This window comes from Chroicocephalus ridibundus, chromosome 7, assembly GCF_963924245.1.
Source record: "Chroicocephalus ridibundus chromosome 7, bChrRid1.1, whole genome shotgun sequence".
NCBI lineage: Eukaryota > Metazoa > Chordata > Aves > Charadriiformes > Laridae > Chroicocephalus > Chroicocephalus ridibundus.
The window spans coordinates 10,197,959-10,270,047 of record NC_086290.1 but is presented as its reverse complement, the minus strand read 5'-3'; the positions used below and the strand labels follow the sequence as shown (position 1 = coordinate 10,270,047).

At 43.9% G+C, this 72,089-nt stretch overlaps 1 protein-coding gene across 5 annotated transcripts; it reads right to left on the bottom strand.

Annotated features, from left to right (window-relative positions):
• Positions 1 to 35,551: 35,551 nt before the first annotated feature.
• On the bottom strand, positions 35,552 to 49,711 carry INSIG2 (insulin induced gene 2). Of its 5 annotated transcripts, XM_063340544.1 has the most exons (7): positions 49,600 to 49,688; positions 46,278 to 46,421; positions 44,974 to 45,314; positions 41,498 to 41,622; positions 39,068 to 39,234; positions 38,573 to 38,672; positions 35,552 to 38,106 (listed from the first exon to the last, which is right to left on the bottom strand). In XM_063340544.1, exons 3-7 carry the CDS (start codon positions 45,215 to 45,217, stop codon positions 38,065 to 38,067), a joined length of 678 nt encoding a protein of 225 aa, XP_063196614.1. In that variant the 5' UTR covers positions 45,218 to 45,314; positions 46,278 to 46,421; positions 49,600 to 49,688; the 3' UTR covers positions 35,552 to 38,064. The 5 variants fall into 5 exon arrangements, with proteins under 5 accessions (XP_063196614.1, XP_063196612.1, XP_063196615.1 ...); XM_063340542.1 differs by lacking the exon at positions 46,278 to 46,421 and having other exon boundaries at positions 49,600 to 49,692; XM_063340545.1 differs by lacking the exons at positions 46,278 to 46,421; positions 49,600 to 49,688 and adding an exon at positions 48,838 to 48,950.
• Positions 49,712 to 72,089: the final 22,378 nt, after the last annotated feature.

Below are 72,089 nucleotides of genomic sequence, written 5' to 3'. Positions count from 1 at the left end.
AAAGCAAAATGGAGGGGCTGGCCAGTACAGGTTCTGTTTATATGCTGAATTTATATTCCTGCAATGCTGAATTTTGAGCCACAGCTTCATCCCCACCTCACCACAATCCTGCAGCTGTGCAGACATACATGCTGTACTGCACGGGCAAGGAAGAGACACATTTTTAATAAGTTGTTCTGACATTTCTACACTATGGCATTTGTATTTATTACAGCAGACCATCACAGTGCACATTGCAAATCAATAAAGTGAATGTGAAGCCGTTCGTAGCACTCAAAGCCTTGTCCATTACTGTAATATCCAGTTGTTTACAGTGCAGTAATGAGGCACTTGTAGGCCTCACTCAAATATGGCTTTCATTCTCCAGCACGATCAAATGCCAACATGCTGTACAATGGTTCCTTTGTGGATCAGGGATATCCTGATTTAGTCTTGGATAACACTACAGAAGTCAACAGGGTTGTAGTTCAGTCACATCATCAGGTAAAGATAAATTAAGTCAAAACCTCAGACCCAAGCAGTTTCCAGAATTAGGGAACTTTTGGCTCCGATCCCTTTCTATCAAGAAGAAGAATTTAAAGAGGAGAAAGGGAACACAAGGAGAAAGGGGGTGGGGAGACAGGAAAAATATGCCATCTCAGCCGTGCATTGGCAGCTTCCATAAGAGAGGTCTTGGGCACAGCTCAAAAACCTATTTCACAGCTTCTTTGGATGAAACAAAGCCTGACCATATGTCCGTATTTCATTTCCTAACATTTCAGACTGATTCTGTGAAGGACAGACTGCAGGGACACTTGCTGATTCTCTTTGCCATGTCCCTTGTCCCTTCACACATCCTGGGTGTGGTCATTTAGCAAATATTCTGGAGAGCTGCACTCCATCTCTATGGAAACAGGTAAACATTCAATTGAGAAGGTTTTGAAATTAGTATTATTCCTTGTTTTCGTGTCTGAAACATTAACGCTTGTGGGGAAGGGCTTGCTGACTGCAAGCGGACCAGTTCCATGCCAGGTTTCCAGGAAGGAGGCAATACATTCTGAATATGTCTTTTTGTTCTTATCCCACCAGCAAGGCAAAGGGTCTGTAACAGGTATGAAGTTTGAACAGCTACAGTTCTGGGGACAATCTGGTGTTGCACTGGGAAACTCAAACCCCAAAGAACTGGTTTGCTTGCAGACCAGAGGGATTTCAATGAGATGCTATGAGCAGCACAGGCTAACTTCAGTTAAGGCTTTGTCCTTCTCTCAAGCATCTTCAGTGATCACAGTGAAGGTAAAAACTGAAACTTGTAGTGGGGAAAGGGAATAGATGGAAGATAGGTGTTCCAAATTCTCTCAGTTTGTCCCCAAATGTTCATTTCCTTCTGTCAGTTACTAATTTCTTCAAGATTTTCCGCCTATACTTTCTCTCTTTAAATTTCACTTGTTCCTCTTTCTTTCAGCCTTTTTTCTCTCTTTTCAGTCTCTCTTTTCCTGCCAAGGATTTCCCTATCCGCAGCTCCCTTAGCTCATTTCTCTCACACCCAGCTCCTCCAGTGGCCATTCCCTAATGGACCTCACTCTACTCCCAACCCTTCGTTATCTCCCTGCAGCAGCAGGCTTGATTATACTACTGTTCCTAACCCCAACCCAAACTACCTGTTTTGCAGCTTCCCAGCTCTGTTGCAGGGCCAATTCAGAATAACCAGCCCAAGCAGGCTACACCAGTAGCTGCTCACAGATGTGGCCAAAGCAGCCAGATGGATCTACCCAAGTGCAGAATGGGAATGGCTCCGCCTGGATCAGGGCTACAAGAAGTTTCCTGGGATGTCTGAGAAGGGGCAGTAACAGGGTAGGAGGGCAGATCTGTAAACCATTACAAGTGCCTCTGTAGGAAAAGCTAGAAGTTTAAGGAAACTAGACAAAGAAGCACTTTTGCTGGGATGGTCGTGGTTTTAATTTCATCATTTTGTTGTGATACAGCAGTCAGTTTTTCATCAGGTTATGGCTGTCCCATGTGCAGTGGGTATACTTCCATAACAGTGTGTGATTTGACCTTTTAACTATGCAGACTGATTTTGTGAATCCAACCTAAACCATCAAAAATATCCAAATAATTTTCTTTAGATTTTCTTTTGGATCCAAAAAAGTCTATATTTGCTGATTTGTGCATGCTCATATTTAATGCGCTCCTGCAGAGCATCTGCTTAGCATCCAAGCAGCAGGGCTGGTATATCCCATATGCATCCGAGTAGCTGGGCATGTGTTGTCCGTCTGTCCAAGAATTCCAGCAGCCTCGTCAGAAGACCAGCAAGGGCCCCAAGCCCTGCTCAAGCTAAAACACTGGGCAGAAAGAGGACGTGGCCTGGCAGGTAGCCTTGAGTTGCTGAGCTTCATTCAGCTTCACAGAGCCACTATGAAGCAAGTAGACAGTGATGGCCTTCATTCCCAGCTCCTCCAGATGGTCTATGACAATTGAAGCTATGACTGGCACAAAACTTGTTCAAGAACATGCAAAACCAGCTCTGGAGTAGAAAGGTTGACTGACACGTTTAGTGAGCAGCACTTATACAATATTAAACACAGCAAGCTGTGCAGCAGCTTGAGGCGTAGAGTATTGTAAACATTGCTATCATGCGGAGTAGAGAGGGTGAAGACAAGACTCGTCTAACCACCAATATACTAACAGGTCGCTGCAGCAGAAAGACTAGAGCTTCAGTGACAGCTTCAACTAATGAATGACATGACCGTCCCCATGTCAGCTCCTTGGCCGAAACCAAAGTATTTCTCAGAAGTCAATAGCTAGGCAGGATTGTTTTTCCAAATTGTTACAGGATACTTACAAGGAATTGCTGCTTTATCTGAAATTACTCTGTTTGCTTGCTTTAACTCCCTTTCGGCTTTATTTGCTAATCTTAATGTTATAGTAAACCATTTATATTAGCCAATTTAAAAAGATGTGGGCTTGGAATCCCCTACATTTTTTTAGATGCACGCCATCTATAAAATTTACGTTTTATTCAGCAGCTCCTAACGAGCTGCTTGTAATTGGTGTCTGAAGTGAAACATTCCAGCCACTGCAAAAGCTGGGTTCTGAACGTGAGGACTTGGTGCATCAGACGGGAAGCAGCAAATCCTCCAGCTAATGGGTTCCCCGTCTTACATCTACCCTGACTTAGTATGGTGATGTCGGAAGGAGCGTTACTGCCTTAGAGCCGTGCTATTCCATTTCAAAATCCACACTTCTCTAGTGTGTACAAATAACAAACTCCCTCGCTACTGCTCCAAAAATATTTAACAGCAGCGGCTCCAGGGATCATTCATGTTACTGAAATGTAATTAGTCCTACAAGAAGTGTAGGAACATTTACTAGTCTATTATATTAGCATAAAGAATAATTACACTGCATGGATTGTTTTTAACGCAGCTGTAGAAGTACATATTTTGCACTGTCAGCACACGGAAAAGCAGAGAGATTTGGTAAGCCTGCAGACAAGTGTTTATTTTACTCATGGGAAGACGAAAATATCCAAGGTTTATAAGTATCCTGGAAAAGGGACAAATGTGCTGCAGCAATTTAACAAAGTGCTTATTCTAATCCTTATAAATATGCACCACATGTACCTTTTATAACTGTTACGTTTTGCAGTATTTAGGCAATAGTGAGTATTGAAGGCTTTGTCAGCTATGCTTCAATGGGTTCATAAAAGCACCTTCCGTTTAAAGAAAGAGGATTTCATAGTAATGGGCAAAATTGTAAATGCTGTCAATGGCTACATTTCATCTCATTGATTTACACCGTGTAGGATGATTGCCTGATCTGAATCACATATGCCGGAGACATGCCGCATTCAGTGCAAAACAACTGGATTTCACAAAAGAAACGAACTAGCAAAATCCGCTAATTCTCAGAGCGGCGACTCTGTCCATGGAAAGCTCCCAGGGTTACACTGAGATGCTCTCAACAGTGTAACGGTGAGTGGAAAACTAACAAACTACGAGTCTTCAAACGATGTCTTAAAGCTGTCTGGGGCCAAAATACACCTACTTAATTAGCAGTTGTTCGGTTTTAGTGCAGAACACTGTTGAAAAGAGGCCTTGGGCTGGCAGAACTTCTAACTACGGCTAAGCAGAGGGGATTTCAAGACAAAACTTGCAGATAGGGGTGGTTGGCACTATTAGCAAAACACTATCAAAACCTAACCATTTATGTTTGCTGGGGCTTGTTCTTGCCCTGGTTGAATTGTTTGTAAGAGGGGAGGAAGCACTGAATCGGTTATAACCCGGACTACGCAAGTGAAGTGGTTCGCGCAGCAAGGTGGAGTGCTGGTTTGCACCCAATGCCTGTGTGATTACCAACAGCCTGTATCTGGCACCATAGGACTGGTGGGAGCCTAGCGTCTTGGCAAACAACTTCCCTTTTTCCTCCTCTCTGGAATCTCTCTGTGCAATATGTGTTAAAAAGGTCACCACCTTTTGAGGATTTCACAGTTTAGGGTTGAACTGTGCATGCGATAAGTTATGCGTGTCACACATCTTACTTGGGCTTTGTTATGGTCTTCACAATCAAGGATAAGAGGTAACACCCTGGCAAACACTCCACCTAAACTGTGCTAGCAACAGTAGCTCAGAAAGTAGAGATTTGGTTTGCCTTGCAATTCACAGCAGAGATCAGATGCAGAGACCACATTTTGTCTCCTGACCTGTTTCATATCAGTCTCCAAAAGTTACACTTCTATTCCTCTATATTAATAGATGAAATAAGGGCATAGTCTGGATACTCCAAGCAAGATTTAGTTTTTATTTTCTCTCTCTCAAACAGGCATTCAGTCTGTGAACTCATGTGGAGTAAACACACACCTCTCCCCCAAGCACAGCATTAGGGCAAGCACAGACCGTGGTTTTTCGATCACTTGTAATAGCTTAAAATTTCAGCTTAGAGATGGGCTGATTATTTGAAGTGTGCACTGCACCACAATCTTACCACAAGCCTAAAGCACAATAACTATGGAAAACAAAATACTTCTAGTGCAACTGGAATCTTTAGCATGCGAGAAACTGGAAACAGTTGGTCTGGATTTAAAATGTAGGATATAAGCCTAAGCAGACAATAGGTTAACTCAGAGCACAGAAGAACAGGACAAAGGAGCCTGAGCAAGGTCAGAGGAAGGTAAAACCTCAATGCAGTGTGGCAGAGAACCATGCTGAGTTTGAGTCCCAGAGGCAATACAGATGCACCAGTGCACATGCTAATAAGCTTCATCTCAGTAAAAACTATTAGCATGGGCACAGCCTCCTGCTACACCAATTATTCTGCTTTGAGCGCTAGTTTAGCTTCTTCAAGGTGCTCCATTGCAATCAACGACCATGCCCTCTGCTCCCGTTCCCTGCACATCTACTTTGCTAAAAAATAAATCTGTGGTATGCAAAAGAATGGACATGGCTTAGTTGTGGCTCGGCCTTGCTTTCTGTGCTTGCTTTGAGGATCCCAGAGCTATAACAGCTTGGACTATGTCTGAGGAGATCCTCGGGGCATTTCTGCCTTGACATGTTGAGGGTGACGGAGGGTCTGGATTGGGAATGCTAGCAGGGGCCCTTGAAAAACCACAGAGCCGAGGCTGGCCAGAGCAGGGGGCTGGCAGCCAGCTGTTTGCAAGCACCTTTACCCTCACCCTGCATGTACGTGGTCAGCCCTGGTCGACATTGGGTTTCCTCTGTATCCTGCAAAGCGAGGACAGTGTTGATGTACCTGGTAGCTGTGCTGTGGCTGTAACCCATCTTTGCCACAGGAATGAATCCGCCCGCAGGCTGAGGCAGCTGCTGCCTACCCTCAAACACAACAGGACTCATTTTGCCCCAAAATCTGCCCCAAAAATTTTTCGGTTGAACCAGCTGTTTCAATGCACCTCCCATGTTTCTGCCCTCTCCCTCATGTCTTTGATGGTGCCAGCCCAGGGGTTCGTTGTAGGATTGTGGAAGTCCGCAGAAAAAGGGGTGAATTCAAACAGGGTGCACCATGGTCAAGCACATTGGAAAGGGCTCACCCTCTCCAAAGCCAGGCATCAGTGACGGCTCCACTGCACCGGGGAGGTTGCCTGGGGAGGTAAGCGATGCAGCTAGGGAAGAACATAAGTTCTGAAGCCAAAGAAAATAAAGCTTTAATCCTAATTATAAGGTTATTGCATGACATCGCAAGAGATCATCAGGAACTTTCCAGTGTCTTTCTCTTAAGAGCTATTTTAACTGAACTAACTTCAGCTGAGTTTTCTGTGAGTTATAAGGCTTGCTTGGGGGACAGTTACATCCTTTTGATGTGTTTTATGCTGGCGTGATTGATATATATACCAGCCTTCTTAACTTCTTAATGCAGGGGTTTTGGCACAGTTCAGGAACCAATTCTCCTGGTCCCACTCAATTTACATTTAAATTTAATAGCCAGTACTAAGGGGTTTTTTTCTTGCACAAAGGGCCAGATGCAGAAGCAGGTCTCAGATGTCTGAAATTAGATTTTGGCACTGAAACTTAGATCCTCTTGATCATTTTGCAAAGCCTCCGAGTTTCACAGGATGAGAGATGGGGGAGCAGAAGGAGCAGCAAATGGCTCCTGCGTCAGACAGACTGCGGGGCTCAGGTAGGTCCGGTGGCGGCACTTCGTCCAAATGATGCTGTGAATTCATCCCATCTCTGCTGCCGTCCTTTTCATCCTGCCATATCCACAGAATGCTTTTTGTCTCTCAGAAAGGAACACAAGCCTTTTACTCCAGCCAGCCCTGGGAGGGCGCACTGTGGTATTAGGATCAGGGTATAGACTGAACCATAAACAAATACGCGCAACTATCCATATCCTGAGATATTGCTGAAGCGTAAGAAGCTTTCTAATGGATGTAGGTTCAGTTGAGGCACAGTATTGACACTAGTGACAATAATGGGCTCAGTGTGTGCAAAATTCAGTGAGAGAAATTGCTAAATATAGGGCATGGAGGGACACATGTTGCACTTTTCCTGGAAAGGACATTTCTGGCACCCTTTTATGCAGCTCTTTTCCTAGAAGTTAGTGCCTAGACATCACAGCTGTAAGCCAAGACCCCACTGTGCTGAGCACAAAACTCCGCCCCTTGCCTGACCAGAGGTACAAATGCACAAGTATTCACAAACCAGGCACGCTCTGCATGCGCTTGGGCCAGCCGGCAGTGGGAGCATCATACCCATCAGCACTAAGCAGCACAGCGTTATCTTGTGCTATGAATTGCTCTCCCTGCTGATCTGTGACTTCTTCAGTTGGTGATCCCTTCCCAGATGAAGTATTCTGCCTGTTGAGTTTTAGCTCTGTTGAGCGTTTTGACTTTGGCCATCCTTGAAAGGAAAGCTAGGTTAGCTTTCTGCTTTTAATTTATCATCCTGTTAACTGTCCAGGACCCTGTGGATTACAGCGCTACAGGTTTTCTTTTTCCTCAGCCCCTAGATTGATAAGGAAAGTGTAGTTTACGTAATCTGCTCTGCTTGGGATATGTATGGTCTTAAGTCCCTCTCAGCAGAAGTGCTGATACGTCCAAATTCAGGAGAACAAGCCCCCATGGAGTGAGTCAATGACAAGACCTCCTTGAGGATGTGTTGAGGAGTCAAGGAAATTGATTCAGACTTCCAAAACATTTCCAAAGAATGGCAAACAGCAAGGTGTCTTGGCAAAGGCACACGTCAGTGGTTGGCTTCCCAGCTCCTTCTGTGCTGCCCCAGACTTCAACACCTTCCTGTGCTTTGCCTTAATCCATGCTGGTTCCTTTTTCAGAAAGTCATCTGGTTGCCTGTGCACAGAAGAATGCAGTGAAAAATTTTTTGCTTTTTTTCTCCCAAACCACTACAGGACTGTTCCCAACCTTCAGAGTCAGTAGAAGGATTGCCATTGACTGACTTCAACCTTGAACCCATGCCCAGAATAGGTATGGGAAATTATGTCAGCCTGCTTGACATCATTTGCTTGCTTTGGCCTTGAAGGTGGTAGTTTCGTTGCCCATCCGATCTGGTGATTCACTACAACCAGAAGCAGAGGCAGGCTGAAGGCCCGTGTGGTGCCATGAGTGGGTCCCACACCTGGGCCATGATGAAGGTCACTCTGAGATTGTAAGTGAGTGGAGGAGCCTCACGTCTTCCTGGGCTGGGCTGGATGTCTGGTTCCTAGCCGTCGGTGCTGGAGCCAAACGCAACCGCTTGAGGAAGCTATGGTTCACAAGAAAAATATGGAAACTGCTAGATATTGAGAGGAGAAGTGAGGAGATGAGAAAAAATGTTAATAGAAGACATGAAAGCTTGTCTAATATCTACAGTATTAATAACCAGAATACAGCGTTCAGGGACTGGGTGCCAGTTCCTACTATCTGCCACCCACTTTCTTATGTCCTAGGGCAAGTCACTTTGGATCACACCATCTGAAGTATTTAGACATTTCATGAGCTTTCTCACCTCAGTTTCCCTCCTGTAACAAGGAATAATACCACTTTCTTACCTCTCAAGCAACTTGCAAGAGTAAATGTATCAAGGAGTATCAGGAGCATGGGTATGGGATGATGCAAATTAGCACATACATCTGGGCTTTTCTTGATGAAGAAGCATGTGTGCCAGAAGTGCACATGGGCACTGGGTGTGAGGTGCCCAGCTGGGCCCGGGGGAGCCACGCAGACCCTGTGGGCACTGGCAACGTTTCGGGGGGAGCTTGTGCCACAATGCGGGAGATGATTTACACCTTGGCTGGCTCCACAGTAACGTCCTTGTGCACACAAGTCCTCACTGTACCTGCAGTGTTCCCTGCAGGGATGTGCTATTAATTCACATCCCAGCCCCGTGTGCAATAATTTTTCCATGGAGACAAGCCCCAAGACAGATGTGAGAGTGGAAATGCGAGGCAGAGTAAAAATTAAGCCCAGCTGGAGCAACAACATGGGGGGAAAGGAGGGTTGTGTACCCTTTCTCCACTGCCATGTGCAGGACTAGCAAGGACTCCTGCAGTCCCTTTGGCGCTTTCTCCTCCCCATGCATGAATATGTCAGAGAATCAAATATTGTGAGAGAAACTTTCATGAATCGGTGTAGACAATGTGGGAAAAGATGGAAGGATTTGTTTTCTCCCGGCTTCTTAGTGCAGACGGAGCTGAAGATTGCCACGGAGTTGAGGGGTTGGCTGCGCGTTGTGCCCATGGACCCGCACAGCAGCACAAGGTCGGAGGGAGAGACAGAGAAGGCATGTGAGGAGGAGAGGCAGAGTAAAAGCACGCTGAAAGAAATGCATATTAGGCAAAAAGAGAAAGTGGGCATGCCTGTTGTGAGCGAGCGTGCGGCGTGTGCGAGACAGAGAGAGAAAGTAGATGAGGGACCTGCCAGCAGCAAGTGTGAAGATGAACACCCAGTAGTGACAATGATGTTCTGGCCAATCAATGATGCTTGATGCATGGGGGACAGGATAGATGTCATTATTCTACAAAACCGTGTACAAGCAAAAAACAAAGCCATCTTTTTTAAATGGAAATGAAAGAGAAATGACAGGGGGAAAGCAAAATATTTGTGAAATGATTTAAACAAAGAGAAGTAAATCCAAAGAATATATTTTTTCCCAACCAATATGATGTACTGTATAGTTTACGAGAGAAGAAAGAAAAAAATCAATCGTGGCAATATCTGATGTGCCTCTGTGTAATAAACTGCTCTGCAATTATATGAACAAGGCGGTGGTGGTGACGAGAGGTAGGGGATTTTTGTGTCTCCAAATGTGCTGGGTTTGTATCATCCTGTCACCAGTTGTTCAATATTGTGATACCGGACAATCTCCAGTGTTTTTCCCAGTAGGTCAGTGAACTTATTTTCTTATCAAGCCTTAAGGCAGGTGCAGACATGAGGAAGGCATTTGCCTTTGTTTTTCTCCTTCAGCCCAGCCCAGCAGCTCCTTAGTATGCGGGGCCAGTGATTCCGCCACACAAGTTTCCTCCTCCCAGTATTTTCTTTACAAGGCTTGCCGTGAAAAGCACAACGGGGAGAAGTTTCATCTCCCCTTGTAAATGCGAATGAGAGAAATGTCTAATACCTGTTATAAAAGATGGCATTTTAATTACCGCACCGCACTACGGCAGGCACGCGCTCACGTCTGCGTGCACGCACACACAGTCACACAAGCACGCGCGCACACACACACACACATGCACACACACACACACCCCATTGCTACTCTCCCCCCTCCCCGGTGTGAAGAAGGTCTTCTTCCTCCTCCAATCCCTTCTTCGCCTTGATGCAACCCGGGGAACACGGGTTGATTGGAAAGGTCTCTTTCCTTGATAACAACAATTCAATGCGCCTTGACATTTTAATAGCCTGCCGTCCTAGTGAACACAATCGAGCTGAGCAGTGGAGCAAAAATCATTAGGTAAGCAAGATAATCTAAACGAAAAATCAGCCTCAACTGGCTTCCCACATCTGGGGCACATCTGGGCAGAGGCTACCCTTTCCCGTCCGCTTCCAAACAGGAATCCTCTCCTGGGAAGGATGTCAGAGGAAAGAGGGGCGTCCGCGGATTTATTGCCGGGGGAAATCCACCCCCCTCCTGCCCCCCCACCCCTCCCACCTGCAAACCCCATCCCTCCGCTCCCCCTTCTCTTCCACCAGAGTGAGATGCTGACTTTGCAAGCCATTCGCTTTATGAATATGACCCTCAAAGGGAAGAAACCCTCTCACAAGCCCAGAACTATGTTATCATCGTTATTAAGGAGCTTAAAAAGGAGCTGGGAAGAGGAGACACCGGTGGAATTGCAGCCTGATTGTGATTGATGTGTTCCTATTAGCTCCTCACTGTTATCTCTCTGGATGGCAAGAACAGCCAGTGGCTTGTAACACAACAGATTACCTGAGTTTTCAGCCCTAGACGGATGTTTAAATAAAATATAGTCCCTTTTAGCGAGAAGCTCATTTTCTCTCCGAGGCTCCCAGACTATTTCATGTCAGCTGTGATTCGCTGTGACTCTCCTCAGTAAACATGTCTTATCATTAATAATTCTTTACAAGCACAATTTCATGGAGTCTTTTTGTATGCGTGCATGGGGGGAGGAGGGGGCGTGCATGCGCAAATGTTGGTCTCAGCCTCATCTCGATACAGTTTGGGAACCCAAGGTGCTTCTCTTCAGAATTTCACCTGCCTTGCCAAAAATGATTGATTACCCCTAGCAGACTGGGTGTCCAGCTATACCCAACAAATGACTTTGGCCCCTAACAACAGGCCTTGGCCAGATAGAAATCAATATTTCACCATTAAAATCTATCAAAGAAGAGTTAAGGCACCATCTGTCCCTGCCGCCTTTCCATGGTGTGTGAACATTAAATCCGACACTTGTAGTACATGAGTAATCAATATATAGTAGTTCACAGATCATTTGTGGTCCCCTTTTAGCAGTGATGGATGCTTGGAATAGTTGTGATTCATTTTGTCACACCATTAAACAAGATTCTGTCCAGTTCCTTCCTGATTTCATTTAGAGGATCATTCTTCACAGTTCATAAGAGAGAAACGGTTTTACCAATCTGCTTCTATTTCAATAAGTCACTTTATAGAGATTTTGTGTCCTGCAGACTGTAAAAATTCTGGAGAGATAGTACAAACATACCTCTAAAACTATTCACTGCATGACATATGCATAAAGTGTGAAAAACTGAATGTAAATATGTTTACCTCTTTATCTACAAATATTGGTGTTAACCCTCCCCTTGCTAGAGGGGTCTTTAGGCAGAAGAACATGTAAATACAGCCTTGCCTAGGGCAGATATAGTCAAGTTTGGCAATGGGCTGTGATCAAAAACATGAATAAAACAACCGCAAACTCAGCGATAGAGCTTTACTTCTGAAATTAAAATGGGAGAGGCCTCAGTAAAACAAACACCTTTCTTAATTGCTTCTGCTGATAGTCACCCAGCTTTTTCTGAATTGTTTGTTTTACACTGACAACAAGCGTATAATTGCTAAGCACGGTTAAAAAGAAAGGGCCTTCTTTTTTTTAACTTTTCTTATAATTGCGATTATTATGCAGACTTCTTCCTTTTTGGAAGAGGGGGGAGAATCACATATTAATGTTCCGTAGATTATTAATCTCGTAAAAGACTTGTTCTTTCAGTCCCCGAATCATTCAGTCAGATCCTCAGACAAAGGTCTAACTGGGCATCGTGATGGGGCTTCTCAGGTTGAAACACTTCAGGAGTTGGCCCTGTCTGGGATTCCCCCGGCTGCAGTAAGAGATCCGAACAATATAAGCATCAGACTTGGACGCAGAGATAAAGTCAGAGGGAGCACCGAAGACCTGTCAGAAGACATTTTCTAAAACCCGCATTGTACAGCAATTTTCCTAATTAAGGGACATAAACAGCAACGATTCATGCAACTAGCAGTGCTCGCCTGTCCTCTGTGCAGCGCTTTATGCAGCAATTTTTAATCAGGTTGATCATTTATAACCCATTCATTTTTAAGGATCCTGTGTGGCTGCTGGAGCGCGCTGACTCACTAAACACAGCGGTGGAGGAGAAGGAAGGCAGAAGCCCATCCTCAGCCGGACGAGGTCCCACCGAAGCCTTCCTGGCAGTAGACCAGACTCCGCAGGCATTCACTTCAAGTATCCCTTGAGAGAGAACCTATTTGCTAGAGTGCAAACCACCTCAAACTGGGGTTCTCCCTCCTGTATGTGGCTGTGTCCCAGCAGCGTCCAGTGGCTCAAGGCACGTGGGAAGAGGCAGGAGGAGAAGGGAAGAGCCCTGTCCTCATCATCGGGCTCCATGGAGATCACCAGCAGCAGGAAACACAGTAAGCTGACGAGTTCGTACTCATACAAGAAAAGGCACGGGGCCAGTATATTAACGATAAAATGGTACAAATGATTTGTGTTAGTAAGGTCGAATCGCTGGAGCAGAAATCCATAGTGAAGAATCCCTGGGGTCAGGCCTGGTTTTGTCGCAGCTCCTGTGTGGCGGGGCTCAGGTACTTAAAACTGCTGCCGAGCAGGAAAAAAAGCCCCAGCTCCATGTGCAGCTGGGCTGACGTCCCAGGAAAACTGCCTGCGGTTCCACACGGCGGGATGCATGGGCAAGAGCAGGGGAGCCGTGTCTTAGAGTTGTACCTTTAATTTCTTCCTTTATATATCCATCATTCATTAATTCCATAAAAAGAGCTGTGCTCCTGGGAGGTAACAAATGTAAAGTATTATTGCTAAAAACGAGCTACTTAAAAAAATAGGGCCAGAAGTTCAGCACAAATCAAATATCCACCTAGATTTTGGTGAAGACGTGCTGATTTGCTCACATGGAAGTCCCTGTCCCTTACGTTCAGGCTTACTGTATTTCAGAAAACAGAGATGGCAAAATAATTACTGACTGCTTTCCAGAAAAAACACATGGAATCACCGTATGAAAGCAGTTCCTAACTTCAGCCGTACGCCTGACATCCTGGTGCTGGAGCTTACTGGAGGTACCGTGGTTCTCCTGCTACCACTGAGCAACTCTGCAGGTTCAATGCAGAAGCCAAAGAAAGAAAACAGATTAAAAAAATGAAGCCCAGCAGGAAATCTGAGTTATTACCTGTAGAAACATTGCGTGGGGAAAGGAAGAAAAAATGAAGACATGCCTCATCTCTACTTTTCAAATATTATGCAGAGCACCCCCTGTTTAGTTGAACCTCTAAAACATGTAAGCAGATACATTTATTGATTTTTTTTTGCTAATAAACTGCATAACTGTGATTCCCTTATTATAAATCTTTTCCTAAGCACAAAAGTGAGCAAAGGGAGGGGGAAGGGGTTGTAGGGTAACAAGACTAATCAGGACTTCACCATCAAAGCAAATACATCCAATTAACAGCTATTAAAGAAGAATTTTATGGCACCATGCACAGTGAAGGCCATTATATCCAGTGGAATTAATCTTAATTATTTGTACCTGTGCACATACATGCAAAGGAAAGCAACTCGCATTAATCTACATTAAACTTAATACACAGTTGGTGTATTATCTTCTGAGTCAAAATTGACTGCTGGTTTCTGCATATGTATCTGTGGTGCTATCTTCAGTAATTACAGTACAGTATGTCTAAAGACACAATTCGCTCCATACAGAGCAACGCAGCAGTTAAAACCTTTGCCGTGATTTTTAAAAAGCTAAAAAATAGAACAGTATAGGCAGATATTATCTTCTCAGAAGTCTTTCTTAAAAAAAAAAGAAAAAAAAAGACCCAAAAAAAAGCCCAGAAGAAGCTGTACAGATTTATTATCCAGCTTAAAGGGAAACCGAACAAATATAAATCTGCGGCTTTCTGAGGTTTAAATAACGGCAATTACTACCCCCAAAATATTGCATTTCATGCACTGTGGACAACGTTGTTAAAACCACCCGCAATATTTTGGACTGTGAGGATTTTTTTCCAGTTTTTTACAGAAGTTGACAGTAAATTATGTTGGTTGTTTGTTCACTTGGTTTGCATTATTTGATAGGGCTAGCTGTAGAGCTCTGTGCTGCGGTAACAATAATGGATGGTGTACTTTTTACTTTAAATCCCTGCCTAATGGATATAGACATAGGCAAACAGCTACTTAGGATTCCAAAATATAACTAACCACAAAGCAGAGCTCCAGCTGGTCTTCCCTCCCAGCGCATTGTTCAAGGGCATTTTCCTAATCAAGATCTAGCTTCCGAGTCCTGAGAAGCAAAAAAAGAAATTGATGTCCATCGTGCCCAGCAAAAACACTGCTGATGCGGTGGTGTCCAAGTACCCGACTGCTTAATAGTCTTATAAATGTTTCCACCTAACAGTGGGTTTTATTCGGGTCATTATATGCAAAATCCTGACTATGCAAAAACCAGTAGGTCCCAGTTGCATGCCGTGTCTTCGACCAGGAACCTCAGAGCAGATTTTACCTACTTTAGTAAACACAGGTCTGCGCCTCATCCTGTGCAAAAGCGTAAGCACTAGATTTCAGCTATTTTTAAATATATTTTAATTAACCTTCACAAGCTATCAAGATTTTAAAATCCCGTGGAGAGACTATACAAAATATTTCTCTCAGGGCTAATCATAGCGAGCAGCAAGTTAAAGCCCTTTCCATACAGCATTTGCAGATGTGTCAAAATGTGCATCAAAGTACCACTGTGCACTTCGGTTGTTATTAATGAGAATTTTGAGTTAACATTTGTAATTATGAATCTCGCGTAGTAAAAACTGTTAGATTCATGAAGATTTAAAGAAAAAGGCTTGAACATGTTTGATGCAGTTAGGCTATTTTCACTCCTTCAGCAATGTTTAGTCTGGTCTTGAATTTTTTAGGAGAAGTTATATTTCCCTCGATGCTTCTTAAATATTGACTCATGTTTATCAGCTATTAAACCATTACGGCTGAAGTGATTTCTCCTGCCCAGGCCACCCCTGGGGCTCGCTGCAAGTAGACCTGCACAGGATACGCAGCGCTCCTGAGCTGCTGGGCAGTCTGGAATTTTAGCATGAAATCAAATTCCGACGTGAACCGTAGGTTTTGCACTGTCAGGGAATATCAAGAGGGGCGATGTCACTGCATTCGCTTTAATTCAGATGCTTACCAAGATCTGAAGTGACTATCCTTTAATTCTGCTTGTATAATAAACCTTAGGCTTTTCCCCCAAGCCCACACCACTTTCCTGTCTTTGCACATTAACTGTAAAACCAGAGAGTGTGTTGCCTTTGGGTTTCTCCATCAGGAAAGGGTGACAATATAAGAACAACAAACTAGAAAGTTTCCCGGCCCAGGGGCATCCAAGCAGCAAGAAAGCTAAGTGGAGAAGTTCCTGCGAAGGTGGGAAGTACAAAAGATAAATGGTGATGAAAGGAGACAAACTTACAAGAAAAAATGTGAGAGTCACCTGCAAAAGACCAACGTGCTCAGAATGACCTCAGTGACTCCTCTTGAGAGGATATTAGAAAATACACCATCCACCACTGTAAAACAGAAAGATCAGAGCTCTGACGCTCTTCAGAGCAATCCTGCGCTGGGATAAGTTTGTAGGTTAAGATAAATGCAGGTAGTGGTGAACCTTTGAGAAAGCCAATGGGGCTCCGTGAAGGAATGAAGGCTGGAGGCAGATGAAGTATGCGCCAGTACAAATACCCTCATTAGCTACATTTTTGAGGTTGGCAAAGTACAACAGAGATGTCTGCTCATGCAAAAAGTTGTTAGCAAGCTCAAACCGACAAATAAGTGGGTGGGGATGGAGAAAAGATTTGTATACAAAGCTGTGTCTTTGTGAGCAAAGAAAAAAAATAAACCACAAATGGATGTTTCTCAAAATATCTCAATCCTGAAAGATTAGGCTCACCAGAAGTGTCACTGCAGAAACCATCCGCATGTTGAAGAGGTTGCCTAGCAAGGGGTTCTTTCCTCATTATTATTTTCTACTTAGATTGCTAAGAAAAGATCTCTCAGGAGAAATAACAGTGGGACCATAAAAATAGTTCCAAATCTGCCATTAAAAATCCAACACAGATCTTGTCTGAGCCATCTGTACTCATGTCGTTTTGATGCCATCACTTTAAACGTGCTGAGGTTCTCTGCTGGGCTTGTTTTTAATTCCAAGCACCCACTTGAGTATTTCACTGAATGAGATGGCCAAAGAGCAGCACGGTGCTCGGGGAGCAGCTGCAGGGCTTGGGAGGTGCTGAGACATCAGGGTGCAGCCAACAGGCTGTGTCCTCCTCATGAAATAAAACAGGACAAGGACTGGCACTGAAGCTGGAAGGGGTGACCCGTAGAAGTTACCGCAGGGACGAGGAATTGCCCTGAAACTAGAAGAAGCGACCTGGAGGGGTTACCATGAGAAACCCCAGCAATAAACATGAAAACCTTACATTTTCTCCTCTATGCTACGATATGTTTGTTGTTATACCATGGCCATCACTGTTGCATTTTGCCCTTTTCTGAAATCAAACTAATAATTTCTGCCATGTACCATTTTTCCTTTCATCTTTTCCCCCTTGGAAACTGGGTGTTGCCTGTCCAGATTTGTTCTCTCCCCACCTGATTGCCCTCTCCTTGCTGTTTTCCTTTTTCCCTGCCAGTCCCATCAAAGGCCTCTACTGCTCCCTTCCCCTCCCCGGGACCCGCTGCTGCTCACCTCGCAGGACCTGAAGACCCCAAAGAGCTCAATAAAGAGCACCTTCCTCTTGAAAACAGGAATGGCAACGTTTTGTAGGCTATTGTTGTATTACATAGTCTGCATGTTAGGCATTTTTCTATTGTAATTTGTGTGCCTGGACGATGGCGGGAGGTAGGAGCCCTGATGGCAGAAACACCCTCTTAATCTGTTCCTGCAGTGCCGTGTCCAACTGGAGCGGACACTTGGTTGATCCCCAGTCATCACACTCACACTCTTCTGTGATGCAGGTGTTTATTTATATTAATATTATTTACTGAAGCAAATGTTCTTCGGATACATTTAGTGAGGATGAAGGAAGCAGGCAGAAACCTGTGTTAAATTATGGCAGTCTACGTTAGGAGGAAAGTGAGTAAAATGCTGACACTGGTTAAGAATTTTCATAATTCATCTTATTGTGTAGAATATAAATGGAAGCGGGTAAAACCTCAGCCCCAGTGAAGCCAGTGCAAAACTACTACTGACTCCTTAAGATACTCAGCAGAAGTCATAATTTTAGGTGGATAGGAAACACTGAGAAGATTTATTATATCCTAAATTCTCCATCACATAGCCTCTAAGCACTTCTCAAATAATGTGACTCATTGTTTCTCCCGGCCTTCCCCCGGGGAGAGCAGAGAATGCACCATGAAATGGTTTCTTTTGCAAACCAGCTGCATTTCGGGGTGGAGTTGATGCACATCCTATTTGTTTCTGCGAGAGAGAGAAGGCAAGTCGAAGACGGCTGTGCCTCCTCGTACCTGGAAGGGCAGGTAATTGCACCTTTGACGACCCTCCATCCCCAGAGGAGTTCTCTTCCCAGGCTCAGGCCAGCCCCGTCCCTGCAAAGAGAGAGCCAGGAGGCTGCCTGGAAATTAATTCCAGCGTGTCCAAGGCGTGCGGTGGGCAGGCACGGCCTCCGTCTCGAGCCTTGAGCCAGTCTGTCGCACGCCCTGGTCACAAGCCACCGAGCGCTTTCGAGTCTCGGACCTGTTTAATAACGTCAGTGAGGGCGCAAAATCTTTTTGTGGTCCCGCAGAATAATTAAACTTCCATCAGTGCTGCTCATCTTGCCAATATAACAATACCAGCTACTGCATGCCAAAACAATAAAATAGCTGTTTCCATGAGCAGCCAAATGTAATTTGAACTCTTCAGTTCTTTCCAGTTATTTACAAGTATTGTATTTCACAAACAGGCCACCTCTTTTGTAACGTTCTTTAGGAAAGCTGTGTATTATATTGGCATAATAGTCTTCTTCGGGGAGAGCATTTTGTTTTAATAAAACGTGTGCCACCATATTTAATCAATCAGATTGATTGACACCAGCACTAGCTGCGTCTCCCAGCAGATGCTGCTGCTACCTCATTCTTATTCCAGTTTCATTTCTCAATCAAATCCATGTGTAAAAAACATAATGTGCTGCCAACATAATGTAATAAAACTTCAACTGAAATGCACACCACCACAACTGAAACAGATAAGTCAAAGTATGGGGGAAGTTAACTTCAGCAAAATCATTTTTGACATGAAAATATTAAAGTTTTACAGTTCAGATATGCCTAGACTAACCCTAACAGGAACGTGAAAGTTTCACGTGTGTTAAAAAAAATCCTGTAGAAAGAAACCTTCCTAAAAGTTACTGACCTTTTAGCTTGCTCTCAGTGTTTTGTAATCCTTGGAGTTTGTCAGTGTCATTCCAGTCGGATTTAAACACGTGCGGCCCAAGTCAGATGAATTATAACTTTTATCCCAGCAGCTCGGGTGCCTGTGTTGAGGTGAGCACCAGTTAGCGGTGATGCATGGCTCTGTGTCGGAGGCTGAACTAGCAGGTTTGGAAGTTAATGATTCATACAAGCATGGAGGGTGCCCTAATTGCGAGGTGTCACACACAGGGTGAAACTGCTCTCAACTCTATCAACGTTCGTTCTAGATAATCTGCACACCTCACGGTACCCCCATGGTACGTACTGCTCCCGGAGCAGTTTCCCGGGGAATTTGCCTTTACTGCACTTAGAGGAGCTGGTTTCAGATCACTGAGGTTGAGGCCACTCTTGATACAGCCGGGTCCCTCAAACTCCTGCCGAGGTCACACCTCAAACCCCCACGATTAACCTTCAGCCTGCCAGCAGCCCCCCAAAGCCAGCTGGGGATGAAAGCTAAGCGTCTGATTGCTTGACAGATTATATACTACGTGCGTATGTTTTCATATGTAATTACTGAAGGAGGTATGAAAAGACCTCCGGACCAATTTTTTAAGGCCCCTCAATAAATTACTCCCCCTTTGTTTAATTCATCCTTCTCTCAATGATGATATGATCGGAAACCCGTGCCATGAATTCACGTGCCACTGATTTCCGTACTTCTGTTAAAAAGGAGAGCAGAGGTTTTAATCTAAGTAAATGCCTGGTGCTTCAGAATGTCTTTTTTTCCTCCGTCATTCATTTTCAAATAAAAAGGTTTCGTTAAATGTAGTCCTGCTGGATAGTGCTTTGGACAACCTATACAGAAGCAGTGGTTAGGCAGAGAGAGAGAGAGGTGGAAATTTTAAGCTGCAAGGAAATTGTCACAGCTGTTTATCAACCATTTCTTTAGGCAAAACGCACAAATGATAAATATATAAATGCAAATAACACTTGAAGAGATTGCGTGTCTCAAGTATCATCAACCTCTCCGTTTTTGTCTCCCCAGAACACAATGAGCCCAGTCGGTAGGTGGGCTCGGGGACACCCCACCACCAGCACCATGGGCTGCGCTGAGCTGTGCCAGCCAGCTGAGATCCCTCCTTTATTCCCATTGGATCCGGCACATTACACTGCTGAATCAGCGCATTTTGCTCAGAAATAATGTGTTTCCGAAGAAGGTTCCTTTAATACAGACAAATGTCTGAGGGTGCTCCAGCCTCACAACACATGGGCTCCATGACAAGGGGGTGAGGGTGGTGATAGGTGTTCCTCAAGCTGACCTCAGACCCAGAGCTGAGACTGGTGGGGTTTGACCGCTTGATGCTTGAGATGGGTTGATGTTTTTCCCCTCGCCTATCCCAAACTGGTGCTCACCAACAGGGCTACAGCACCAAAACACCTCTGGGTGACAGAGATGTTGAAGGCCAGCAGTGCTGGAGCTGCTGTCCCACCAGCGCTCTCCTCCTCCTGTGCCTTCCCAGAGCGGGGCTGGGGCTCCCTGCCTGCAAACACAGCAAATCCATGTGGGCAGCCTGAAAACGATCCCAAAAAAGAGCCATGGAAATGATTCAGTGTTTGGAAAAATCTGTTTTGTAGTGTGAAGTTCAGTCCATGTAATTTAATAAAATGAAAATTCAGCAATAGTTTAGTTATTGTCTACAGGGGGAGGAAATTTCTGACAGTAGAGGTCTCTTCAAGCTAACAGGCTGAGGTGCAGAACTATGTGGTAGCTGCAAGATGAAGCTAAACACATTTGGACTAGAAATAAGCTGAAATTTATTAGCGATGAAAAAAACCTAATCCCCAGGATTTCCTTGCTTCAGAAATGAGTTGGATTCCATAGCCCTTGAGAGCAGATTAAATCAGGGTGGAAGGGAATGCATAATTCCAATTGGATTGTAAAGATAATTTTCATTTAAATTAAATACACTTTTTAAAAGAAATAAATTTGTTTAAAATTGCATTTGTTACTACGACAAGCCATAGTAAAGCCTAGCCTTACTGTTATCTTGCAATAATTTAGAAACATAAAATAACATTCTGTATCAATGAGATAAAAGTGGTTTAAATTCCCTAACCTTTGGTTTTTAACATGTGGTCTGAGGAAGAAACTTGGACTTCTGGAAAACACTTGTCACAAAACCACGCAATGCACTGCCTGCATCATTTTTTTGAAAGTTTAAAAGTCCTCAAAAGATCATTATTTGCTCCCAACCTATTGCAGGAAGCCCAGGACATCCCACCCCAACACCGAGACCCCACTGGAAGGTGACAACCCAATGCCCTTTGGTCCCCTCAAAAAACACATGGGCTCCTTTTGCACAATGAGCATCCTGAGTTCGAATGATTTTGCCCATGGATGGTTGACAACTTGCTGCGTCTGAGAGCGCGCGCACTGGCTCTGCAGCACTAAAGGGCTCAGCTCTGGAGACCTGCTCCCTATTCATCAGCTCCGGGTAGACATTTTTGCCAGGAAAAGCAAAGAAAACTGCCTGTTTTGTGAACAAGAACCTGAAGAGGGTGATGTATCGCATATTTGAGAAAAGGTAGAGCTAGACGGAGCCAGAGCAGGGCTTTCTTGGAGATGGTACAGTGAAAACACTCCCAGGTGGAAAAAAGGAGAAACCTTTCTAAGAAGTTTTCCTCGGTGGTGCTGCTGAAAGGACCGTTGTGTTTCCGTGTGACAAGGAGCAGTGGCTGGAGTGGGATTTTTCATGGCATTTTGCCTGTGGCTCAAGCAGGACCTGGCTCTCAGCGTGGTTTCAGGAGACACATCTATTGGCCGGGTCCCGGGGAGAAACAGCTCTATTAAAAACATGGATGAGAGAGAAAACATAGCAACATGGCACTCGAGCCTAAAATATTTGGATTAAATTTCATACAAATCTGCGCTAAGCCTTTTTCTGGCACAGCCCTAGCAATATCCTTCCAGGTGGTCACGTTACGTGTTACTCCAGATAGTACCAAAGGAACACAATTACATGCGGACTCAATGCTGCCATTTTCTGATTAGCAAGACAGCCACTCGTCTAAGTATCTGGGCATGTTGTCTTCTCCGAAGGGTGGCAGCTTGCACCGAAGATCATACAGCCTTTCCCCACTGTTACTGAATTACCCCTCCCCGAAGCTCTCTGAAGAAGGCACAGTTTGCCAATGTGTCTGTGGAGGAATGAAAGCCCAGAGGATGAAGCTCAGAGGCTAAAACAGAAGTCTCTAGTGCCAGGTGGGATGCTCTGGGGGACCTGAGACATTGGTATGGGGTTGGCAGGTAGGAGAGATGTCCTACATGAGACCCCACCTTCTGTAGCGGAGAGAAGGGCTGGCAGCTGAGTGAGTCCAAAGGAGCACGTGGTACATATGTTACGTCAACTGAATCCTCCTGAAAGCGATTAAAACCTGCCCGAGCTCTCCTCCAGTATAAGAACCATTTATACAACATGAGGCTGCTCTGCAGCAGCCGTCCAGAGCAGGAGCTGGACATGGACCCCGCTCATGGTCTTCATCTGCCCCAAAGTACCTTTGATACTGAGAATCAGCATCCTTTGCAGGAGGGATGGATGTTGCTTGTCTGACCCTGACACGCTGCAGCCCTCTGCCACCTCCTCATAGTGGTGTTTGTTTGATTAATACCTTTTCCACTAATGTCTCTGTGACCTTTTCTATTTTTTGTTTAACATATAGTTCAAGCTTGTCAAAGACGCAATCACTGAAGTGTATTTTCGTGCGTACCTTTGTCTCTGAAGAGCCAAGCCCATGCATTTCACTCTTCCCCTGCTGCTACTTGTTGCTTCCTGGACTTTTTATATGCAATTATTTTTTTTAAAGAACTGTGCTTTACTTCCCCCCTGCCCCAAAGAAGAAGTTCAACACAATTTCTTAGTACTCATAAGGGCAACAGCTTTTTTTGCTTTCTGAAGCAGCAGAGTGTGCTACCTCTGCACCAGTAGTTGTGTTTTCCAGTGGGAGGGAGGGGATGCTGTGCAGAGGGAGAGCAGATCTGTGCTCTGGATGCCCGCTGTCAAGGTGGGGAGGAAAACCTTTCTCTGTCTTCCACTGATCACTGCCCTTCCCTGACATTCCCCAGAGCTGGGCCACGGGCTGTTGACTCCTTCTGCCCAAAAGCCTGAGCCCAAGCTCTCCCACCCCATGATGGGGTGCATTTAAAGAGAGTGTGGCCAGCAGGTCAAGGTTGGTCATCCTCCCCCTCTCTTCTGCCCTGGTGAGGCCATGTCTGGAGTACTGTGTTCAGTTCTGGGTTCCCCAGTTCAAGAAAGACAGGCAACTACTGGAAAGAGTCCAGCGGAGGGCTGCGAAGATGATCAAGGGACTGGAGCATCTCCCTTATGAGGGAAGGCTGAGAGACCTGGGTCTGTTTAGCCTGCAGAAGAGAAGACTGAGAGGGGATCTCATCAATGCTTTTAAATATCTAAAGGGCAGGTATCAAGAGAATGGGGCCAAACTCTTCTCAGTGGTGCCCAGCGACAGGACAAGGGGCAACGGCCACAAACTGGAACTCAGGAAATTCCGTCTCCACATGAGGAAAAACTTCATTACTGTGAGGGAGGCAGGGCACTGGAACAGGCTGTCCAGAGAGGTGGTGGAGTCTCCATCTCTGGAGACATTCAAAACCCACCTGGAGGCCTTCTTGGCCAACCTGCTCTAGGTGAACCTGCTCTGGCAGGAGGGTTGGACTAGACGATCTCCTGATCTCCAAAGGTCCCTTCCAACCCCTGCTATTCTGTGATTCTGTGACGAGGGTGGAGGAAATGGGGCTGCTGCTCCCCTCTCCACGGCCGGCCAGCGCCGTGCTCACCCTGGCAGCCCCAGGCGTTCCCGGCACAGGCTGTTCCCCCCGCCTCCGCTGCACTGCTCTGCCACGGGATTTTTGCGTTCAATCGGTTTTGGCCGCCTTCCAAAATTTCCCTCAGGAATGCAACTGGAAGGAGGGAAACGGCAGTTTTTAACACTCCGTATTTCATCCCGAGCAGAATGAAATTTTAGTGGAGCAAAAACACAGCAACACAGTGGCTGAGCACCTCTGTAGCCTGAGGGCTGTCGGCTCACCAAACACCGCAGGCATACCACGGCCTGACTGTCGGCGTTGTGAAGGGAAAAGACACAGGACAGTTTTGGGTGGGGACGTGTTGCAACGCCTGGAAAAAATGTTCATCGCATAGCCTCCTCTAATACATGCTAGAGAAGTCCAAAAAAAATTTGGGCATTAATGTTTCGGAAAGTTTCGAAAGCTCGAACTAATAGAAATATCCACAAATTTTGGAAATCTTTCAACTGCTATTCAGCATCTGTGGCCTGACTCCACTTCTAATACATTTGTTTCTGTCCTGTCCCGTTTGTCTTCCACGTTGAGCTCTCTCCTTTGCACGGTGATGTTCTGCAGTTGGATTGCAGAGCCTTACGCACACGCTGTTCACCCAAAATTTGGCTGCGGGGTTATTTACAGCCCTCCCCATCATACGAGGCAGGGTGACAGTTGCCAGCTGTGCTGGTGGCTTTTGTGATGAGCAAACTGAATGCTCTGAATTTGGCTGGAAGCGTATAATTCATTGCGCATTAAAAAAACTGAACAACATCAGATGTGAACGCTCCTTTTAAATGCCCCGTTGCTTGGCACAGATTTCTCCTACATCTGTGTGAAGAAGTTGCTGTACGGCCTGGGGCTATGGAGGAGCTGGGACGGCAGCTGTGCTGCAGTCGTCTTTTTGGAAAATTGCTGGATTTGAGGCTAAATTTACAAAGACTTTGGCAAAGCATGGAGAGGAGGAAACTTCAGGGTATCTGGCCAAACTTATGAATGTCCCACCAAGAAGAAACTCTTCAGACTGAGATGTTAATGATGAATTACGTTGATCTTATGCAGATTTACACTTTCCCAAACAACTCGAGGAACTGTTGAGTAGTACCAGGGAAAGGCAAGGAACAGGGGTTAGTCAGGAGCATCCTCATCCCTGCCCGTGGACAGATGTGGGTTGTGTAGCCAGATTATACTGAAGACATTTTTATAGGGAAGGTTTTGTTCTCTTTCATCCGAGGCATGTCTCCCGGCTTTTTTCTTGCTTCAGCCAGTTGTTATGGCTTATCATTTATATCGGCAGGCTGCTTGGGACTTAGATATTCATAAGAATGTAAGTGTAACAGAGCCATGATTTGGACAAAAGTTATAGGTGTTGCCATAGCATAAACCAGGAATTTTCTCATCCATGTCTAGTACAGCAGAATATTTTGGCCAGTAAACTTCTCTATCAAGTATGAGAAGTTCCTTGCCATAACATTACAGTGTCTAGAATAACCCAATTGATTTGATTTCTTTGCTCCCCAAGAGAAACCATACGGACTGGGACTTGATGAGAGCCATCCAAAGGGCCGATCTGACCTCCGTTATCCCAACATTTGAATAGCGTCTCCTGGAGAACACGAGGCAGAAGATCAACAGTTGGTTGAATTCAGGATTTCGTTTGCCTCAGACTAACAGCTAAGGGAACCGGTTTAATTTCTTTTGTGAGAAAAGTGAGATAAATGATGTGTACATGTGTCTCAGGTAAAATATTTGATCGCTTACCTTCTTAGTCATCACTGGTCTTTAATGGCTTATTATGTAACGTTACACCCAACACAGATTACTTCGGGGGGGAAAAATCACAACCTGGCAGCCTGTGGAAACCAAAAACTAATTTGTCTACAGGAGGAAGGATGCTCTTTTCTGCACACTCCGTGTACGGCATCATTTATCAGCCGGGAGAATCGGCCGGCGGCAGCAGAACAATGCTCAGCCAAAGTCACATCAGGACAACTGACTTCTTAGAGGCTCCTGCCCTGATAGCAGCCAAACCCCGCGACTTTCCCAGGGCAAAGGCCTCCAAAGCAATGCCAAATCAGTCTGCCCAAATAGGTTTATAAGACTTTCTAAACTCTCAGGCACTGCTGTAGCAAAGTATAGTCTTTTCCAGGCTACCTGTGTGACAGTGCCGTATTCAGAGACCTATTGTACTTGCAGATTGAAGACAGATCTATTTGTAAATAACAAAAAAAGAAAAAAAAGAGGAAAGAAAAAAAAAGAAAAGAAAAGAAAAAGAATCCCAAAGCCAAACCCTCCAAACAAATTATTTCCTACTGAAGAAACTTTTCTATGAAACCTAACTACAGTTTGGCATGTTTTCCCAAACACAGCATGCAAAAGTAGTAATATTTTATGTTGTGATTATAGGACATTGTGGGCTGCAGCCATCTGCTAAGAGAGGGACGTTCTGCTCCCTGAACATCCTGGCTGCAATTTGCACAATATTTGAGTTTCTGAGAGTGACCGCGAGCTCTCATGCGGCGTGGATACCCATCAGCACTAACAGCACATAAAACATGGGAGAGCTGACTCGGGGGTGACAGTGGATTTTGGCACCTTGGGATTTTCCCCCCGGCAGTGGAAAATGTTCCAGCATGAACTAAACACATAAAAAGGTTTTCCCGAAGCACGTGCCGCCCCTATGGCAAACCGAAAGCACGAGGGGGTGTCCTGTGCAATAACATTATCTCCCTTTTTCAGAGTTACAGTCAGGTTCAATTTTCCATTATTGCAGATCTTTGGGGTGGGATTTTGTTGAAGCATTCGGTCTTGGCCTAAATCCCCTCCCGTTGGAAACAATGAGCATCCCCGTTCCCCCCCCCCGGCCCTCGCCGACCCCCCCACTGCTTTAATGGCAGAAGAGCGCAGCCAGCACAGAGCGCTTGGGGAAGTCCCTCCCCTCGCCCCCGCTCCTGCACAATGGGTCAAATGTTTCATCCCTGCGTGAAGCCTGAACAAACAGGCATTGCACAAGGAATCGCGGTGGGGAAGCGAAGCCGCTCTCTGCCAAGGGCAGGCGCTAACGCTGCCACCGCTCGGCGTTAACCGCTCCTGGGCCAGGATCGTTCCCGGGAACGCTGCTGCCCTCCTGGGGGAGCCTGCATCCCCCTCGCCCGTTGTGTGAGTGAGGGCCGTGAAGCTCTGCGAGAGGCGGCTGAAGGGACCGGGCAGGCCATGATGAGGTTCATATTTCCATATCCTCCTACAGATGACAAAGACGGCAGTTTCTGAATTTGAGGGCTTTTTATTGTAAGGTGAGTTTTGGTTCCCTGGTTGCAAATATTGTTGCGAGTTAATATTTTTGAAAATCAACCCATTTCATTCATTAATGAAACAACGACGTGGCCACAAACCATTACGTAGGACCTTCAGAAGACAACGATTTTATTGTTGTTTGAAACAGCTGACAAAACCATACTTATCACTTAAAGATGAACTAAATTTGGAGATAAGACTAGGGCAAAAGGGACATCTATTTGATACATCAGTCACATCCAGTAATCTCCGTGTCTGAGAGCCAGCTCGGCTTCGCCCAGGCATCGACGACCATCTGCGCTGAAAGACCTCCAAAGTCCACCCACATTTTTCTCCTTGAGACTCACAGGCGGGGATTACGGATGGAAATGTGTGTTCCCACAGCAGGCGGGAGCTTCTTCACCCATGGGCTACGCCGTAGGAGAAGGCATGGAGGACTAAATATGGGTTCAACAGCCTTAAGCCTACGCCTGTAGCACCCCAGCCAGAAAACTAAGCTGGTATTGGGTGAAAAGTAATAATTTGCTGCTAACGCACACTTTTACATCATTATTTCTTCCTTACCTGGGATGTTTCTGGTGTGGTTCATCAGTGTTTTGGCCTGAGTCTCAGGATGTGTTTCTGCAGGCCAAGAGGAATAAATAGCTTTCTCTTCTGCGTTAGGCAAACAGGCAGGGTAGATGGACTCCCCCAGTTTACATTAGTTAAGGATCTGTGCCATCATCTTCAATGCCAAGCTAGCTGGGCACGTCCTGTCGTCCTTCCATCGAGATGGCTACAGCGAAGGCATAAAGCGCTTTCTTCAGGCAGCCCTGTGAATATTGTGCTCGTTTAAGAGGTAAGTAAAGAAGACATCACCGCTGGATGTGTGTCCTCTGGTAGCAATCAATGCACAGCGTACCCCTTTGATGAGGTTAGATAACAAGCATCACATGGAGCGAGGAGTACGGGGCACACACAACTTCTGAATGTGTGTCAGCAATAAAACGAGAACTACAAAGGCCAGCGGTAGCTGCCCGCGGTGGGATGTCTCATCTAGTTCAAGTTCAACCGCGCCATACAAGTCCAGCTCTCTGTAGTTTGATAAAAAAAAAATCCGCCCTAAAACAACAACAAACGCCCCATATACTGCTCTGAAGGATTAGCACAAGGATATATCTTTGTTCACACAGCCCTTTTTAGTTTTGAAAAAAAAGGAGTTTCTTATATCAAAAATCGCGGATTCTTTCATGTTACTGTCAGCTCCGCAGCCCACCTCAAATTGCATTATTACCACTGACAGAAAGACAGGTGTTAACAGCTGGAGAGAAAACAAATGTAGAGCGCTGTGGCAAAATTTGAGGAGAAACAGATGTGTGAGCAACTTCGTCTTTGATATTTATTTTAATAGTGCTTCTCAAATGTGTTTAATATTTATGCGGCTACAGTCTCAGCTTTCACTGGCGTGCTGGAGCCAGCGCGGTGCGTTATTCACCTCTGCCACCGCTTCTTTTCTTTTCCTCCCTTCTAACCGTCATAAAACAGCATCCGTAAATCTCCCAGGAAATGCCAGTTTATCCCTCCTCCCCTCCCCCAGTATAAAATGGATAGAGTTTTTTAGCAGTGGGAGTTCAGTGTGATTAGTATGCTAATACGGGAGAGAGAAAAGGAAATGGAGATGAGAGATATGGTCCTTTAGCGAAGAAAAGCAGGAACAACTGAAAGGAGGGTCTCTGCTAATCAATTAACCTACAACGGACTTAACGCCATAAGAAGCTATTGTGCATAAAGGGACAAAATTCTCGGTGACAGATGGCACTTGGGCTCATGATATTAGGGGGTTACTGCTCGAGAGCTTGTTTACCTCCCGTACAGGGGTAAGCAATAAAGCAATAAAATTGCTTATTTATTTTAAAGAGAGAAGTTGAAATGCTTATTTACCAAATCAATCAAGGTTTACTAAGGCAGAACAGCCACAATCCTCACGGCCCTAAAATGCTGGATACTTCACTGATTTCAAATAGCAATTATCCATTGCGGTTTCTTGAACCCGCTCCGACTGCAAAGAGACATTTCATTTGCAAATTTTGATGAAAATTGTCATTTTTTTTAATTGCCTATTTCACCAATTTGAATTTTAAAACAAATGATTAACTAGAAGCTCATTTTTACTTGCCTTGGGCAAGCCCGGAAAATATTTGTCAAGACCCAAGTCTGTCTGCTTAGCATTTGAGTTGAGAAATGCACAACTGCCTTCAAGTCGACATTAGCTGTGACAGAAGCAAGACTATTATTTAACAGTAGCTGAAAATGTCAAAAAACAAGCGGCGTCTGGCATTTTGACAGGACGGAGTTGAAAAGAAACCACTTTTTTTTTTTTTTTCCCCAACACTCGGTTAGCTGTAAAGCAAAACTGTTCAATTATCACTCGGCCCCGAGTGGGGCTTTGGCGGGTCCCTTCGAACCGGTGGGGATGAAGGAGAGCAGGTGGGTCTCCACCTTCTGCTTGCAGCCGCCTTCGAGCCCCAACCACGGGCCAGACCTTCTGAGCTTCAAACCGACCCGGGTTCTGCTCCCAGGAACGGAGACGGCAGCATCTAACGACTCGTGTCAGGCCTCGGGCACATCAACTGGATGAAGACATCCCGAAAGCTAAGGACGCATGTAAATGTTTAGGGGTGTATGTTTTAGACGTTAACTGGCTATCGGGATAAAATGTAGGCTTTTTTAAGAGTAGGTATTGTGCCTGAGCATTAATCAGCCTATTTTGCATTAGAATTCATAACAAAGTGTCGGCAGGTTTAATTAAAAGCAGTATTGTGACGAAGAGAAGCTTGGTATTGAAGGAGTGCAGGAAAACTAATATCTAAAAATACTTTCTTCCCACGGGAAGATTAAGTTGGAAGTTACTGTTTTAATCAACAATACGAGGCAACAGTGCTTACGATAAACAATACTGTGAACCATCTCAGGGAAACAGTGCAAGGGGCGATAAGATATTGTTTTCAAGAATTTTAGATAGCAGAATGAATAGGCCTTAATAATTTAAGAGGTGCCAAAGTGACGAACATATGTTCATCTCCATTGCACACACCAGACACTCAGCACCATTTATCTGAGCTCGAGCAGAACAATTTTCTAGCAGCTTTTTGCACCCGCTGAGTCCCTGTAACATCAGTCAGCGTTAGGCAGGGTATCACATCCCATAAAGATTTGTCTGTACAAGTTTATGTCCTTCCTCAGCGAAATCCCGGCACGTGCCTCACAGCAGCCATCCAAGAGAGACATCAGCCATGTCTTGCCTGGCCCCTTTTCCAGGTCGCGTCCCTGATTTTCTGCCATGCAGCGACTACATGACCAACCTCACCACATCTCTCTGGGTTTCATTAGTTACTGTGACCTCAAAAATCACAAACTATCGAAGCCTGACTGTTAGTCAAAGCGTAAGTATTCCATGAAAAGCCACTTCAGATGAGGCCAGAAAGCACGTTCTGTCCCCCGTGGCTTTGAAACTTCCCTGATGAGATAGTTTGGGGGGTTTCTGGTAGCAACTGGATGCCCTTCTTGTTGCACAGCGTCTCTGGTGTGTGCCTCTCTTTTACGACTAGTGGAAGGCAGGAGAAGCCAACGCTGCTGACGAGAGGTGGCCTTCCCCTGCCCTGACCCGTGCGTTGGTGCTGCGATGGAAAGGAGGGGACCGGGGAACTGCTCCTGCTTCAGCCTATTTCATTTCCCGGGAGCAGATTAAGGGACCACATTTGTCAAGCCCCAGGCTGCAGGAGCGCACCTCATTTACCACAATCCTCATTTACCAGGGAGCTGATCCAGAATGGTGAAATCCAGTGGTTTTTGAATTCCAAGAAGCTCTCCAAACCCTGGGATTTGGGGTTCTAAAAAGCACCTTAAAGCGGCACACGTGGGCCTGAAAAACCAGCTCTTCCTCTCACCTTTAACTGTACTCTCCTGGAAGTTAAGGTTCAAATACAAATGCAACTTGTGATATCTCTGTCTGTCCCTTGGTACTTAAAGGTGATTCTCCTTTATAAATTTACATTTAAAAAAAAAAATCAAAAAGCCAGTGTGTGCGGACTATACAAATACCATTGGTGTTTGTCTTTGTGCTGGGCATTCTGACCTGACATCTACACAGAGCTCCCTTTCGTATCTAGCCAGCTTATCAAGTGACCCCTCATCTCGCTGCTCTTCACCGCCCCAGAGTTCATCCCCTGGCCCGGTGCAACAGCCAAAGTCTGCAGAACAAACCCAAAAAAACACGTTTCCAGGAACGGGTACGTGTCTCACTTTCTACCGGCGTCATTATTTCTTAACACTCCATTTCTACATTTATTACTTACATAATACTACAAGTCTATCATTTCTCATCCCACCCGACAGGGTGGATACATCACTACGTCGATTCATGTCCTTGGAACATCCGTCTTCAGCATCTTTCCATTCATTTTCTTCAAGCCATTACTCCAACTGCATTTTTGCTTATTACGCTGATTTGAGGAAACCAGTTGGTAAGAGGAGTCTGAAACCACACAAAGCAGCATTATTTCTGTCTCTCCAGTTTGATCAGAACAGGCACAGGTCCAACACAAACCCTCAGCTGAATTTCCTACAAGCGAAATGCTGGACAAAAAAAAAAAAAAAATAATATGCAAGATCGTGGCAAGGATTTATGACAACGAGCTCATCAGCAGCCAACGTTTTGCATTTGCATCATTATTAATCTGATCTGCCAGATCTGATTCTTATAAGTCAGTCCTCCTGAAGAGCTCGTATACCATATTAAAAAGCGCACATTGCAAATCACAGAAAACGATGACAGTTTTCGTCAGTGGTGAGAGGGAAGAGGGAAAGGCAGATTCTGCGGTGTGCTGCTCTTACTTGTTGCACAACGTAGGATTTTTTTCTGTTTTTTGACCTGTATCGTATTAGAAAAAGAAGTGAGGTCTAAATAATTTCATCCCTTTCAAACACAGGGGGCCAAATTCCCGACCAGCATGAAATGCTGCATATCCACTGGAAAGGATGGAGCTACGCCAGTTCAGCTGAGAGCTCGGCTTTGCACGTCAGTTCATTCAGCAATGATTGCCCTTGACATGCAGCACAGAACAAGCATTTGTTTTTAAAAAGAAAACAGTGGAGTCTTTCAGTGCTAACCCAGCTCATAAAACAGTCCTGGTTCCAAGAACGGGATTAACCGTCCTTAGCTCGGGCTCCGACGTATCTGTGCAAAGGAAGAGTAAGGAGAAAAAAAGCATGTTCTTCCCTCTCTGGCACGCTGACGGCAGGTCTCACCACTCGAGACAAGAAATGATGGTCTGTAGAGGAAGCCGACTTTGCTTTTCCTTAGAACCTATAATTAACATATGCACTCAATGTCCTCAAAGGGACTTTCACCCCCACCCGAACACCGCGTAATCACGTCCCTCACCTTTACCTCACCATTACCAGCCAAAGCGCCCAGGGCCGGGTCACCAGTTTCTCACGAAGTTCAAAAGGACTGTCTCAATCTCAGCGAGAAGCTGCTAAAGCCATTTCCCTACCAATTCTCCGGTGGCACTGCCAGGCTCACCCCGGGCATCCCCAGTCACTGAGGAAACAACTGGCACAGCTGGATTAGAGGAAAACAGACGAGCCAAAACGCGCTCTGGTGATCATGGCCGATAAAGTGATGACTTTGGAGAACAGCTGAAGATCAGAACAAGTCAATACAAATGCACCACGTCTGCAAGACTCCCCCGTGCCCTCTTGTTTTGAAACCCAGGATGAAATCAGAACGATCGCTTATCGGCATTTTCTTTCTTGCAACATTATGCAAATTGTTGGAGCTTCTCCTTGTGTAATTTCTAGCTGGTAAATTAAGTTGCAACCCTGTTCCTTCCAGCTTTCTTTTTAGTTCACGCATTTCCCTTGAATAATTGCACGAAACAAATCTTGCTTTGAGGTTTGATTACAAAAAAAAGTATTAAACATCTGAAATGCAGGTTTATCTCACGTAACACAAGGCATATGTTGATCTAATCAGAGAGCAGAAGCAGCAGTTGTGAGTTCAGACAGCAACATATCTAAACACAGATTTTCTTTCAACAAATATTTTGCCATATTTGCTTAAAAGGCACGAGTTCTGGATTTCTACCAACAAATTCACACAAAGCAGACCATATGGCTATACCCGTGGACTTTGCCATTGCGAGTACTCTGCAACGCGTACACGCAGCCCTGCGTGACTACACTACAACAGGTCGCTCCCTGCACAGAGGTTTTTAAGTGCAGAAGTCAAGGCAGAACGGCTGCAGGTACGGAGAGTGAATCCTGTGAACTTCCACCCGGGGACGGTAGAGGTTGTGTGTCCGACATTGACGCACACGGGACACTGGGCGCCACTGAGCTCTCAACTGGCTTGGCCTGGGGAGAATTAGTGGCAGCCCTTTCCCTTTCTGTTCTTTCCTATTTGTGTGTGTTGTTTCCTATCTGCTGTAGCGCAACAGAAACTGCTAAACTTCTGCTCTTCTGAAACGAAGAGCAAGAAAAGAAAACCTCAAGGAAATGCAAAAGTACGCTTCAACCTGGATGTCGGCTCCAATGACCCCTACCTCTGCCCCAGGCTGGCTTCTCAGCATTCAAAGCACAAACTCCCAGGACGCTGCCTGAAAGGCACAGGCATAAAGTTTATCCTTTAATTTGAGGCGTTGTCACTTGAGCGGGGGGAGGTAATCAGGCCAAGGCTGTGGACCATGCTGCTCAAAACATGACAACAGACACACCAAAAACCCAAGCTGGCTGCATGAAGCAATTAAAGTAGTGTTTACTATTCCATGACAGTTAACATGTTGGACTGACCTTTCATTTACTGTTTAGTACTGAACATTAAGCTGCAAAATTACTCATGCTTTGCATTTAGTACTGGCATCAAAACTAACAGCATTAGCCAGGTATTCCCACGGCGAGACACGCGTTCCCTCTGCCCAGCTGTGCGTGTGCTTTTATAAGCATTATATTTGATATTTAACATCGCTTCCACGGGTTACATTCATCCGTTACCATTAGGAATTATCGGTAACGCTGCTCCGAAATGTAAAAAGCATATGCAAAATGTCCAGGGTGACGCAGCTGGTAAAATTATGTCCCTTCCTCACATGCTGGGAGAGAGAAAAAGGGAAGGCTGGTGTGTGCCCACAGGTCCCCGCGGCAGATGGCAGAAGGGAAGTACAGAAGCTGCGGAGGAAAACTTTCTTTGTTTACTCTCCTTCTTGCCGCTTACAGCAGCCGCGTTACAAAGGGAGGCACAAGATGCATTTGGCGAGAGCCTGGCAGTCCAGCGGTTGGAATAGTCTCTCCGGAGCGGGCAACTTTCCATTCCACAGCCCTCGGGCTGAACTTGGTCAGGAAGGACCCGGAGCTTCCGTTCCCCAGGGCGATGTTCTCGTGGAGAGGCTACAGACGAAAGGCAGAGGTTAAGGCTCCAGCTCGGCACCTTTGCCAGGGTGCTTTTGACTGTTCTTAGTGCTATGACGAGGTAAAATTACGGTTATCTCTATCCTTGGCTGCGATTCCTCTGGTCAGACAGCGGGCATGCCCAGGACTCCGCATTTGGAATTCGGATTTTTGGGTGAGAGGTTGCCCCATCCAAGACGAACGCAGGTCTCTTCCCTTCACCCCCTGTGCCCTTTCCACCTTCCAGCTGCGGTGCTGTCCTGCTGCGGGCACCCCACCTCAAAGCCCCTCTCCCCGCCCTCGCTTCATTACACGTTTCTAAACCTCTATTCGTTACATCTCTGTTGAGACAGAGCGACGGGCACTGCAAACAGACAGCCTGTGAATACCAGAATAACAGCCAGTTCATATCCAGACCGGAACATTAATAAATACAAATATATTAAGGGATTCCCATCCATTCATGTGGTTGGTTGGGGTGGGGTTTTTTTCCATATTCATAGGGGCTATTTATATCTAAATCTCTATTTTTCATATTGCAACTGAAGTTATCTGGCTTATTTTCCCCCGGCTCAAATATATTCCCATTGCGGATTCAAAAGGGCAAATTTGCAAAGGCTGCTCAGCATGCTAATTACGACAGAATCACCGCCGATGTGATCTCGCCCGCTTCTTTTTTGGTATTTCTAGATAGGTGTTTTGTGCAACTAATATGCCAGCTCAATGGTCAAAATTATTGAGATTGCTGATAGAAGGCAACTCCGCGTATTTTAAAAATCACTATCGTTTCTTAAAGAAAGAAGAAACCTATAAACAAGGTTGTAATTGCATTTAATGCACATTTTGCTTTTAACAGCAATTTGCCAGTTTAAACAGCATAGACCTTACAATGCTTAATTAGTGAAGAGGTTATAGTGCTTATAAAGTTGTATCTAAAATATACCTTATTCATTCTCTATTGAACATCATTTTTAAGACAGTCTAGTATTATAATTACACGCTATACAGTAGCGACATGTTCACACCACTACCGTTAAGGCCATGTCAGCATTCTCATCACGAACCTTTTTCGGGGTTTGAACACACCACCCATAAAATTACAACGTAGTCTGAAAAAAAACATGACATCCAAGACGTGAATCTTGTGCCGACTTCAGTCAAATGAGAGTAAAAATAATAAAACACAGATAATAAAGGACTCCACCCAAATTTATTTGGGATGATCGCTGCCTTTGCACAACACGCTCAAAATTTCCAAAATGAAATTTAAAGGAAGTGAGTGGACAGCACAGGGCCATCAGGCTGAGACGAATCTGAGTGCAAAGTGTTGTAAAGTGGGTGTCACAGATGCACAATAACCACTTCTCACATACTGCGCATTTGAACGTACACAAGGCTTCTTCTGTGTAAATATTTAGCCTGGCAGGTAAAAGCAGTTCTACCACCAAGTGAATAATAACAACTACTCATCTCCAGTTGCATACACTGAAAATGATGAAAGTCATGATGAAAGTAAACCGTTTACCAAGACCGCACACTGGCCACTGAGGTACCATGTTATTCCCCACAGTTAGGATAAGAAACATGAATTTTTGTGCCATTCATGCCCTGGTAATTTTAGAGGTACTCATCACACCGCCCACCAAGCTGAAGCCATTTCTTTAAATAAAGAAGGTGGATGAGGGCAAATACTGTACGGAGAGGGACCAGCAGCCTTCAGTGAAATGCCAGAACCTGCCTAAAGAAACTCACCCTTAGTTCATGCCTCAACAGTTTCTTGGTTTCGTTAACAAAATGCTTCTTGCCGTATGGTTTGATTAAAAGAAAATCTCTAGTCGGGGATCTACTTAAACATGTTCTACCTCTCTTAAAGCAAAGCACATCTCTAAGTGCTTTCCCGAAACATTGCCCCGTGGAAGTGTGCTTCAGGTGTTGAACTGTCCTGGAACGGTGCTGAGCAGATGAAACTTTGTGGAGCTGCAAAACCAAGCTCTTGATATATCATTTGCTTATTTATTATTTTTACACTTCCCCATTCAAGAAATCTTCCTTTTGTGACCACCTCTTTCGTTACAACGATTTTGGAAGCACTCCATTGCATACTTTTCAGACTGAAAAAGAGTTGCCTATTTCAAGCTCTGTGTACAATGCATACACACATTTATTAATAAAAGCTTGTCTAAATGTCTATTTGTTCTTTGGACCAGCTCCAGCCTCCCTAGGCGAGGGAGGTGTAACATGTCTCACAAACCTTTCATGGAAGATTTAAAAAAATAGTACTTCAAGACATAAAAGGAAAACGCATACATTAAAACATCATCAACACAGACACAGAACGGGGAAACCAAAGCGGAGACATCCCACGCCAGATTCACTGCTGGCACAGGTTGGCAGTGTCCTCTTGAAGTCTGCTTTCTTGCACAAGTTCTTTTATCTCATGGTCTTAAAAGGGAGCTGCAAAGCCAAGAGGAAATTCCACATACGCCCACAAATATGGGTCACACACTAAAATCCTTCTTCTTAAGAAAGGAACCGATTAGGACATGGCCTATTTCAGCTCTCTGCCCTATCAGACTTTCTGTGCACAGGCACCTGTAAAAATTGGGGTAACGGTATTTCTCTACTCCAGAAAATTGCTCTAAGAACAAATGCTTTTATGGTTGCCTGGACCATAGTCACAGCAACAAGGGCTACATCGGTACCTAAAATACAGCCTTGTCTCCTGCTGCTGATCCCCGCAAACAGAGCGGGTAGTAGACAAGAACTATCAAAAGTAACATTGGTAACAGAGGGTTTTATGACACTATATGGTAGTGGCTGATTTAGTTCAGCAGAATTAAGTTTCGCAATAAAAACTCCCTAAGATTTTTTTTTTTTTAATAAGGGATCAACACAAGTCAGCTTAAGGGATTGTACAAGAATGACCTGAATTGCATCCTGTTACTCAATGCAACAAGTTGTTTCAGAATCTGTCCACATCTGAGGATGGTCCACATAAATTCCTATACAAACATGTATATTGGCTGTACCAGAGGGAAAAATAGCAAATAATTTCCGGCCTCAGTTTCCACTTCTGTATTCTGTGTTACTGGGCACGTACCACAACCAAATTAAATGCTACAGCAATAACCCATACAATCCATGTTAAGTTTCCTCACCTGTGATGCAAGAAGAATGACACAGTGTGATAGCAGGCAGAAATCAGCTACCTACTGCATCAAAGCTCACCTGTAATCCATGAATTTCATACAGATAATACGGGCTATCATCACCGAAAGAGAAGATCTTTATTCCTAAATTCGAATGCCCTGTCTTTCACCGAGCTAATAAGAACAAACTCCTCAAAACTTTCAAGATAAAGTGAAGCAGAAGTTTCAGCTACAGAAACGTAGTGCAAAGGTTCAGTTTGGCACTGCAGCATTATGGACAGACAAGAATTTATGGTAAACTCAGTTTAGATTTGGAAAAAAGAATCCTATAATTGAACCAATATTGTCAAATGTATTGCATACTATTGTAACTTCACAGTAATCAAAATCAGACATCAAGGTTTCTATAGAAGCAGCAATCACAGATTGCAGTAATGTATACCACTCAAGGGAAAAAAATTGCATTTTGGCAATTTCATAGTCAAGTGTTCCTTATGCTCCTCCAACAGTCATTTGTCAGATATTTTCCTGTTTAAAAGGTGCACATTGTTCTCCTCAGTCCTCATGAGACTTCTCTGCAATGACTTTGCATTCATACTGAAAAACAGAAGTTGACAAAATTAACACTACTTACTTATACAACTAATGAAAAAGACTGCTATGAGGGAGATTTTTCTACAAAATGGTGATAAAATAGCTTAGCTTAGCCGGGTGAAGCGTAAGTTTGGTCTCTGTAAGTTCTGTGTACACACTTGCTGGCTGCAATTTCTGTCTCCCTGAGCAGCAGAAAGGGCAGTTCAGACTTAGGGGATGGCCTGACTGCTCCCCAAAGACGGGAGCTCGTATTTAGCTCCTGGTCCTGAAAGGACTAGACGTGTGCAGCTGAGAGTACACAGAGCAAAGTCACGGGCTGTGCTCTGAATAACAGTACTAACGGATCGCTCACTACATCAAAAAGCAAGGACTACCTTACTCCACATCCACAAGTCAAGTAGCTGGTTGGAAGGAAAGGAAGGAAGGAAAAATTACTAGAAGGCAATCGACTCCACCTCTCCAAACTTACCATCGCCAGCTGCCTGCCGATATTGCCCATAGTTATTCCACCAGCAAAAAATATACATGGCAACCAGGAACGAACATAAAGGAAATCCGGAGACGTGTATCTGGAAAAGAACACACACTTTTGAGCTCAACATTGTGCAATACACAGAGTGCCCCAATCACATGAGCCAAACCCACAAATGTAAATATTAGGACATTTCAACTGAAAAAGACATGTACTACTGAAATTTAATTACTTGCAGCAAATAACAAAGAAAGCTTCTTATTGATTATAATTGTTGGTAAGGTTGCAATTTTATTGAAATAAGCAACTTCCAACTAAAAGTCTCACTTACAAACACGTAAAATCTTTCACGAACAGTTCAATTTATGTTACACTCAAAATTAAGAGCTGGCTGCTTTGGAAATCATGTCAAATTCTACCCTTTCCGTTATTCTGATTTTATGTTATAGCTTCAGGAGATTGTCATTTAACCTTAAAGGAGTAAATACTTACTGATAAACTCCATTGTAGACCAGAAGCTGTGACACCAGTGTGGCCAGGAAAGCAATTCCTACTCCAAGACCAAAGCCACTTCGTGACCTATCAAACGTCCACCACAGTCCAATTGACAGGGCTGCTAACGTGAGAGACAACTGGATATTGTTGGCAAAATCCACTTTCTGCGTTGATTGTTAAGGATAAGCTTGGAAATATCATATACAAGTGTAAAGCAGTTTTTTTTTTTTTTCATTCTGTTTATCCTATTTTGGCACAGCAGAAAAAAAAAGGCCATTAAAAAATACAGCACTAGCCCTATTGGCTATCACACAGCCACCATGTACAAGGAACGTACAAGGAAATAAGCCTTGTATTGCAAATACATCAGGAAACTAAAAACTTACAACACTTCTTCACATTTTTAGGGTCTTCGCACTGTACAAGAGCGGAGAGACTATACACCTACCAGGCATTTTATACAGATATAAAATGCACATGTTACAGTTCAGAGTAAGAACACCTAATCCTTACCTGGTCCTTTATTACACTAAGCAGGAAACCTTAAATCTAGCATCAGACTCCTCTAAATGACAAGGATTTACTGAAAAAAACGTATTTGTCACTCTTACTTAATTGCAATTTTGTTTAATTTACATGCTAGTTTACATTCATCTAAACATTAAAAATGTTACTGTGAAAGTATCTGTATAAATCAACATTGAAAATCTGTTTTGTCAACTCTGTGATAAAAGTGTAAAGTCACTCCAGATATCTTTGTGGTGCTCCACATTCTTCAAAATGTTTTGGAAATACTAACTCATCCTCACTACTCTTGCCCAAAACAGATTATTAAAAAGGAGGCTGTTAGCGGCATAAGCCTGAAAGCAAATTTATCGGATGACAACATAAAAAACACTGCCCTGTTTCCTCACAAAAACCTGGAGCGAGACCTAAAGGAGATGAGAAAGAAGTTTCAACTAACTGAAATAAACAATTACAGGATAAAAATCAATAGCATCAGAAAAAATGTCAAACAAGACCAAAAAATACACCAAATATGGTAGTGTGCAGAACTGGTAATAAACTGAAGAGCAAGCAGTCTGGAGAGCTGTCAGGGAGGAAATACAGACAGTACGTTAATGATGTCCTGGAACACGTGTAACAGCTGCAGAAAACCGCATGAAGGTTGTGGTGTAAATAACCTGACCCATGCAGGGAGAAGCTGTCAACTCTCACGTACTCCTTAAAAGCAGCCAAGTTGCACGTGCTTACACAACAGGTACGGTCCAGGCCAGTGAGAACCACAGGACCCGATTCACGCATCTCTGGCAGGGAGAGCAAGGTTTGTGAGGGACAGTGGGAATGACTCTGAACCTCGGCAGCTCCAGCTCACCCGGCCATACCGGATAGGATGGCTGCTGGGAACAAAACCAAACCAAACAAAACCCATCCGAGGGCTAAGCTGCTTCAGTAAGAATTCAGCCAGCTCTCACATCTTTCACTCAACTTGCCCTCTTTTCCTGGAAACGAGGAGATTTAGTAGCAGGCAATCAGAACTTCTTAGCACGGTTTCTGCAAACCGTGTTGGAGCTGACACCGAAGGAGATGAGTCACAGAGACGATCAACTTGCTTTTTAATGAGTTTATAAGAACCTGATTTTCATAGACAGATCTTGGTTTTATCCAACTGAGGAGGCACTACGCATGACTACACAAAACCCCTAAGACTCACAGCACCGCCAGTAAGGTGTGTCAGTCCACGTGAAAAGCACGCTGTCACCCAGCGTGTCCTCAGCTGCTTCAGAGAGAAGGGACGCCAATTTTGACCACTCTTGTGCAAGGATGTATCTGAATAGCTAGATAATTAGGAGGAGTATAACGTACTGCAACACGCTGACTGACTTCTAATTGCTCTTACTGAATGACTGCAGCAATGGTAACGACTCTCTCGGCATCAAGGCATGATTTGCAGAACGGGGTAACAACGCTCACTTGCTTTGTGTAGTCATGGCTATTACCTGGTCCTGAGTTTTCCCCATTCTTTGCAAAGAGCACGTGCTTCACGGATGACCTCAAGACTGGGCTTGAACCTCTCACTACAGTGCTAATGGGACATCAACTCTTGGAATGTCTTAAAGCACTTTCTGCAATACCTACCACAAATACCCCACGCTTACTTTAATTATTCAAATAAATAAAAAAAAGACTATATAAGACAAAGCCCAATACTGAGACATTTCTAATGAAAAGATCTTTCAGAATGAAAAAATGTGAGACGTATCACCTCCAATACTGCTACAACAGTTTAACACTAACACATATTCGGCATTTCCCTTGTGAAAATGCTGCGTGTTGTATCTTTAACAACAATTCACCGTGACTATGTGAGCTTTGTTTTAGTGGAAACCCATCTGTTATCGCCAATTTCATTAGAACATAGGATACAGCGCTGGCATGATTTATTCCCACAAAGACAGCTACACATCGCATTACACTGGACCATTCTCTCTTAAATTTATGTGGCTCTCCCAGATGTCTGTCCATGCATGGGTACAATAATCCAATCACAGCTGCGGAGACAGGAAAGAAAAAAATGCCCAAAAGTTAAAGCACTGGCAATATTTAACTAAAGACTATCTAGACTTTGACAATTATTGTGACTAACAAACCAGATCTTTTAAGGATAAGCAGTACAAAACATACATTATAAAAGAAGAGGAATTTCAAACAATTCCATTATTTAAAAAAAAACCCTGTAAAACTTCAGCAGTATCTTCAACTACTGCAGCAGTGATGTGGCAGAAGTAACAAAACAGAGACAATCTGAATGAGGGGCGGAGGATGAAAGAGCTCTGCACCCTGCCAAAATCTGCAGTCTCACGTTGTAGTTCAAAAAGAGCAGTAATAGCTTGCAGGCTGGCACTTCTGAAAATCCCACATATCAAACATATACGTTTAAATAACTGCAAAACAAACACACCACACGAAGGGCAGAGTGTGGTTTATAACATCAATATTTTGTATCTTCTTTTTTTGTTGTTACAAGCAGGTTTTGTTTGGATATGTTTTTCTCTTCTTCAATGCTACTATAAAGGCTCACACAGAAGAGGGAGAGCCAAGAGCCTACAGCAGCTGTTGAATGCAGAAAGCAAGCAGGACTTTCAACCCCAGGGAACTGCTACGCTCTTTGAACGTTTCTTCATAAACGTGTTCTCTACTGCAACTGCAGCTGAAAAGACTGTTACCGACACCACTGAGGAATAACACTGGTGCTTAATGTTAAACTGGTGCTGCAGGAGGCGCGCAAAGCCTGAGTCATTGCTCCGGCCTCCGGTGCCCTCAGTTTGGCATGCTGCTGGAGGTATGGTATGGCAAATGCTCTTTATTCTGCCAGAGAGGAAACTGATCTCCAGGATTCGGGAAAATAAATCACCAGCAAAGCTGGAGAGGAAAAAAGCCCAAACCACTCCCTGAGCTATCTTCTTGCTAAAGGCATTGGGCCAAACTGATGACTAATAACGGTGATGGATGAAAGGACTTCTCTGAAGGCAGCCCTGATCACCACTGATTATAAATATGCAAAATATCTTTATTCTGTTCATAATAATAAACCATACTGCAGAGAAACGTTCATGTCAATTCCAGGAAGGCTGTGCAAGTACAAGCGGTAAGAAAATAGGTGAATTATCAGCAATTGCCATAGAGGTTCCCTGTATGCATAGCTAGCAAAGAAGATAAGGAAAGGAAAAGGGGAAGAAAAGACTCATAATGAAAAAGAAAGAACGTGGAACACCTCAACAGGGGTCACTCCTGCTGGGAAAAGCCAATTAAGGCAATAATATCTTTAAATCAAGTGGCTTAAAATCAAGTAGTGCAAATGCCTAGCAGATGACTGACCACACTTTACAAGCCATATCCAGTCTTTCCATCAAAATCACCAACCCACCAGAACCAGAAAGGCCCACAAGTTTCTTCTGAGATGATGGCAAGATCTAGCCTTCATGAGTTCCCCATAGGCAGCTGCAGACAGTGTTCTCAGAGGACCCCAGAGAGCATAAGGTGCAGCCTGATGCAAGCAGCTGACAGTGCCAACGTTGCAGTGAACAGTGCAAACCTTATGCATTGCTGCTGCAAGTTGGGATTCCGTCATTTCAACCCCCACTACTCCATATATCAAGCCTTTACCGGACATGTTTGTCAAGACAAACAGTTCAAAGTATAAAAGAAAAACACAGCAAACACAGGATACAAACCAAAAACTAATCAACAATCTCAACAAGACAACAGAAAGAGGACTAATACAACTAGCAGATAAAGCAGGTATGTAACTGCCACCATAACATGCCAAACACATTTCATAGAATCATAGAATCATAGAATTGTTGAGGTTGGAAGGGACCTTTAAGATCATCGAGTCCAACCTTTAGCCTACCCTGACAAGAGCCACTTCTAAACGATGTCCCTAAGTGCCCCATCTACCCTTTTTTTAAACACCTCCAGGGATGGTGAATCCACCACCTCCCTGCGCAGCCTATTCCAATGTTTAATAACCCTTGCAGTGAAAAAATGTTTCCTAATATCTAATCTAAACCTCCCCTGACGCAACTTGAACCCGTTTCCCCTCGTCCTATCACTTGTCACCAGGGAGAAGAGGTCAGCCCCCATCTCTCTACAACCTCCTTTCAGGTAGTTGTAGAGGGTGATAAGGTCTCCCCTCAGCCTCCTCTTCTCCAGGCTAAACAACCCCAGCTCCCTCAGTCGTTCTTCTTTCCACAGGAGAACAAAACTGACATATTCAGAGAGATATTTGGAGGGTTTCCTTTCAAATCAAGCTCCTCTATGACATCCAGGGTGTAGTATTTCAACAAGGTATCAAAAAGAATGCAACCGGATGACTAGGAAAAAAAATAGACTTAAATTTATCATTAGCAAAACAATGATGCCAACTCAAAAACTAGTTTATTGACACATATTAATACCCAGAAACATGAAATTCTCAATCTTATTAAAACTGACCTCTAGGAATACACTGCCTTTACTATAAAAGTTCACTAAAGCAGAATCCTCCAGTACTGGCTGCTAAGAATATTCCCTTACAAAGCATAAAACTGACCATGGGATCAGTGATGTTCAGAGCCAAGCAGAAAGCCAAGTTCCATCAGGCTTGTAACATGGGATATGCCTTGATACTTGAAGATGAAAGAGGAAAAAAAGGATATTTCTTACTATGTACCGTAGACATCTCACTTAAACTAGCCAGACATGCAAAAGCCTCAACTCCCCACATGGTCATGGGAGAAATGGAGCATGTTCACATCATCCGACTTGATACATGAATAAAACCGAGGTGCTCTGCTCTGAAACACACCTCTACAACCGCCAACTGTGTGCCTGGCCTCAGCTCCCTGAGACGCAGTCAGGCTCCCAGATTTACGGAGCTAAAGCCATAATTTGAACTGGAACGAGGAACAAATGGAAAGCTGGATCACAAAAGGGAGTGTTACTCAGGGTGGTTTGCTGCGCTCAAAACAAGGTACTGGGTGCTGCGCCATCTGGCACTTCCAGGGTATATTCAAGGGCTGCGCGTAGGGCATGCTCCTGTAATCCAGCCTCAAGGTTACAACTGCCACCACCTTCTAAAGTCTGTTAAATTTATACTCTAACCCAGCATGAAAAGCAAAGGTTATGTTCTGCTAACAATATTACAGTGTAACAAGTTAGCAGAACAAGTTTCTAGACACATGCATGCGTATTTGTTTATACACAGGGAGATCAGAAGGACAGTAATACCTATAGTAGGGTAGTGATGCTGGTAGAGAAATTTTTATCTTCCACACCTTTTATATAGTTTTTTGTAACTATATAACTACCTATCCACCCTTTCATCTCCATGCCAGGCACACGTACACAACTGAACTTACCTGACGCTGTGCCACAGCAAGGTGGTACCCACCAAGCTGAGGAGAAGATGCTTGTGATCACATCAGGGGGGAAGAGAGTAACGTTTCTCTGGATCTGAAGCAAGTTTAATACTAATGCAAGAAATACGCCAATAAAAAACAGCACTATACCACGAATTACCAAATTCATGCCATGACTGGTTACAGATGAAATGTAAGGGCCACACTTTTTTGGTAAGGTTGGCATTGCATCATTTTCTGCCATGACTTCTTATGTTCTCAGAGACATCCAACAGGCTGACTGAGGAGGATTCACTTGCAATCAGTATTTTGACTCTCCTCAATTAGGAAATACCCAAACCCTGAAAAATAATAAAAAAAGAGTGAAAAATGCAGACATAAGAAACATTAAATTTATTTCTCCTAAATAAATTGGAGTTTGGGTTAAAAAAAAATATGGCTATTACGTTTTTCTGAATTTTCTGAGGAGGCAATTAGTCATTTGAGAGCAGAACCAACCACAGCTGCAAAAATGCCTTACAAAGAAAACAGGTTTTACAAATATCTTTGTCTGCTAGGAGACAGAGGAGGAAACATGTGGGATGGGACAGGTAGGAATGTGAAACCACAGAGAACAGGTGAAGAAATGAAACCTATATCAGATGGAAGAAAGGCTTACTTTGCAGTAACAATGAATTGTTTATCTCCCTTCCTTTAAGCAACAACTGGAGATTGTGTAATTCAGAAGCAAGTAAACACAGCCCTTAGTTTTAAGTCGGCCACAGAGGTTCACAGACCTCTCTTCCTGAAGAGACTCCAGAAAACATTTCTCAACTGGAAAGTGAAATCTGAGAAATGTTTTTCAGGATCAAGTCAGAATTTCAGCAATTCCACAGTGCGCCCATTTTCATAACCCCAGATAAGAGCAAAAAAACCTCAGCAAACCAGAGAAGTAATCTTAATATAGAGAAATGTTTACCAAAGTAACATGCTTTTGGTGAAAACCGCCATACGTTATTACAAACAAATCAGGCACAAAAGAACCCAAGAGCTAAAGGAAAAGGAGCTCCCCCTGCCCATGCACTAGGTAGCATCCTACATGAGCAACTGCTGGCACTACAGGAATGGCAGAGTTCCCATCCCAATCACTCTTTTTAAAAAAACCTGTCCATCAACAGTCTTGTTATACATGGATTCAGTGCCACATTCATGTATAACAACGATTTTGATTGACAGCTTAGCCACCTGGAACTTAAGAAAAAAAGACCTGACATTGTTTTTAAATTTGAAACTGCCAACTGGTGGCGGCTTTTGTTAACTCTTACTTATGGCCATGCAGGCACAAGGGGAGCCAAACCAGCGCATCCATCCCCCTTTCTCCCTGGCCTCAGCAGATCCCGAGGAAGCTCTCTGAAGGAAGACGCAGCAGCAGTGCAGAGGATGCAGCATTCACTTTTGCTGACCGAAAGCTAAAAGGGAAGTTAAATACATCCAAGCTAGTTAAGATAATACAGGTAACTCCGCAACAGATATGATGCCACGGCACGGCATCCTCCCATCACTCAGAAAAAGTTCCGAGAGGACAAACAAAAGGAAAAAAAGAGTTCTGATCACACGTAACTTCCTGCTGGCAGTTCAGGGAGGCAGCAGAGTCCTCCTAAGAATACAGGATCTCCTCTACATGGCCGATTCCCCGGGTTATTTGTAAACATGAACACCTCTTGGGGGGGAAAAGAGGGCAACCACAGCATCTGGCTTCTGAGTCAGCATCCTGACTCACACTGAAGAGATGTCTGCGTCAAGGCTGGCAATGGCACTGCAACACACTTCCCTCAAGCAAAAAGGAGGTGCTCCAGATTATTTTTTTTTTTTCCTCCTCTGGATGGCACCGCAGCTGAGCTTGGATAATACATTTAGCCTCCAGGAAAGAAAGCATGGAGTCATAAATACATCATAATTTCAGCTGAGGTTCTCCCCTGTTCCTGGGGGCTTTGCCCACCAGGTGATCACAGGAATTCCAAGAATTCACAGGAGTCTTTTCAATACACCGCACTGGAGACTGTAGGTCCCAATTACAAACCCCGCAGGAATACTGTACCTAACAGGGGGTTTTAAACTTTTACATCCCTTCTTAGCTTTAGTCTGCCTAGGAAACCAAGCTAAACTCTTGACTCTCTGCTTTCTTTGCCATCCCAACAGCTCTTGGCACTTCCTGAAGTCTGCACATTTTTTTATTTTTTTTTTTTTTTTTTAAAAATGCATGACCAGATCTGACACACACAATCCCAGGTTTGGCTCCCTCAGCCTTGTCCAAGAAAGTTCCCACTTCTGTGTCTCTCTTTAAATGAGCTCTTCTGCTGCACACCAAGGATCACAATTTCTTTTTCCACTGTCATAAAGCGGTTGCTTACATCCCAGAATCCATAACTATATCCCAGACTCTTTTCTTTCCTGTTAATGAACTCCTTGTTCTGTGGCACCAGCCCCAAACCCTGCATGCGGCATTTCAGCCCATAGGTATTACTTTGATGCAAGTCGTCACTCCATTTTTCCTGTAGGATACCTAAAGTCCTCTTTGGCCCTGCAAATGGTTTGGGTCATCAGCAATCATCATTACTTCATCCCATTTTGTGTGCCAAGGTCATTAACTAAAATACGGAGCAAGATCAGCCCAAGCCCCTATCTTTGATGAAATCTATTAATAATTTCCCTACAGCCATGATTTCCCCATTTTATACCATCTCTTGATATCTCCCTCTAACAAGACTCTGCTTCTTGTAATTCTTCAAATACAATAATCTCCAACTTAATGAAGAATCATCAACTGTCACACACGGCGATGCTGACATAAGCAATGATCATATCTTACTTTTTTTTTTTCCCCCCTAGGAATGCTGATGACCAAATAAAAGTCCAATTTTATTCTGGCATAAACCGGTCTGTAGAATATAAAACCTGCATTTACCCAATTTTCATTTATTTAATATGTCATTTGGCAAATATATATTTAATTCAGAAGGCTTATCAAAATTAACAGGAATTTTCTATGGAAGGAAATAGCTTACTGCTGTTACACAGTCGCTGCAGCTGCGGGTCACTCCAGGCATCAGCAACCCATTTTTACTACGAGGTAAACAGCCTGACCACTGCAAGAGCACTTGGGTGTGTACACGTCAGTGAATGTTTATAACAAGTAATGCAAGGTCCCAAATTACCAGGATGCAGTAGTTTCCGTCCTGGTTTCTCACCCTACACATATTGTTCCTATTAGTTTTATCCCAGTTTACAAATTTTCTCCGTTCATTGGCTCTGAGACCTTCTGGCATGCCACAAACAGAGCAATGGGGGGAACGGAGCAAAGTGGTGACCAACACTCCCGTAAAGATTCTTCAGTGCCTCGGACAGCCTGGGTTCACCATGCTCAGGCACGGCAAAGGTACTTCCTACCGTCACCTTTCATGAAAATGGAAATTAAGATCTCTAAAGAAGACATCACCTCCTTCTTCTGGCCCGGGAGGCCTGCAGACAGATAAGACACTGCCTCTCCTTTTAAGCCTTGTATTTTATGGAGGGCGTGCGCTCAGATGGGAACAGTTCCCATATTGAACCAACACTACTTCTGAGCCTTCGTCTCTTGGGAACGCACATTCAAAACTGTAACACCACGCTGAAAGCTAAAGGCTTGGCGCTGCCACAGAGTCCCAGCTGCGCTTTCCCTCCTGGGTGGCACACGGCTGCAATCCAAGCTTCTTCACATACCACACGAGAGCATCACACGCGACTCGCAAGGCAACCGTGCGATGTCTGGCATTGCGCAAAAAAAGAAAAAGAGTTAACAACTAAATTATTACCCTCAACATTTTTCAAAGCACTTAGTCACTTAACTGTCTTCTCATTAGGAGATCTGTCCTGCGAGCGCTCCCCAGCGCTCTCCACGCTGGTGAGGAGCCTTCTGCTGTGCGTGACCCACAGCTCCCGACCCCATGCAGACACACCGGGCACAGCGCAGGGCGGCAGGGGCCAAGGAAGAGAAGATTTATTTAAGCAACACGGCGCGGGATGATGGCAGAAACGGCGAAATGACAAGAAACCATCTGTCTTCTGCGAGGCAACGCCAAAAGCAAACCACCCCCCTCCTCCGGGCGCCAGGCGAGGCGCCTCTCCCTCCCGCTCCGCTCCGGATCCCCCAGCTCTGAGGGGTCCTGCCCGCCTGGGCGACGAGCCGGTCGTTTCAGGCCAGTGGTAGCCCCTCCAGCACAGGGCTGGGCCCGTTAACCGAGGCCCGCAGGCCCGGCCGCGCCGGGCCCAGCCCGCAGTCGGCCGGCCCGGGGGGAAGCCTCGCCGGGCGGAAGGTTTAACCGCTGCCGGCGGGGGGACAACGGCTCCCGCCGCCCTCTCCCTCGCTCACCCGCTGCAGCCGCCGCGGTCCCCCCAAGCACAGGCAGCCCGGCGGCGGCGGGGCCCGGCGTCACCCCCTCCCCGAGGCAGGGCTCCGGCGGCAGCCCTCGCCAGCAGGGAGGACGGGGCGGCGGGACGCCTCTGCCTGCCCACACAGCCCGGCTCGGCTCGGCCCGGCTCCCCGACCCCCACCCCGCCCCGCCTCGCCTAGCCCACCCGCGCCCCAGCCGCCGCAGCCCCGAGACTCACTCGGCCTCCGCCATCTTCTCCCTCCCCGCGCCAGTCCCCGCCCCGCGCAGCCTCCCCAGCGCCCCGCCGGGCAGTGACGGGGGCGGTGGCGGAGTGGGCCCTGCCCCGCCGTGAGGGACCGGCCACCTCCCGCCGGCAGCCGGCTTCCAAACCCCACCGCGGCAGCGCAGGCAGCGCTCAAAGGTACTGGTGAAAAGCACCTTATAGATGGAGTGACTGACAGAAAAGTCGGGAGGGGTCTGCCCCATCCCTACAGCGCTGCTGGGGTGTGTTACCAAAATGGAAAGGCGTGTGCTCGGCACTGGTGAGGCCCCACCTCAAATACTGTGTCCAGTTTTGGGCCCCACACTACAGGAGGGACATTGAGGCGCTAGAGCGGCTCCAGAGAAGGGCAACGGAGCTGGTGAGGGGTCTGGAGAACAAGTCTCACGAGGAGCAGCTGAGGGAGCTGGGGTTGTTCAGCCTGGAGAAAAGGCGGCTGAGGGGAGACCTTCTCGCTCCCTACAGCTACCTGAAAGGAGGGGGTAGCCAGCTGGGGGTCGGTCTCTTCTCCCAAGGAACAGGTGACAGGACAAGTTGCACCAGGGGAGGTTTAGTGTGGATATTAGGAAAAAATTCAGTCAAACATTGGCACAGGCTGCCCAGGGAAGTGGTGGAGTCACCGTCCCTGGAGGTGTTTCAAAGACAGGTAGACGTGGTGCTGAGGGACATGGTTTGTTGGTAACTTGGCAGCGTTAATGGTTGGACTCGATGATTTTAAAGGTCTCTTCCAACCTAGATAATTGTATGATTCTACGTGAGGCTTTTTATGCCGTGCTTATGCTCCCAGCCAAGGTGGGTTGTGCAATGTCCCTGTCACACCCTTCAGTCACAGCAAATGGAAAGTTGAAATACCTGTTTCCCAGCTCAAACTGCTGGCCTGGCTCCGGCTCTCCTCAGCACCTGATTCTGCAAGGTCTTTCACATCTGCTTATCATTATTGATTGGGGCAAAAATGACACAGCTCATGAGTACAGAAACCCCATTTTCATCACCAGTTTGGGGCCTCTTGGGGAGAAGATACAATGTGAAGCAGAAGACGTTTTGCTTTAACCTGTCTTAATGAGTAGTAAAGGCATCACAACAAAAAAATACCATTTATTGTATATATGTGCAGATGGGTATAGGAGAATAATGCCATTATATTTATTTATTTCATATATTCATTATATTAATTATTATTTGTCTGTTAACGAACTTTTTCCTTTCTTGTTGCACTGATAATGAATACAATTTATTAAAAAATACTTGCACATTGTGTTCCCCCAAGTTTACTAGTTCATTGCAGAGCCTTTGATAGATCTTTCCATATTACAAGGTCTGCAGTGATTCAGTGTATATCCTATTACATTTCCCTGAATAATGATTGGATAGGATGGAATTTGTAACTGTATTTACTACAGTGGCATCTTCAGTGATAACTGTGCTTTCTTTGTGCTGGTATGTTGTGAACATAGGTGTCACCAAGCATGTATAAACTCAGAGGAGAGTATATGGGTCTATAAAAGACATATTAAGAATGGAAAAGGGAGAGATTTACAGCAGCAGAAACCCATTGTGGTTTAGATGAGCAATAAATGAATTTTCAAATCACTCAACTTCGGTTTTCGTCACACAGAAACAAAATCTTCCTATTCTCAGTAATTCCAGCTGAGCTGCTTGCCCTGTCTGTGGTTTAGATAGTTACTTTGCTGGACTTGAGCTCCAAATTTTGGATTAAGAAAGACAAAAGGGTTTTTTAACCAAATAAAATAGCTTTCTGTAATGTCAGATAAACGCCTTTGGCCAGCCACATGCCTGAGGCAGAGCAAAGCACCCTTTCCTTTTGTGCCTTAAAGACCAGAACCATCAGAAAGCCTGAACGCAGAAACTTTTGAACATAAAGTGTGTGCGTTAGAGAGGAAAGTGTGGCGTAAGTAGATAGAGACTGCAAATGATTGCTGGATCATTCCTTCTCTAGACAGAGGTATATATAGTCAGGTAATGATTTGTCTATAAATAAATTCAGATTAGTTATAATCTGGTCTGCTGCTGTGTTTCCTATTATAAAATTACAAAAGCTTAATTCCTACAAAAAATAAACTGATTATAGGAGAAATATTAGCTATATTAGTAGAGGGTTATTAAGGCTAATGTGTGAGAAAATAAGTAACCACTGTTGGTGTAAATCAGTGCAACTCCAAGGACTTTATTGGCATTGCCAATTTACACCAAGTGAAGTCTTGGTCCTTACAGCTATCTTGTTATCCTGGAGGGTACAATGTCCTGTTGCGTAAAAATGGGAGGAGCATGAGGGAAAAGCTTACAAAAACATATTTGAATTGGAAATTGCCAAAATAAATACATCAGCAAATAGTTTTGCAGACAAAGGAGGCAGACGTTATGACCTGCAGAGAGATGTCACTTGCTCCGACTTTGACTGGAATTGCTATAAAATGTCATGGGAGAAGCATCCATTTTGGAAAGCAATGCGGAGTTCTTTCATTGCACTGGCTGCAGAACAAGACAATACAGAATATTCTGGATTTAGTTTTGGGAAATAAATATTGCTCTGGATATGATAAATCTGACAATGAAAAAACTCAGCGAAGTTCAAACAAAGCAGAGGAGCCTCGAGCAGCCACAAACCTATAGAAAAAGTGGAATTGCTCTCATAAGAGCTGTATTTTGTAAAGGCTTTCATAGCTTCCTGGTACACTGGTTGCACAAGCCAAGGCCAGCCTGCCTGGCTGAAGGTGTGTCCATAGCCGGACAATAAGGAAGGGCGAGAAGACGATGGATGGATGAATGAATGGATGGGTGGATAGATGGATGAGAAGGAGAGCAAGGACAGTAAGACAGTAGGTAGAAAAACCTAATCTGAGTCTTTCTATGGTGATCCATGATAAAATGACCAAATATTTCTGAAACTATATGTATGTATAACTTGGAAAAAGCCTTCTGTAGAAATCTGGAGATGATTCCTGGTAGGGCTTCTGGAGTTTATAAAGAAAAGGACAACATCAGGCCAAAGTTAGTGTTCTCTCCCTAAGCATGCCTTTACTTTGTGGAGTAGTGGGGCAACCACGGAGTGCATTCAGTATAAGACCATGTGGGTAGGAGTCTTGTTCTCAGGGATTAGGCCAAGTTTTGCTTTCTGCTGGTGTATGAATGAATGTCAGTAGAGCTCTTCAAGCACAGTCTGCAGATTCTGAATATCTGTGGCATCCCTTTAGCAGGAGTTCTGAAGAAGCCTGTTTGTGAGCTGTGCTGAAGGATGCCAATGACCAAGAGCAGTTTCGCAAAAAGCACTGCCTGTCCCTTCCTCATTCCAAGTTCTGGACAACTACATTGAGTACTGCTGTTATTTGGGACCTTTAGCTGGGATTGTAAAAAAATTTGTAAATTATAGAATTTTCTTTATCAAAATATTCTTCCAGAATAGGAATCTCCTTCAAAGCCTTCTTGGAAATTCTCCATGCATACAGAAAGCTTCTGAAAGGCCTTCAGAAATGAAGAATTACAGAACTGGGCACATTTTTCCACAAATGCCTTTTATTTCACCAGCTGAGGCTGCTGTCTTGTCTCTTTTATTATCTGCAAAAGAAGGCATAGTAGCCATCCTAGTTAGCACACAGCTGGGTCACAGGCAAAGATCAGCATGGCTTGACAAGTCCTGCAACGTATGGGAAGCTCGTTAGGCACAAAGAGCCAGTGTACTGTGACTGAGTCTGGGGTCTTGGCAAGAGCATAGTGTGCAGTGGATAAGTTCTATAAAATCGATTTTCCAATAGGGTTGGCATTTTAGAGAGGGAAGGAAAAAGAGACAGTAGCAATGTGAAACCATTGGATCACATGCAGTCTTACATATGGAAAGGGCTTGTGCTTATCTCAGGTTAGCAACAGGATACACAATTCCAGGGCTGATATCAAAGGCATTTTTGTTTGTTTACCCACTTGCAAAAGATGCTGGGTTGTCAGGTCCAGAGGCTAAGGTCCTTTTTTTATTTACTGAAAGGTGCTGCATGGACAAACATAGCACGAGTTTCCCTACATCACTCGGCCAGCATGTCTAGTTTCCATACTCATTCAGTACTTGCTAAAATAGTTATCTAGGGAGTAGACACTGCCAACCGCGGTCGTGGTTTCTGTGATATGGAGTCCAGCCCAGTCAGGAGTTTACCAAGATAACCTCATTGCATCACATGCCAGAGCCACAAACAGCCGCAGTACTGAAGGACTATGACATCTAAATAAGATATTGAAAGTGCAAGGTAATCATCATCATGTTAGAATACATCCAAATATGGGATGTAGGAATTAAAGACTTCCTACTGTGTTTTTATAGTGCCATACATCTAGATTCAATGGACAGACTAAATAGCTGGATCATGGAGCTTCATCAGGACATATTTTTTTCAGTGATAAATTCTGGTGGGAAGCAAGGACAGTATGGAGCCTGAAGATACACGGAGAATGTATATGAATGCATTCCAGTCCTAGGTGTGTGTGCATGTGTCATAAGTGTGTCACTTGCTAAGAGTCAAAATAAGGTCAGTGCAGATGAATAAGTATATGCGAAAAGGGCAAGAAAGAAATTCATGTCAAATCAAGCTAAAAATAGGTGGCTGAGTGGATAAGAAGAATGGCATAGGAAATGCAAAGAGAAAAAAACTGCAGTGTCTGAGAAGGAAAGCAGCCTTGCACAAGATGTTAAAGTATTTTCTGAACTCATTGAAAAAAATTTAAATATATGTCATTGAAGATCAAAGGAAGTGGTTTCTCTATTAGTATATTTCAGGTTTGGTGGTTCACAATTTCTCAGCATCCATGAAATTCAGATTCCCTCCCTCCCTCCTTCCCTCCCTCCCTTCCTTCCTGCCTTCCTGCCTTCCTGCCTTCCTGCCTTCTTTCCTGTCTCCCTGTCTCCCTGTCTCTTTCTTTCTCTCTTTCTTTCTTTCTTTCTTTCTTTCTTTCTTTCTTTCTTTCTTTCTTTCTTTCTTTCTTTCTTTCTTTCTTTCTTTCTTTCTTTCTTTCTTTCTTTCTTTCTTTCTTTCTTTCTTTCTTTCTTTCTCTCTCTTTCTCTCTCTCTTTCTCTCTCTCTTTCTCTCTTTCTCTCTTTCTCTCTCTTTCTCTCTTTCTCTCTTTCTCTCTTTCTTTCTCTCTCTCTTTCTCTCTCTCTCTCTCTCTCTCTTTCTCTCTTCACCCTTTCCCCCTTTCTCCCTCTCGTTCTCTCCTTCTTTCTCTCTTTCTCTCTTTCTTTCTCTCTTTCTCTCTTTCTTTCTCTCTTTCTCCCTTTCCCTCTCTCTCTTTCTCTTTCTCTCTCTCTGTCTCTCTGTCTTTCTCCCTTTCCCTCTCTCTCTCTCACTCCATTTCTGGCATCTCAGATCCACAAGGAAGGAAAAGATTCCAGCAGCTGCATTTGAAAAGCTCCTACTCAGTATCGCAAGGCTTGCCACGTAGTCATTAGCAAGCAATTGCAATGCCAGTTGTATTTGACAATATTGTTGACTGACCTTATTTGGCATTATATTTGTAGAGATGCAGACCTTATATTTATGCTTACAAAAATGTCAACAACTCATTTAACTTATTTTGAGATGGGGCAATAACCCACCCTATGTTGCTATTCACTGTCCAAATACAGCGTGCGAACCAGTCTACCCCTGCAGAGTTTACAGTCCAGAGAGAGCAGCAAATTCCTCTGCAGGTGGAAGAGAGGAATAGCACATACAGAGTGATCCTTTGGCTCATTTGATGTATCTATTTTAAGTTTAAAAAATTATCTTCTGGAGAAGGCTGTTTCTTTCCTTCAGCTGTTGCAGATGGAAAAGATGCCAAACTTCATAAACATCTAACTTTTAGGCCACAGAAAGAAGCAATAATGTTATCTCGTGTAATTTGTTCAACAGCACAGGTTATCTGGGTCAGCGTTGAGGAATGCTTGTGTTACTTCGAGTCTCAGGCATGGCAGTGTCAGACAGCAATCACTGCTGGCATTGACATTGCTGTGAAGGACACGTTATAGAGTGTTTTGAAAAATGTCTATTTCTCTTAGCCAACAGAAATCTGTAAATTTACAGTGACAATTCAAATACCAGAAGTTCTCCATTCCAACAAATATTTCCATTTTGCAGCGTTCAACTTCCTCTCAAATTTGACCTTTCCCTCAGAAAGCACACAGTGCAAAATGCAAAAATAAAGAACCAAGAGCTCACTTAGAAACACATTTTTCCATTAAAAACAGTTTTAATGAAATATATTCCATCAGCCTTAGTTGCTTTTGACTGTCGGTAAGTGATTCAGGTGCCTAAACATAGGACTCAGGGTCTATCTCAGAAACACTTTGAGGCATCCAGGACAGCCGCATGGAGCTGGGGATGTGACAGCCACGTGCGACCCTTCCCGAGGCTGTGGCTGGGGCTGCGGAGGGACGCTTTGGGGCATCTAGAATAGCATTGCACACCCTCTGTTGGGCAATTGGCCTCCACATCTCTATGTAGTTACACAATTTCTTACCATATAACAACCCGTCTGATATTAATGGGGTATCAGAGTCTGACAAAGAAGATAGTGGCATAGTGCTGTCAAGTCTCCTTCATGACACTCTTTTGGCCCGTTCTGGTTATTTTACACCAGAGCAGACAGAAATTCCTTCACTGGCAACTTGGCGCCATCACCTGCAGCAAGTGCTGAGCAGCGTGGAGGTGGCTGACGTGCCTGCAATGTCAAGTCCTAGAGCAAGAGGTAGGTTGCAACCCAGACACCTGCAGCAGGAACGGCTGCTCTCCTGGGAACCCTGCTAGCACACGACACGCAGTCTCGGTAAGCTGGGCAACAAAAAAATGAGGTCTGGTGTTTGGCAAGAGGATTGTGCAAGGAACACGGGGATAAATGGAATGATAGGTAGCAGCCAGCTCCACGTAACTCTCCCTGAAGCTATAAAAAGACAAGAAGGATTAATGATTGTCTGTCAGCACTATTATTTTTTTTTGAGTTGCAGAATCACAGAGGCAACACTGGAGAGCCATATGCTGGAGAAGGAAAGAAGACAGAAGAACATACTACATAACAACATAAATGGAATTTGTATTGCAGGGTTTTCCAGCCTAAAAGATTGAAACCCTTTCCCTCATTCCTTATTATTTTACTGCTTTGGCTATAATCTTTGTGATAGTATAAAGAATCGCCTCTTTTTTCTATAGTGACCCACTAGTTAGTGTCAGCAAAGTGTTGTTAGGCTGTCCTGGATTTCTGGGCTACTGCTTCAATGTGTCCTTTTGTGAGGAAAGCAGGGGTTTAGCCGTGTTGTGTAAGATTTGGTGTTACAACCAGAACATGGCGTATGAACCATCTGAACTTAAATTTTAATGTGACGGCAAATGGATTAACAGAATTGGTTATCTTCTCTTCTGCGCGTTTTTTATGGCTTAATGAGGATGGTTTAAGAAGGTTTAATGAGGAAGATTTTTTTAATTCTATCTGTTTTAGTAGAATTATTACACACAGGTTGAACCAAAGTACCTAGGACTATACAGGTACTGAAAAATACGTACCCAGCTGCATCGCTGACGTGGGTCACTGAGCTACAACCAGCCCAACCCGGCTCCTGGATTTTGTCTTACCCCTTTAGTCCTAGGCTGCATTTTGGACCTGAATTTCTGCTGGCAGCGTAAATTTACCCCAGTGAAGAATTTGGCCTTCACATCGCAGGGAGACAAATAAAATCTCGGTATTGTGTTTGTGTTTGGATTGTTCCTAGTGTTTTTTTGTAGGTTTTTTCTTTCTTTCTTTCTTTTTGCTCCAGTGATTCATTTATGAAAAAGGTGATGAGATTCAGGCTTCTGATGGTATTTCCATTACCCAGGAATTGAAGTACTCTGAGCAGGCCAGGACTTGCATAAAGATAAACACACGTACTCAAAGTGAACGCAAATACTTTAAATACAGAAGAATATTACAACTTGCACCCTGTGCTACATACCCAGCAGACCTTCTGCTGTGGATTTATGGCTGTTGTCACAGTACTTTCTTCTCTGGCTTTTCTTAGAAGAAAGCTTTTTCAAGAACTAAATTAATTAAATTCATAGAGAGCGTTAAAGTAAAAATATTGTCCATGCAGATACGTACATATATATACACATGCATATACCTATAATTAGCATATACATATATATATGCATGCATATATGTAGAATTAGCTTTTACAGAGATTTGATCTAAATCCAGCAGATTAGGTTATCTGATAATTAGTTTGTTTTGAGTTTGTATCTCCAGGGTAGGTGCTGGACTCCAAGTAACATAATTAGTTTGCGCAGGGGCACCAGCTTCTCAGGAGTCCTTTGTCATTTTCTCAAGTGTACTTCCTAAAATGCGTATGAAGATCTTCCATTCCAAATAAATTCCAAGACATGTGTGGGTTGCCAAATATATTACTAAAAAAAAAAAGGGAACTTCGTGCACCAGTCTTTGTGAGAGTAATCTGCTGATACAGTTTCTTGACTCCTGGCTCAGTATTTCCCAGCATTTGTGGTGCAGCAGAACAAAGATCATGTTTTATTCTAGTTATGAAATTTTAGCTGTGTATTATTAGAGACTTTAGAAGTAGTTTGACATGCTTGTAACCAGAACATGGGCCAAAATGTTTTGCCATCAGTGAATTTCTGCTGCTTCAGAAAAAGTGATCTTACCTTCATAACCATCAGGGATCTTACATCTTATATCTTCAGATGAAACTTGCTTTCTTGTGGCTGTGCTAGAAAAGTGATACATTTTCTATTTGTTCTATAAGCAGAATTTCGGTTGCCCTGGCTTTCTCTTTTGCTGTATAATAAATAAGGAGTGTCGTTCAAGTTTTATTTTTCCTATTCATAAATAAGAAATCTCATTCTCATTTGGAGTAGAGACGCTTCAGATGCTTTACTAACATTTTATTGTCTGCCTCAGTAACAAATACGCTGCCTATCTGGAAACACTGTGGCTTCCATTAGACCGTTCTATTCATTTGACTCAAGTGGACAATAAAACATGCTGAATGACAGCGTGTCACTGATGACTGCAGAGCTTTAAAGAAAAGCCATTCTGCCTCCTGCCTTTTCATCGGTTTTCCTATATCTGAGTGTAGCCTGCCATTGTGTTTTAATGGAGGCATGGCCTTGTTGATATATTTCTATTAATTTTTAGTGATTAGCCCAGTGGAAAGCCTTGTCAGCTAAAACTGATTGCACTGTTTTTTCCAAAGGGGAAAGTGGGTACCAAGATCTCCAAGATTAGTAAGTACCCTGCTGTTGGGAATTGTTGGTTAAATGTCTTTTTGGTAAATTTTTCTGCAGTCCTTGAAAAACATTGGAAAACTGGATGAGGTCCTTAAAACAAAAGCATACACATGTTCATCTGCTCTGGGCATAGATGGAAGAGATGAGTGAGAATCAGTGCTAAAAATGGTGAGTCTGTGGCTCATATTAGGGCTATGAATTGGTGGAATGTCTGGTATGGTAACAAAAAACCATTTCTTCCACTCAGGCTGGTGTTACTGTGTTGCAGAAGCCTGGTGAAATGCCAGCACCACTTATATTCCCATTTGGCTTACACAGTGCTGCAGAGGGATGAGGTGTTATTTACAGTTACTTTTTTTTTTGAATCCTTCTAGTCAAGCAGAAGCGTAAGCAACTGTAATTCTTCTCTCTGTCAACTAGATATGACACTTAAGCAACTTCTGCCTTACATACATCTGGTTGTCGGGGGTCCATCAGAAGTCCCTTATCCTGAGGGATCAGCTGGACCTTCAGATGCCCTTCAGATATCAATATGTGATTTTCAGGGTAACCCAGGAAATACTTCTTTCTTTCTGAAGTTCAGGTAGGGTTTTTTTCCTGTTTATTCCATATTTCTTCTATGGGGAAGGAATATTTCAAAGTGTATTGGAAAACTACCCCCCTTTCTGAATACTTACATTTTGGTCCTTAATTGGAGAGTGGCTAGAGGCTGTAACTTGGGTGCACTGACCTTCTTTCAAGACACTTGTTCTTGGCCACAAGCAATTGGCTAGAAGGGTTTTCATGTGTGCTGTGTTTAAGATGTAAGACCTAGCACAACGTTATTGCAGACACACACAGTGCTCCAATGAACACATCCCTCACACTCTACGTGATGCCCTACCTGGTGTGCAGCCGTGCAGACCCCAGCCTTTACCTCGCGGAAATCCGCGGTCTATGGGACAGAGAGTGCTTTGGGAGAGGCAGCGTCTTTTCATTATGTGTGAGCGCAAGACATAGCATAATTGTGACATCTAGAAGCCAGTGCAACATTGCCAGGACCAGACTGCAAATCTCTGTTGTAATAAGCCATTGCTTACCCAAATGATCTCTGTGAAACTAGTGCAATATGGGCCATAATAAACAATAATGACAGAAATAATAATAACAATGCACTTCTGTGGCTGCCTCCCTTTTCTATGACATGGGAGACATTCAGGTACTACAAGATGGATACGGTATAGAATATAGATGTATTGTATTTGGAAATAGTAATAACGGCGACACACGTGAGGTAACTAAATGAACTACCTTGGAGAGTGATGATAGCGTATGTTCAGAATGTTACATATCTCCACCTCTTAAAGTTATGTACACTATTTACAACACCTCTTGGTCGAGTAGGGATTTATTTGTGTTCCTCCACACCCAACTAGATGTTAAATATGACGTCATGCAGTACTGCTCCATCTCTGGGTGAAGGTACGAGTGAAAAGACATACAGAACTTTCTTCTGTGACATTCCCATCTAGAGATACATACGAATTGATAACCTTTTGTAATACCCACAATTTTCTGTAGTTCTAATTTTTATTGTGCCTGCTGCCTGAAAGATGATAAGACTTATTCATAGAATTCACACTCCAGTGGTTTGATAAATATATAACAGCCTGAAAAGGAGTTTCTTGGTGCAGTGCATGTTATTCATCAGATCTCAGTTTTCCTTGGTTTTGGTCCTAAGGTTTATTCTTTTTTTATTATTTTTTTTTTATTTGACATTTTTGGCTGACTTCTCTGATCTTCTTCCTACCTGAAGCCACAAGGAAAAATAGCACTTGGGACAACTAAAACTAAATATGGCGTGACGAAAAATATGTTTATATACCTTTATTATATTACCTCTTATTCTCTATCTGACAAATGAGGAGGCGAGAATATTGTAAAGTGATATTCTATAGCAGGCAGAAAGCTTATCAGTTATTTTCCTTTGACCTTCTGCCTTAGAAAATTAATTCACTTGAGCTGTTCGTACACTAGAACATTAGGGAAAAAATAATGTTAGCACTAGTGAATATAATCTCTGCAGGAAAGCTGGGCAATTATTCAATGGTCTAATCTTATCTCTTGTTTCATTTTTATATGGCAAGTCTACATTTAAAGTATTAGATATACTGTGCTTCTGCTCAGTACCATCAAACCACAGTAAATAAATGCCGCTAAGTGCCACCATGAGTGAAGGAGCTTATAATGAGAAGTGTGAGTAGACATGTGCGCCATTCATCATTCTGTTCAGTCCGATATTGGGGCTCTTTTTATCAGCAGTATTCGTAGCGGTGTCATCACCTCTGGTATAAATCTTCTGTCAGTGTCTGTCGTCCCCGTGCCCTATTAAACTCATGCTCTCACATAATCACTGAATGACCTTTGGATGTCTTTCATTAACCTCTGACCTGAACCCTGCTGGCTTCTTGTTGGTAGGTAAATCTATAACATGACATTTGCTTATGACTCAGCCTTTATCCTTGCTTAATAGTCGTGCCTTTCAATTTTATTTTTTTTTTGTTCTGGAGAAAAAAGATAGTTACAATCTTAAAGCACAGCTTGGATTTCAAAGGTTGGAACACAATATTCACCTACGTGTCTCCTAATAGACTTTCTATTTTTCCACTGCTGTTTATTGAATCTTATCATTTGTAAATTGATGCAGGACGTTTGCCTCACAAATAATGTTTTTGTTTCTGACAGAAGTTTATTTTCTCTCAGATATTTTCTTCTCGCTCCGTTCCCCTAATCAGGGATTAGGAATTGATTAATTAAAATTCACTTGTGCAGCTGTGCCACAGCTTAGCCTAAAATTTCTGGTGCTGGAGATGAGAGTAGCTATTACACAGCAATAATAATAATAATAATAATAATAATAATAATAATAATAATAATAATAGTAATAATAATAATGATGATGATGATGATGATGATGATGATGATGATGATGATGATGATGCAAGGTTTTGTCCTCGTGAGGATCAAGTGGGCTGGAAAGTAGTTTCTCCAGTGCTTGGTGTTGCCGATGTCTTACTGCAAAGCCTTGGTCAAGCTGCTTGCTCTTTCTGTGACTCATTTACCTCGCTTGTAAAACGGGCCATGGTAAAACTGTACTCTGCAGAATAAAACATGAAAAATGGCTTGTATTTACCTCTGGTGTGCTTGGGAACCAGACTGATACTCTTATTAACCCTGCTTAGCTAAGTGTGTATACAGAGTTGAGAGCGCACTGAATTATATTTCTCCTCCTTCAGCCCTACCTTCCCCCTGTGAATGTGCCCCTAATTACAGTTAACTGTAATTAGTACCAATTAACTAAAATTATTAGCGGTTGTATTCCTGCAAAACCATTGACGGAAGGGGCTCTCGGCAGTGAAAAGTAAGCGGTTAGGATTTGTGCGGGTGTTGGAAGCAGGCGGGATCATGGAAAATTGCAGGACTGGCTGGTGGTCCCTCAGCGAGGGGCTGCGGGAGTGGGCTCGGAGTCTGGGCAGGGAGATGGGAGAGAGGAGATGGATACGGCCCCAAAGGAAACCAGGGAACACCAAACGCAGGTATTCACCATCAGGGAGGTTGTGGGGGGAGAACGGGGTGGATAGGTCCGATGGGGGTCTGTCTGTGAGGTGCAGTGGTCCTGATTCAGTCTTTTGAGTGGCCACAGAATAGAGCCCAGGGCTTCCTGCGGGGAAAGCAAGGTAAAAATCTGAGTGAATGTACATGGAACGGCTTTTGCATTTTCTGCAAATACATTTGGAAAAGGTTGTCAGGGTGGAATTTGGCAAAGTGCAGTTGAGAACCTCTGGGAAAAAGTGGATTTTGAGGAGAAACATATAGAGTAAGGACCCCGTCCCTTAGATGTCTCAGTCCCACAGACCTGAGTGTGCTTTTGATCTGGCCATGGCAAAGCAGATTTTCAACTGATGACGACAACTGAGAGGACTTGGGATGACGGCAGCAAAGAAACACAAATGGGTGGTTAATTGTGTGACCCACAGGGAGCACTGGAAGACATTAATGGGTATAAAGAGGCCATATTTCCATAAATGACCATTAGTCTTCTGCAAATGTTCCTTGAAATGTAAAGGAATGATCTTCTCTTTCCAATTAATCATCCTAGAAATCCTCCTTCGTGTAATCTTGAAAACACGGGAGAGGACTTAGTATCAGCAAATGTTGCCAGATGTACAAAATGGCAGAGTAATGTGTTGTATAAAACGATTTTGGGTGGCAGAAACTGGATAGGAAGCCAAGAAACTGCACCAACACTTGAGCTTTTCTGCGGGAGGCGTTGCCAGCCTCAGGAGGGAGCACTGGATAATTTATAGGTTAACATTTTCTTTTTATGTGAATAGCATTTTTTCTCATTTATAGTTAATTAGGTTAAGCATGCATGGGGAGCGAGGGAGGAAAGACTTTCAGAGAGAATCTAAACGATTAGTAATTTGAAAGAAGTAAAAGAATCTGCTGAAAGATGTAGCTCTGGAATTAAATATGTTGCTATAACAAGTGTAAGTATCAGATAGGAATTTTAAAGGTTCTTACATTAATTATAGCAGCAGCATAAAAAGAGGTAGAGCGTATTTACAGATTTGGCATGTGGATTCTTTTCACAAGTAGCTGGTGCTTCATTTTACTGGAAGAGAAGCTATTTGTCCCACGCTTTCACAGGTTTATGTCTTTTGCACACACTTCTTGTCTCGGGAGTTTTGGCTCACATACGGGATCAGTTAAGGTGAACTACAAAGTAAAATGAACATTGACTTCACCACTGAGTTTCTTCAAATCTTTTTTCCTGTATAGAATCATAGAATCGTTTAGGTTAGAAGAGATCTTTAAGATCATCGATTCCAACTGTTAACCCAGCACTGCCAAGTTACCAACAAACCATGTCCCTCAGCACCATGTCTGCATGTTTTGAAACACCTCCAGGGATGGCAATTCCACCACTTCCCTGGGCAGCCTGTGCCAATGCTCGATAACCCTTTCAGTGAAGAAATTTTTCCTAATATCCATCCTAAACCTCTCCTGGTGCAACTTGAGGCTGTTTCCTCTTGTCCTATCACCTTTTACTTGGGAGAAAAGACCGACCCCCAGCTGGCTACCCCCTCCTTTCAGGCAGTTGTAGGGAGCGAGAAGGTCTCCCCTCAGCCTCCTTTTCTCCAGGCTGAACAACCCCAGCTCCCTCAGCCGCTCCTCGTAAGACTTGTTCTCCAGACCCCTCACCAGCTCCGTTGCCTTTCTCTGGACACACTCCAGCACCTCAACGTCCCAATGTGCCCAAAACTGGACACAGTATTTGAGGTGCAGCCTCACCAGTGCCGAGTACAGCGGGACAATCACTTTCCTAGTCCTGGTTCAGGGCATTAAAATCACCTGGGCGGCAGTTAGATTACTGGTATACAGACTTGTATGTTGATGGGGAGGATCACACAGTGTGCTGTCACCTCCCATCTCCCACCACGAAGGCTGTACATCTCTCCTTTACTCTCCACGGGCTGTCCCCCATCCCAGTGTCCCATCGGCCAGGCACAACTGGCTGGTTTCCCCCACACAACCAGTTCTTCGCTCCCTGCCTCCGTTGGGTGATCCAGTGCATGGCTGTCGTGGATCCAGGACATCTGTGATGAACAAGACAGAATTTTACAAGAAGGACATTTATGAAGAATTACTTAAAAATGCATTTCCAGCTGAAATGCCTTCCACTGTGTAATTGTTGAAAGTGCTCAGAACAGTTTTTAACTAATTTTCAATTTCCTTTGCAGATTACCCTTTAGTCTTGGGTGGAGTTTTTAAATATGAGTGTCTAAGTCCAAATTGAAGCGCTTTTATCCAAGGGGTCTGATGTACAAGTTCTCCCAACTGAAAAGCATGCAGTACTTCTGAAAATCAGGCAGGACTTCAAGTTAGATACTAAATATAGATTTAACAGTTTATCCCCTGACACCCAAATAATTCAAGAAGTGAATGATTTATGATTTCAAGAAATGAATGATTATTTATACTGGAAAACACTGCTGGTTTTATTGCACATGAGCAGTTCCACATGGAGAGTTATTCAAAGTAGTTTAATGTTTGTGCTGCGCCCATAAAAGCCAGTTTCTTTTTCTAGACAGGGATCTTAAAAAATAGCCTAAAGGAGTGAGCCCCAGTGAAATTCAGGGGGAGATAAGCACCTAATTCCCGTATGACTTTTATGAAATCCCAGTATTTACTGGCTTACCCCCAGCTTTAAGTTAAGCCCAAATGCTGCACCAGTTGCGCCAGGGCGGTACAGTCTGCCGTCCTCTCTATTAAGCGGCACAAAACAAGACGCATCCCAGGTTGTTCGGATTTACTCTGGATGCGTGCTTTTGTGTTTTTAAAAAGAAGAAAATAGAGTATGCACAGAGCGTGTGTGGCTGCTTCCTGTGAGGGATGTGGGCAAGGGATGCCAGGCTCTGGCCAGAAGTAGAGCGAAGCTCAGTGGAGCACAAAGCCCAGACCAGGGGATCCAGGTCTGGAGCCACCCAGGAATGAACGAGCACAGCCCTGAGCTGTGCTGCCTTGCACTGCACTATGCTGCGCTGACTCAACAACATTTAAGAAGCAATTTTGGGTTCCTCCAACATGACACGTATGGTGCAAGGAGTTTAAATGCCTTGCCTTAGGTCATGCAGGGAAGCAGTAGCAGATGCGGTAGGAGAACAGAGGCGCCTAACTCAGAGCCCGATCACTTTCTGAATCACAGCCCTTCTGTCAGAAGCCGAAGGGAACCCCTTCACACATGCAAGGAGAAACATCAGAGAAAACAACAGTTTGTCCAAGCTCATAGTGAGCTTGGATAAAAAGGTTTTGGTCGAGCAGCCAGAGCTGAGGACCAGAGTCCGGAAGTTTTGAGTTCGGTTACTGGCTAACTGCATCTGTGCCTCTGGCGACTCCTGCAAGTCCTTCACTTCCCCACCAGCCTGCAAAGCCAGGGCAGAAAGGACTTATGGAGTGATTGTGAGAATTAGCTAATGAGGCAAAAGCTCTGCCAGAGAGCTGCTCTGCCCTCAGTGGAAGAGGCTGCAACGTGTGCTCTGTCCGGGGATTATAGACTGCTCTTGCAGGGTAGGATTTAATTGCACAAGGGCTCATCTGTTGCTGCTGCAATCACTGGGAGGTATTTCAACCCACCCTCTAGCCTCTGTACTTGACCCAGCAGCTCTGTTGAGCAAAGATACACTGAAGCTGCGTCTGGTGCAGCAGGAGGTGAGTTTAGGCATTTTGGGCATCATCCAGCTCCCACAGAGCTGCTCAAAGGAGGAGCTATGTAGAGCTGTGCTGACACGACAAAGGAGATCACTGCTGCCTGCAGAGCAGCGCCAGATCTGGAAGGGCAGCACGAGCTCTGCCATACCTAATTGCTGCACCCCTAAAGCATGTCCACAGCTCTCCATGAAGTCATTCCAGCATAGCTAGAAAGCTGACAGGGCTTGTCCCTCTGCCTACGTGTTGGTTCCCGCGCATGGCAGGAGGGACCACAGCAGAAGGATCCACATGAGGAACCACAAGACATTTCCTAATGTCTGTTCTGCTTAGAGAGTCAGGCCAGTTCACAGGGGGACAGGTTTGGGGTGTCCAGCTGCTGCGTTATTTGTCCCAGCATTATCAAATGTCTTCTGTCTTGGTGTGAGAGAAGAAGGGAGGTAGGCACAGTATTTTGTCACCGGTAAAAACAGCAATACCCAAGGTGAGGGATCAAGAAGGAATAAGAAGTTTTAATGTGACATCTCTTCCTTTTAAGACCTGCACCCCACCATTGTCAGGCGAAACACTTCTTGGACCAGTTGGTTTTGCCATCTTTGGGAAGGGCTCCTCCCCTTGCACCTGGGCTGTGTCTCTTCTCCACTCCCGCACCTGAGTGCCGGGGCAGCGGGAGGTGCTGGGCTGCAGTAACACACTGCCTGGAGAACTGCCCAGCTCTGCACAGCTTCTGCTCTTCCCTCGTGGTGTCAATCCTGGAGCCTGCACCGGTGGATGTACCAAGCCATGGCTCCTAGTAACGTTCCCTTAAGAAATAATGATTTCACTGGAAGAAGTTGCCAGTATGTTAAAAATGTAAGAAGGGCGGCATTTTTGATGCAAACACTTGCTGTCTATATGGATAATGAGCTCTCTGCTGCTATTTTCTTTCTTTCTAGGGTGGAAGGCAAAGAACTGGACTTTGTGCTGAACAGACAGTTGTCAGAAGCCAGTACTATTCACTCATTTACAGGCAGCTTGCAGACATGGGGAGTAAAGGTTCGTTACATCTCTAATTTTTTTTCTTCCTTTGGGCAGGTGGCCTAACAGTCCAACAGCTGATCCTACTTTTTAAATTTAATTTTAATTGAACGCACTGCTAGAGATGCCTTAAATTGACTCTTTTTGTTTGAATTTCCTGAGGGAGTTTGCCCCAAGACCTCTACCCTAGTGATAACTTATTCTGGCCAATGGAGCCAGTGTGTATTTATTGTATATCTCTGTCCCTTCCCTGGCTTCTGCTACCATGAACGCTGCAGTTGCTGATGACTAGAAAATTACTCAAGTGTGAACTGTTTCACTGTCTGTCACTTTCCTCATTAGGCTACTGAGAAAATGTATCTACGACTCTGTCACACACAGCCCTCATTAGGTTAGCAGCACATTGAGATCATTGCCTTTTTTAAAGATGGCTGCAGGAAAATGGCTGGGTAGTTTGATGCTCCTTAGTAATAAGTGGAAGTAGCAAAACTAGGGCTCAGTGCACTCTCCTCTGAAATAATTGCATTGTTTGCAGAGCCTGATCAATGGAATGAAGTGTTACTGCTGGGGAAGTCAGATGGCAGTGCATAATCCCACTTCTTACTTCTTACTCTGAGGGAAGGGGGCAGAAGATGCTCGAGGTGAGACTAATTCATTGTGCAAAAGAGATTTAGGACAGGAACACTGTCCATTTTTGGCATCTGCTTCTCCTTGTGCCTGTTAAACTGGAGGAACTCTATCGAAGGCGGTGTATTTTCTTTTGTGTGTCAATAAAAGCAAATTCAGGTCTATCAGCTATAGCTCTAACTAGTAGCAACAAGGGTTACCAGTGTGTTCCTAATTCCTACCTGGAGCCATTAGCCAAAGTAACACTAATCAATATAGACCCATTTTAGCCATTCCCAGAAGGCTGGATTTAGCCACTATCACTGCCAAATGTCCACGCTGAGTTTCTGCTAGAAAGATGTGCTAAATGACTGCATGCCTTCTCTCTAAATAGTGCTACTTTCTTTTTAGTTCACTACTTCTTTTCCCAAGAAAAGACTGCTACTGCCTTCCACATCGGTATTTCCCCTGAAATTGGTCCATTAATTCCTATATACTCTAGAAAGACAGGTAGCTATTTTCGTGCCTGGATTTCTTTATTTGAAGAAAGAATAAAAAATAATAAAAAAGAGCAATCGAGCAATCGTAGCAATAGTAGCTACTGTTGAGCTGCAACATACTCCAACCACCAGAGCAGCTACATAATCCTACTTGCAGTAGGGCGACAGTGTTGAATGGGACCATCATATTGACTGACACCAGGAGCTGCCACTGGTGTTGCTGGAAAGGGTGCATGTGAAAATTGCTGTACCGCCTGTTCTGGTGTGGCTGTTCCATGCTTGCTTTGGTGCAGTCCATGGGTGCACCAGTTTTTCTAGCTCACCTACTTACTAGATTTTGCTGGCATTGGTAGGTGAAGGTTTGCATGTCATACCACATATAGAATTGCTCAGAAAAGTCATTTTACACGAGGAACTTCGTTTATGCTTTCATTATAATGTATTTCTATTGATGTTTGCTTCTGTATAGCGATCCCTAAGACCTGAAAGGCAGTTTAGACAAGAACTTTTGCAACCACTGAATCTTGATAGAAACGTGTAGGGCAATGTCTGGTTGCCACATCAGACCTGTGGTGCTGATGATCCATCTCTGTTCTGCCACGTAAAGGTTCGTTCATTAGCACCAGCACAGAGGATCAGTGATGTACTGTAGTTGATTAGGTTCAGAGCAGATATGTATCCCCTAAGGATAAGATGATGAAAAAACCTTATGGCCTTTTTGCTTATTTAAAGTCGATATCCAACTCCAAGTTAAATTGGATATCAAGTACTTGACTTGCTCTGCATATATTCTCTTCAATTCCATATGCATACGATTCTTCTCATTATCTGCATTTACAAATTCAAAGGCAATTAGCCCTGAAATAGTTAGAAATGCAGAGAAAGAAATGTTTGAATTTTTATTTCCCATAAAGTTCATATTTTCTTTTTCATTTAAGTGGGACTTTAATTTGTTTTGAAGAACAGAAGACAAATGTTAACAAAAAAAGAAAGTCCCCCATGGGACTGGAGGCTGAAAAGGACCGTTATTATGAAGTATTTACTTCCTAGGCTGGTGATTCAAATATTTTTTGAGAGGCTGAGTCTATACTGGCAGGTAGAAAGCAGAACGTGATCTGTCATCCACGTGTTGAGACTGCCAGCGCTGGGATGGCTGGGCTCTGGTATTTCGGTTCTTCTTTTTCTCTGGGCAGCTGAAGCTCAGCTGCAGCCCTTTGTGCAATGATGAGGTTTTCTAGAGGGTAGTCTGGTTTGTCTGCTCGATGCCAGCCTGCGATGTCACTACAAAGTGCTGACATCCTGCAGCACACCATCTGTTGTGTCCAGCCCATCTCTGCGGTGGGCTGGCAGGCAGCTGGCTCTACAGGCAATAGTAGGAGCTCAAATTTTCATCCAAGCCAAGCTTTGGAGCTACCTATACAGGAGCACCCGTGTTCAGCCAGGTGCTGTATGTCAAGAACACGTGAGCTCAAGAAAAGGCTCAAGCTCACATTTAAAATGTTATCCTGGTGTAGCCTATGTGAAATAAGCTATTCTGGTTCCAAAGGAATAGGTGTCCTCATACTAAGAATTAGCAGACTGAGAAGGGTCAGCCCTTAAAATCCAGTCACTGACCAGCCATAGGATAGGAGCCAATTTCTTGGATTTTGTTCCTTTATGTCAGAATCGTGCCACTTTGGTCAAGAGGAAAGGTTGAGTTGTGATGGCAGTTGGGAGGGTACCTCTGGGAACCTCTCTCCAGCTCTCTTGGCCACGGGTGTATTCATCGAAGACCCGTCTGTACACCCCTGCGCCCAAAACCGAGCAGTATTTCACATGGCTCGTCCCAGCTTTCCAGTGTGAATAACAGGTTCACACTCTGTGTTAACTTCATAATTGCCTTCAGTTTTATATTAGCAATTAGTTTCCTTTCCACACATAACTCAGCTTCAGACACACCAACTTTTCAGGAAAATAATTAATTTACAGCAATATTACTTAATTCATCCAGCTTGCTGGTTGTGCCTTATTAATGCCTAGGTACAAAACTGCTTTTTTTTTTTTTTCTAGTCTGACAGGGATTCTTGGAGTTTCAATGAGCAATTAGTATAAAAAAAGCTGTCCTGGGGAGACAGAATTAATACAAAAAAAAATCCAAGCCCAAACCTTTAAGTCTTCAACATGTCTGGAATTTTGCATATTTTTTTATTCATTAAAGGATACATTATTAACTAACAATCTTCCCCAAAATACATATCAGCTATTAAAAAAAAATAATACTAATAGCTTTTGCTTAAAGGTGTCACAAGTTAATTTTAATAATTGTCATTTAAAGTAAAAGTATAATGTCATATTCCAAGAGATCAAACAGGGTCCAGTTTAACCGATGATCCTTCAAGAGTTGTTGGGTTTTGTTTGTTGGTTGGGTTGTGGGTTTTTCTGTAGAAGAACATTTTCATTAAGAGGTACCATTTCCCAAAGCATAATTATCACAGGACTTTCCATTTGGACTTTCAAAGGAAGTGGTGGCATCAGTTGGTGGCATCAATTTCTTCTTCTTTTTTATTAGAGCTGGTGGGAGCCAAAACTCGATTACTGGTTTTGTAATATGTGTAAACTATGCAATACCTTCTGCAGCAGGAAAAACAAATAACAGCAATGCATGAAGACATATATATAGCATGGCCCGAACTAGTACCTCACTAACGTGTATATAACCTGCTTTATAGAACCGTATCTTAACCGGGCTAAGGGCTTAATTATTGTTGATTAGTTCTGCCCACTGTTCCAATATCAGTCGTTATTGAAATAATCTCCGTATCCCTCATTAAACATGCGTCTGTTTCCATGGGAATGCATTTTTAACTAAGAAGGGCTGTTTGAATATTATTGGTTTCAGTGGTTGTTCAGGCTCTTGGTGATGTGGTCGCCCAATCTGTCATAGTTAATCAACTCTCATCTCTTAACACTGGCTGCAGTTATCAATGAGTTGAGGATTAATATTCTGGGCGAAGCAGATGATAAATCATTTGTATATAATTAGTGTACAGCAAGGTTACAGCTGACATGAATTTTTATCTTAATTATGAGAGAAATTTGTTCCATTAATTTAATTTAGTTTGCATGAGTGGCTAGACACCTAACAAAGTTAATCTTACACCTGTCATTACAACATTAAGGAGAGTCTCATTTTCAAGCTGTAGACACAGATACTCCAGCATATAAGGATAATGTTGCTCATTCTGATGTGAAAATAGATGATCGTAGACAGAAGATATAGAGCCGACGCTTTTTTAAAGTCTTCCCAAAGGAATATTACAGAGATTCAAATCCGGTTGCCACTGTACTGAGTAGACTAATTTTCCTTCAATCTTCCCTCTGTACTTCCTCGTGAAAGAAGCATGCAGTACTTACAAACAAAGGGAAAGATTTTTCCCGTATTTTTGTAGAGATGTATTTTAATTTCTTTAACTATATACATAGAGTTAACATGTGACAATGCCACAGCCCTTGTATGACATGATATCTGCATTAATGGCAACGGGTGAGGAAATACGTGCTGCCTGCAATCCAGCCTTCATATTTATGTGAAAAAGAATTATTCATAACTTCATCTGCTACACAAATGGCAATTATGCAGGCATTTCTGAGGTTTCAGCACACTGAGTAAACCTAAATTCTGTGTTAATTATCCAGGCAATTATCAAGTCTGATAAATCATACATGATTGATAGATAAGGTGGGGCTGTTTGGGTAACAGGATATGGTGTTAGTTATTTTGCTGATAATTAACCAAGCGCCTAAATGAAAGAAGACTATTTGTGGCATCCCTTATAAAAATGTTTAT

Excerpts from the sequence above, each read along its gene's own strand:
- INSIG2 (XM_063340542.1), bottom strand. The coding sequence starts at position 45,217 with ATGGCAGAAAATGATGCAATGCCAACCTTACCAAAAAAGTGTGGCCCT. Across the intron at positions 41,623-44,973 it reads TTGCTGTGGCACAGCGTCAG|CTGTGATTGGATTATTGTAC; the intron begins GTAAGTTCAGTT and ends CTGTCTCCGCAG. Across the intron at positions 38,107-38,572 it reads TCGGCAGGCAGCTGGCGATG|TATGAATGCAAAGTCATTGC; the intron begins GTAAGTTTGGAG and ends TCTGTTTTTCAG.